Source organism: Carassius gibelio, chromosome B22, assembly GCF_023724105.1.
Source record: "Carassius gibelio isolate Cgi1373 ecotype wild population from Czech Republic chromosome B22, carGib1.2-hapl.c, whole genome shotgun sequence".
Classification (NCBI taxonomy): Eukaryota; Metazoa; Chordata; class Actinopteri; order Cypriniformes; family Cyprinidae; genus Carassius; species Carassius gibelio.
This window is the reverse complement of record NC_068417.1, coordinates 12808245-12880333: the sequence shown is the minus strand read 5'-3', so window position 1 is coordinate 12880333 and position 72089 is coordinate 12808245. Positions and strand designations below refer to the sequence as shown.

The following is a 72089-nucleotide window of genomic DNA, read 5'->3' as shown; positions in this document are numbered from 1 at the left end:
CCAGCTGGAATTCCGAACTTAGCTGGCTTTCCGACGGACATTATGTAAATGAGCTCGCATGTACTGCGGAGTACGTGTATGAAAGCAGTGAGTCCGAACCGCGGATCGCTTGCGTCATCAAGCCAGCAGCTGTTTACCCTGTTGCTTGGTAACGACAGCGCAGGAGAAGGCGGCAAATGCATAACATTACTCTCTGCACTTTTATGTATTACGTTTTTGAACTGTTCGTTTTATTTATAAAGCTTCGGTGCATAACGGCAATTGCGTCTGTCTTACGAATTTACTGAAAATGCTTTAAAGGACGTTGAAGGCGAACATAAATGAGATGTACAGCTCTCTGCTTGCAGCGCGTCAGTCATGCTCAGGGGCGGACTGGCCATCTGTGTGATCTGGAGAATCACAGAACGGCCATTACTCCAGGACAGACGGCGGGCCGGTCCACCACCCACCACGCGTGCAGTCATCACCTGTTTATTTTCCCTCCGCTAATCTGTTTCACACTCCAGTACTGCAGGTGGCAGCAATGCACCTTTAAGTTGGATGCCAGCTGCACTGGCCGTGGCAGCCAAGTAAGAAGAATAAAAAGTGGAAGAGTAGGAAGAAATGAACAGCAACGACGTTAACATTAGATAGAAGAAGCATAGAAACAAACAAACAATATGCATAATGCGGCCGCGGGTAAAAAACGGAAAGAAAATGGTGGGGCTGAGAACGCGAGAGAAAAAAAGCCACAGCCAGATCCAGATTCAAGTATGGAACATGAGAAGAAAAAGAGTGTTACTTGCTAGGGATGATGTTAGGAAGTGATATTCAGGTTGATACATTTTCAGCTAAACTTCAACATTTTGGCTGTAAAATGCCACATGCAGTAGCTAATATTAAGAAATATGTTGTGCTTTTAAAAATGTTGGTAACATTACAGTTAATGCTTACAAACTTTGAAGATTTTAAATACAGAAGCTACATTTGTAATGGTGTATTTTCATTTAGATGTGAAAAAAATCCATTCCATCGTTGTTTATTCAGGTTGAGCTTAGACCAAGAGCAGAGAAAGACACCCACTCCAGCTCAACATCTAGTCAACATCAGTGCCATTAGGGCTGGGCGATATATCTAACGATATGATCATGCGCATCTAATCAGTAAAGCTGCTTCCGTGATCACCGCTAAAATCTCCATCACCTGCTTATAATTGGAGTGGCATTTAATAGACATCAGAGGTGGGACTTTCAAGTAACAAGCAAGTCTTCAAGTCATATCCAAGTCCTCAAAGGGTTAAAGTTAATGAGATAATTAAGTGACTAATTAAATGATGATTTTACATTAGTGATGAACTTCTGCTGTTAACAATCAACATCACTGAAGTAAAGAGAAACACAAGAACTACAACTGAATTTAGCCACAGCCTTCAACTGAAAAAAAAGTAAGAAAAAAAAAAACACTATGTCACCATAATTGTGGTCAAGGTTTGCTTTAGGTAGTCTCTTGACCCTTTTACTAATTCAAACCAATTTGATTCAAAACAATTTCAATATTGTATTCGTAACAAACATGTATGCATTGCTGAGTCAAACCTTTTAGTGACAGATGATCTTATGCTTTTTCTGCTTATAACTCATGTTGACTTGGATATCATGAGATAGTCTTCTTTGGATTGTTGACTGACATTCAGCTTTTACCAGAGTTGGGACTTTCAAGTCACAAGCAAGTCTTCAAGTCATATCCCAAGTCGTCAAAGGGTTAAAGTTAATGAGATAATTAAGTGACTAATTAAATGATGATTGTACATTAATGATGAACACCTGCTGTTATTGAGAATTACAGAGGATCAGATGTTGATGTTTTATTGGTTAAAGTGATGCAACCATAATGGAGATCAGTGTTTGCTTTAGTGGGGCTCTTGACCCTTGACTGTCATGTTAGATCTCTTTATGTAGCATTGCATGTGGTGCTGTAAAGCAGCGAGAAGAAATTAATCTGTATGTGATAGGTGGTCAGATTACAATCAAATTAACATTAGCTCTATTTAAGTTTAGCATAATCAACCCAGTAAAACTACACTATGGAAAAAAATTAAAGTAAGTGAATTTTAAATCTACTAAATCTACAAAATTTGAAAAGCTGTACTCTGTAGACACACACAGACATCAAGAACCAGCATATGACTCTCAACAGTGGTGACAATCAACAAAATGTTGCATGCTGGGTAAAACCTTAGTAAAAACTCCCGTCATGCACTGCAGTATGAAAAATTGTCACCACTGTTGAGGATCATGTGATAAGTGTGTTTGTCTAAAAACCTGAACTGATTGTCTCCTTTTGTGTCTTTCAACATTGAAGCATTGTGATTTTTATTTTTTTTTACTTCAGTTCAGTAATAGCTGAGTGTCAGTCTACTATCCAAAAATAAACACAATTTCATGATGTTCAGTCATCATGAGTTATAAGCAGAAAAAGCATAAGATCATCTGTTACTGCAAGGTTTGACTCAGCAATGCGTACATGTTTGTAGTGAAAACAATATTGCAATTGTTTTGAATCAAATTGGTTTGAATTAGTAAAAGGGTCAAGACACTACTTAAAGCAAACCTTGACCACAATTATGGTGACATAGTGTTTGTTTTTTTCTTTTACTTTTTCAGTTGAAGGCTGTGGCTAAATTCAGTTGTAGTTCTTGTGTTTCTCTTCACTTCAGTGATGTTGATTGTTAACAGCAGATGTTCATCACTAATGCACAATCGTCACTTAATTAGTCACTTAATTAACTCTTTAGCTTTAACCCTTTGAGGACTTGGATATGACTTGAAGACTTGCTTGTGACTTGAAAATCCCACCTCTGATAGACAGAGCCGTAGATCGCTGACAAGCCACGCCATATCGCGTTCATTATCGAAGGCGATTCATCTGCGATAATGAACGCGATATGGCGTGGCTTCTCAGCGATCTACGGCTCTGTCTATTAAATGCCACTCCAATTATAAGCAGGTGATGGCGATTTTAGCGGTGATCACGGAAGCAGCTTTACTGATTAGATGCGCATGATCATATCGTTAGATATATCGCCCAGCCCTAACTACTTTGATGATGTTTTTATTACCTTTCTGGACATGGACAGTATACCGTACACACAGCTTCAATGGAGGGACTGAGAGCTCTCAAGTTCAAGTTCAAGTCTGCTTTATTGTCAATTTCCACATGTACAGTACATACATACAGAGAATCGAAATTGCGTTACTCTCAGACCCCGGTGCATACAGATAACATTAACATTAAAGCCTAAAAAAATAACTAGATCAAATATAAAAATGTAAAAACAACTATACAATAAGGGAATGATATAAAAAAAGACATATAATAAAATTAAAAATAAAGTTAAATAAAGCAGCGCAAGGCAAATGACAGATATAGTGCAAATCAATGAAGTGAACAACAGTGCAGTTAAAAGATTTTTTTAGTGCAAAAAAAATCACTTATTCAAAATATCTTAAGTCTAATTAAAGTGACAAGTGAGAAGTGACCAAGAGCAGTTATTTTATTTAACTGACTGATGAGGTAGTGGAATGACGTCAGTTCCATGCCGAATGAGGTAGTGAGCAGGACAATGCTGCACAAGTGACTTGTGCATGCCATCATATAATAATTAGTGTGGGGGGTGTGGGGGGGTGGGGGGGAGTTCAGCTTCCTGACAGCCTGGTGGATGAAGCTGTCCTTCAGTCTGCTGGTCCTGGCCTGGAGACTCCGCAGTCTCCTCCCTGATGGTAGCAGGCTGAAAAAGATGTGTGATGGGTGAGCTCACCTCACTCCTGTAATTTGTCTCATCTTTGTTGCTATTGAGGCCCACCACAGTCGTGTCATCCGCAAACTTAATGAAGAGGTTGGAGCTCTGTGACGGTGTGCAGTCATGGGTCAGCAGAGTGAAGAGGAGGGGGCTCAGCACACATCCTTGGGGGGCCCCAGTGTTCAGTGTGATGGTGCTGGATGTGTTACTGCCGACCCGTACTGCCTGAGGTCTTCCAGTCAGAAAGTCCAACAGCCAGTTGCACAGCGAAGTGTTGAGCCCCAGCTGAATCAGTTTGTAGATGAGCTGTTGAGGGATGATCGTGTTGAATGCTGAACTGAAGTCTATGAACAACATTCTGACATATGAGTCCTTTTTGTCCAGATGGGTGAGTGCTGAGTGGACGGCAGTGGAGATGGCATCATCGGTCGACCGGTTGGACCGATATGCAAACTGGAAGGGGTCCAGGGGGGGAGGGCAGACTTGATGTGGTGCATGACTAGCCGTTCAAAGCACTTCATGAGAATGGGGGTAAGTGCAACAGGACGGTAGTCATTGAAGCAGGATGGAGATGGCTTCTTTGGGACTGGGATGATGGTAGTGGTTTTAAAGCATGTGGGAACAACAGCCTGACTCAGTGAGATGTTGAAGATGTCTGTGAAGACATCAGTGAGTTCTGCTGCACAGTCTCTCAGTACACACCCAGGGATGTTGTCAGGACCCGGAGCTTTGCGTGCATTGATCCTGCTGAAGGATCTCCTCACGCTGTCTGGGGTCAGCGTCATCACCTGGTCGCCGGGAGGAGGTGGAGTCTTTCTTTGCAGTGGTGCTGTTTTGTTGCTCAAAGCGAGCGAAGAAGGTGTTCAGCTCGTTCAGCAGAGAGATGTTGTTGTCACAGGTCCGTGGTGGGGGCTTGTAGTCCGTAATGGTCTGTATCCCCTGCCACAGGTTCCTAGTGTCTCTGCTGTCGCTGAATTGATGAGCTATCCTCCTGGAGTGTTGTCTCTTAGCCTCTCTGATGCCACGGGACAGGTTGGCCCTAGCTGTTCTCAGGCCCACCTCATCTCCAGCTCTGAAGGCAGCGTTCTGTGTCTTCAGGAGTCTGTAGACCTCCCCCGTCATCCATGGCTTCTGGTTGGCCCGGACAGTGATGGTTTTTGTGACCGTTACATCATCAATACACTTATTGATGTAGGCAGTGACAGTCTCAGAGTACCCCTGGAGATTAGTGGAGTTATTGTATGTGGCAGTCAGTTGTGTTGAAGCAGTCCTGAAGAACATCTGATGATCCTTCTGGCCACACTTTAATCTGTTTGTAAACTGGTTTGGCGACCTTAATGAGCGGTCTGTATGCAGGCATTAGCATAACAGTGATGTGGTCTGAGGCTCCTAGGTGGGGGAGGGGGAGGGCTTTGTAAGCTCCTCTCTGTGTGGTGTAAACAAAGTCCAAAATGTTATTACCTCGTGTTGGAAAGTTGATGTGCTGGTGTATTTTTGGAAACACACTCTTAAGGTCAGCATGGTTGAAATCCCCAGCTATGATGAGAAAAGCATCGGGGTGTGCTGTCTGCTGCTCACTGATGTGCTGGTACAGTTCATTTAGTGCGTCGTTCCTGTTGCAGATGTTGTTTGGGGGAATGTAAACTGAAATGAGCAGTATAGCAGTATATTCCCTCGGCCGGCACTTAATAATCATAAACTCAACCAGGGGTGAGCAGTGTTTGCTGATCACAACAGTATCGCGGCACCACGCGTCATTGATGTAAACACAAAGCCCGCCGCCGCGGGTTTTTCCTCCTGCGACGAGAGCTTTGTCCGCTCGATAGCACGTCAGCTGGTCGAGCTGAATAGCGCCATCTGGAACGCTGTTGCTGAGCCATGTTTCCGTGAACACAAAAACACAACAGTCTCTTACAGTCCTCTGAGTTGAACGTAGTAATCGGATGTAGTCCAGTTTATTATCCAACGAGCGTACGTTAGCCAGTATGATGGTGGGGATAGATGGCTTGTGTGGGTTAGCCGTTAGCCTAGCCCGGATACCTCCGCGCTTCCCCCTCTTCTGCTTCCTCTCACGCCGCTTGTGGCGCCTCCGCTGCGGGCGAGATGCAGTATTGGGGGTCGGTGATGGTGAAGGCCTCCGTAGCAGATCGAGATCCCGCAGCTGTTCCGCGTGCGCAGAGTTTAACTGTAAAAATGCGGTCCTGCCGACATCGAGCAGAAACTCGCGACTGTATTTGCGCTTACAGACAGGTAGACGCGACGACAACGTACAAAAACACTGCGACTCACAAGACAAAAAACACGAAAACACTGTTCTGTCGGGACAGAGAGAAGCCGCTGCGTGTGGACGCGCCGCCATCTTGTTATGGCGGACTAAATCTAAAATATCTTAAACTGTGTTCTGAAGATAAACGGAGGTCTCACGGGTTATTTGTTTTTACATGCATTTATATTTGATCTAGATTTTTGGCTGTACTGTTAGTGTTATCTGTATGCACCAGGAGCCTGAGAGTAATGCAATTCAATTCTCTGTATGTATGTACTGTTCATTTGGAAGAATTGACAATAAAGCAGACTTTACTTGACTTGTCTGGACTTGTATATAAATGGAGTAAGGGGGTAATATATGCATTAAGATGTGGGTTAAATGCTGTAAATGAAGGGGCACAAGATCAACGATAAGACACAAGTTGCATATGTTTGTCTGATGGGTGAATGTGTAAATCATTGTTTGATTGAATATTATGCATTTGACTATTTTGTTCTTCCGGGCATTTCTTAGGTGTGTCTGATGTTGGTTCAGATCGAGTGCAAATACTGGTGAAGGAGGGAGATCCAGTCACTCTACACACTGGTGTTGAAGTTAACCAACAAGACAGAGCGACATGGTATTTTAATGATGTTCGCATTGCTTACAGCAATGGAGTTCCAAAGATCTGTACAGATGATGAGTGTCCTGAGGGATTCAGAGACAGACTGAAGCTGGATCATCAGACTGGATCTCTGACCATCATGAACATCAGAAACACAGACTCTGGAGAATATAAACTACTGATCAGCAGCAGCAACAGTGAAAAGATCTTCAACATTACTGTCACTGGTGAGTCGTTTAATTAATGTTTAAATGCAGGTTATATGTTTATTTTTATTTTTTTTAAGTGGTGGCAAGTCTTTACCTGCTTCACAACAGTATAAATTGAATCTCAGTTTTCTCTACAATGGCTGTCTGATATTTTTAACAGTTTTTAAGTCAGAGTCAGTATTATTATCATGCTATCGTCAGCCTGTGAGACCGCTGATACACAATATTATTGAGCTGATTTATTGAATTATTGAATTACTTGATTTCAGAGTGAATCAACTCCAGCATAAGGCTGAAAGCAGCCTAATGTTCCCTTAACATTTTTAACATGACTGAATTTTATATATTTGTATTTAACATGATAACAGTTTAATAAAAACATTGAAAGTTACAAATTATATAATGCTTACATTTGTTTAAAAAAAACAGCAACACAAAACGAGCAAAAGAACATCATCACTGACCTGACAAGTCTTGTCAGCACAAAAAACACTCACATTATAATAAGTAAAATAGTCTAAACTGTATGATTAATAAATCTCATACATATGCATTTTGTTTGTTTATGATGAGAATTTGCAATAAAGCAGATTTGGGTCTGAATGCCTCTGATTGGCCAATGCATTCATAAACTCAATGGAATCGTGTGTGAGGGTTTATAATCTTTACAACACTGTAAAACACGTAAAAAGAAATATGATGAAACAAATAAACCCTAATATTAATTAGATAATTCAGTCTGACTGTCAGTGGTGAGTCATTTAATATTATTTAGCCTTAAATAATTGCATTTTCTTTTTGAACCGTTTGAACCGTGATCTCTAGTTTATTGCCTTTTCCTGTACAGTGTTAATGATTTGTTACAATGTGGTTATTTTATTTCATTTTTATTTCTAAACCTTCGCTCTGACTGGTGCTGTGTTTCTTTATCTTAAACAGCTGATGATACAGTAATGTGATGCTGCAGGGAGTTTGTTCTCTGTTTTTACAGGATTTCCAGCAGCTGTGAATGAACAGAACTGATATAATAACTTACTCCTTCAAGATCAAGTTTTGTGTCTTTTGTGTTTCATTTTAATTCTCTTGTTTTTGAGACTCAAATGCTGACAAAAACGAGAAAGATTCCCAAAAGGAAAAACAGGAAAATATTGATACAAGTATGTGTCATCCCCCTTCCTTTTTTTTTTTTTGGTCAAATTATTAAAGTAAATTTGTTTGATGGGGCCATTTTTTTTCATATATCTGTCTGTTACATTCAAGTTTGTCAGCTATATATATATATATATATATATATATATATATATATATTTTTTTTTTTAATATAATTGTATTTATTAATTAATTTATTTATATAAAAAAAAAAAAATAGGTTGATGACCAAAAAACTAAAAGGAAAGAAAAAGAGAAAGAAATTGAAGAAACTTTTACATTAAAATAGATATAAGGGGAAATAAAAGGACAAGAGGCCTAAATAAACAGTATATTGCAGAAATCAATATATTGTCTGGAAATAATACACAGATAAAAAGATGTGTTTCAATCTGGATCTATAAAGAGTTACTTAGAGGCTCATCTGACGTCTTCTGGAAGATGGTTTCATCTCTTCATGTTTTAAATGAACTAGATGTGAACTAATCTGAGAGCTCTGTTTGTTTTTAAACCATTAATAATCTGAAATAATCTCTGTATATTATATATTAGGGGTGTCCCCGACTAAGCATTTTCATAGTCAAATCTGAATATTCGAATCTTGCTGATATTCGTCTGATAGTCGAATCAGATGTTTGGGGGCGGGGCAAAATACATTGAGTCAAGTCAGACATTCGACAGCCATAATTACTGATGTTAACACAAACAGGGGAAATGTGTAACAAATACCTCGCAGATACAAACGGGGTAAATAATGTTTTTATGTTTTGATTAAAAGATAGTTAACACTAAACGTCAGCGAAACCCTAACAATTCACAATGTTTACAATAGTGCTCTCATTATAAAGTTAGCCTATATGAGAGTAGTTATTAATGTTCTGCATTTCTGTTTTGAGCTGCACGCGCTGAAGATGACCAGTAGAGGGACGCATTTGATAGCAAGTTTTTAATCAATGGGATTAAACTCATAATTTAATGAAGCTAGAATATGCTTCTTTATTCATACAACATAACATTAATATTAAGACTTATAGGCTATTTGCAAAAAGATCCCGAATGCACATGAACATATCTGCGCGGCTCTGAATGAACTAATTTTGTGGAAGTGTTCTTCACGAAACAGTGTGCAGAAACACAGCAGATAGACTACAAAATTTCACAGCGTTTTATTATAATGGTGTTCTCATTATAATGGTATGGGTGTGACAACTGTCAGATTCACTCACACTAATGATGGTCTGTCTTCAGCTGTTCCAGATCCAGGTCTGTCTTCAGGTGTTGTAACAGGATTTGTTGTTGGTGTTCTGCTGCTGGCTGTTGTTGTTGTTGTTGGTGTGATGATCTTTCGCAAGAGGAGCTCCAGAGATGGCAAGTATCAGCTACAGATACTGTACTGAGAGGAAAACCTTTTCACTTTGCAAAATTAGTATTTAATTGTGTGATGATTTTTTTTTTTCAAACAGACATGAAGAAAATCAAACAAGTGCCAGAACTAGAGTCTAATGATGAGGTAAGATACTGCAGTACTGTAGTGTGTGTTTAGATCTGTGTTTGATTTCACCTGCACTGACGAAATCATCTCCAGAAGAAACACATTTAAAACAGTTTAATTCTCTGATTGATGACAGATGTGCTGTAGATGGCATTGTTCATTTCTGTCTCTTTATTTTCTGTCCATCTTTCTTACAGACACGGAGTGAAAAAAGTCTTGTGACCTGAGAGGATCACAACAGCTTGGGCAAAAAACAAGCTCCTTGTATGCGTAAAAAAGCAAAATAAGTTTGAACTGAAACATAACTAATATTAACTTTGTGATGCTCACAGTCATATAATCTTTCTTGTTCATTTCTAATTTTATCATTTGTGATGTGATCTAGAAAAACCCAACACATAGTGAATTTTTAACAAAAGTTATGGCCGTCTGAAATTGGCTGATTATGATTTTCCGGAATGTAATTTTGGGTTTCTACTTAACGATCGTTTTCAGTTTTCTGTTGTTTATCATGATGAACATAGTCTCTGAACTTCTGATCAGCCCTTGTATGTTTGGATAGTAAGTAAGTAAGCTTTATTTCTATAGCACTTTTCACAGACAAAAAAGTCACAAAGTGCTTCACAAAATTAATTAAAATATACACTTAACAGATATACTCATGCACATAACATACAGATATACACAAATACACAAAAACATACAAAATCATATTGCTAATTAAATGCTTGTCTAAAAAGATGCGTCTTAAAGCTGCTGTAGGGAACTTTTGTAAAAAAATATTTTTTACATATTTATTAAACCTGTCATTATGTCCTGACAGTAGAATATGAGACAGATAATCTGTGAAAAAAATCAAGCTCCTCTGGCTCCTCCCAGTGGTCCTATTGCCATTTGCAGTTACTGACCGCTCCCGGTAAGAAACAACCAATCAGAGCTGCGGTCCGTAACTTTGTTTGTGTTCAAAATGTAGAAAAATGTATATAATAAGTGAGTACACCATGAATCCATTTTCCAAACCGTGTTTTTAGCTTGTCCTGAATCACTAGGGTGCACCTATAATAAGTGTTTATATCCGGACTATTTTAGATTGCTTCAGGGATACCGCGGCAGAGTAACCCAGTGCCTTTGTGATTCTTCATAGACATAAACAGAGAGAAGTAGTTCTGGCTACGATGTTCTTCCGCAAGACGCAAGCAGTTCTGTTTATTAACCGCTAGAGCGTCAAACGTTACCTACCGCAGCTTTAAGGCATTTTTTAAAAGCTTCCACTGAATCCAAAGCTCTCAAGGCTAATGGAAGGGAGTTCCAGAGCCTTGGAGCCACCACACAGAAGGCTCGGTCACCTCTTGTTTTAAAACCTCTGCAGCGTGTTCTTAAAACGTGATAGCACCTCTGCAGCGTTTTTTTTTAACATGAGAGAAACACAAGTCTTGTCAGCTTGCTGCAATAAATAGTTATTTTTCTGAACTAAACGAGTGCATTTTGACAATATATTTTCAGAGATTATAGACAAGATGTTATAGAATAATTATTGAATGAAACCCTAATTTTCACACACACACACACACACACAAAAAAAAAAAAAAAAAAAAAAAAAAATATATATATATATATATATATATATATATATATATATATATATATATATATATATATATTTGCGTGACATCAGATGGGTTTTCCCAGATCACTTCACATTTTAAAAATTTGTCTGCAGTTTGTTATAGTTCATGTAATAAGTACTTTTTAGTTTATATTTGTGTATTACTTTTAAACAATAAATGAATGTGAAATCCCAAATAAATGTCTTGTCTAAATTTATACAGCAGATGCTTTGTGATTATTAAAATGATGAAAATAGCTAAAAAGCTCATTTATCAGAAACAAAGAATCAGTTGAGCTCGCTGATGAAGATGAATCAATGTTTGTAGCATCAAAACAAGGACAAAAAAACACCGTTCATAGCTTTTACTTTGACAGAAGTTGACAAAAAGAAAAGAGCTGTAATAACTTTAAAAGCAGTTGCTGTTGTGGATTCTGGAAGTTCAAATCTTCATTTCTAGATAAGAAAAGGACTTTTGATGATTCTGTATGTAAACTTGTACATGTGAAGATAAGTTTGTGTGTTGTTGTCCTCCTCAGACTAAAGTGTGTACTGCTCTGATTTATATCAGAGAAATTACTATCCTATATATTAAATATTAAATCCTTATAGAAAAAAAAAAATGAATAGGAAAAATACTTCCAGAACTAAGGCTACTGAAACTGTCGCTTTATTGCACTTATATTGTCTCATAATAAATTTTACACTTGGTTTTAAATAAACTGTTTAATGCTGCAAATGTTTCTATTCAACCATAATTTAAGTCTGAATCTGAATTTTGATTCTGGTTATTTTATTATGGCGTTCCTGCAGTTATAATATAGGCATGTGTATGATTCATAGATGTATATCAGTTCAGTAAATATTCAGTTTTAGTTTAATTCTAGGATGATTTATTGGTGTGACAAATATTACATTTGTATTTTCATGGTGGCTGCAAACAGTTATAAAACAAAATGAAAATAGTAACATTACATAAATTAATAATTATATATATATAAACTGTAAATAACAGAAATAGTATTAAAGAAGAAAATGAAATAGGGGTGAGATGAGACACTTATCCCACGAGACAGACAAGATATGAGACTGGATTCAGAGATGAGACAAGAATTTGAAACACAAAATGCTAAAAAAAAAAAAAATTATAATAAAAACTTTATGAAATTACACTTTTTTAAAATTAATTATATGCAATAATAAACAACAAGTAAATCAAAGCTGCACGATTCTCTTATGATTCTGAACAAAAAGATATTAGTAAACTAAACAAATGGCGAGTGAATGGAGTCATTGCCTCAATTCATAAAGACTTGTTTCACAGCTAGAATCTCCAGAAAGAATGATTCAGTCACAAATACTTTTTTAAACGGGCAGATATCTCCACCTACTGGCGGATAAACGTCATAATGTATACAAGTGTGAAGATACTTTCGTTTTGATCGCTTCTGTAAAGACTAAGTGTTTATACCCGAACTATAAACTTTTATCCCAGTTCTTCTGTTATTTAAATGTATATAACACAGAAATAATGATGTGTGGTTGAAAAGGCTGTTTTATGGTTGATCTGACTGAACTAGTCACATCCCTAAAATGAAACATTACAGATTGTTCATCGCTTTGGCCACATGATGGTTCCAAAAACACCAGATTCAGGTTATAAACCCTTTCTGATCCAATTCAGTGGAAAACGTTGGTAAAAGCTTCGTTTCGCCATCACTAAACAAGTTTAGACCACTCTCTTATATCTTTAAAAATAAAACTACAATATATGTCTTAATATTTATGATATATAAACATCATATTATTGATATAAATAATAGAACAGGATGTCAAAAAAGTATCTTTTGTTCTTTTAATCTCTAGCAGATCTGACCAATCGGATCACAGCTTCAACTGTATCTGCAATGATGGATGTAGACTTCTGTAAATAAATAGCATTTTCAATAAGCTGACTTTAGTCTCCAGATGAATACAAAAACTGAACTTTTTACTTGAGTGTAAAAAACATTCTTCAAAATCAAGCCTTTAGAAAGAGGAGTGTAACTGGTGTGTATTGACTTAGTTAAATTTGCTTTCTTTTCTTTCCTATATTGTATTATTATGTTTTTATATGCTGTTTATATCGTTATAAATTGTATGTGTTTCAAACACTGATCTCTATAAATTAATACACACGTGAACAAATACACACCCTCTTTCATTGACACTCTCTCTCTCACACATCCTTTCTCTCTTTCCCATACTCATGGTGCTGACAGTGATATTACGGTTTAGAAATTAAGAATATGTTTCTGCACATATGCAGTGCTACGCATCAAAAAAATATGAGTGGTATGATATAAACATCACCGAAAATATTTCCATCCTTCTGCTAGGACCACTCCTATGCATTGCCCTATTCTCCTACTCGTCTAAAGGCCAGACTCAGTGAAGCTTTGACTAGAGTGAAGTCTAGAGCGGGAGAAGCAAAATGCAAAGACCCGGGAACAGAAAGCAAAGAAAACCGTAAAGATCTGAAGGATGATCTGAAGGAAAAGAACCTTATAAATGAGGAGTTGAAAGAAAGGCTTGGCTTCCACTCTGGTAAAATAAATTGATAATACATCCTTGAATTGTATGTTGTTTACGCTCTTTATTAGACTACAAAGGTATTATTTCAAGGGAACTTTATAACTAGTTTGTATTAAGTGAAACTCAGATCTTCAAGTGGACCTCTTTTCAAAGCGGGGCCATGAATTCACCAAGGACCAGAGAGAGTTTGTCCTCACACTGCACCTCGATGGTCCGAAAGCCTACAGTTACCTGAGGGACCCTCTGCATCTTCCCCTGCCACATCCACATACATTGCAACGGTGTAGTATGTTTTTTTTTTTTTTTTATTACACTTTTTAAACATACTGGTTAAAATACTTAAAACACTTCAGCCATACATAATATACAACAAACAGGGAACTGATGTAGAAGTCTTTAGCTAGTATGTGCTATTTTCACTATTTTTTGAAAGTCTTGGAAAAAAGAACAATCTTAAAAAAAAATGAAAAAGTGCCCAAAATAGGGATCCAAGGGTTGAAGCACTTAAATAGCTATTTATTTTCTTTTTGTAAAGGTTGATGCAATCAGTGGATGCCAGGCCTGGGATCAACACAATGATGTTATACATGTTGCAGAGAAGACCCTGCTAAATATGGCTCTGTGGCCCTCATGTTGGATGCCATGGCCATCAAAAAACATGTCCAGTACAATCCCTATACCCAGAAAATCATCCCCTTGGAATTATAAGGTTCTCTCTGCATTCCGAGTAGTTTTGAGATATTCAGCTTCAAAGTTTTTGCATTTCATTCCACTTTGTAGATAGAACCTTATTGTTTTTAAAAAAAATAATGTTTAAATAATCACATAATGTAAATAAGTTCTCACAGAATAACAATATGGGAATAACTCAATTTTGACAAAAATATCAGATAGAACCTTATAATTCCAAGGGGACAAAAGTCTGGATATGTGGATATAGCGAGTGGCATGGATGAGACTGATTTAGCCACAGAGGTGCTTGTTTGTGTTGATGGACGCTTGTCACATGTTGAAACTGGCACGCAACATGTTGCAGGCTTACAGCCCGATAACCAGCGCCACTGGAGAAATCAGCTGGTCATACATCGTTGAGCTCAACAGTGTGCAAAAGATGGACTGCATGCGGCCCACAAGATAACAAACAAGCATGTTCACTTTGATGGCCAGAAGATGAAGGTGTCCCTGGCTGCTCAAACACTGAGTCAATCTGTAGTGATAGCACTGCACACACTGAGGGACCTTGGTTATTCAGTTTAAAAACTGTGAAGCAACGGCAGAATTCACTGAGGTAATATAACATGCAAACATTGTTATATAACACCGCATATTCTGCATGAAATCCAACTCTGTTTATACATACCTGTAGAGGGAAATCCAAGCAGAGCTGGGTACTAAAAAACTTACTTGTTTTATATATTGAAGTTAGATTATAATTTGATCTCCATGATGCAATACCACTGTTTGGGGTGATATATCATTTAACAGAGCCTTATGCTTTTTTTAGATGATTGACAGGTTGTTTGACTTCCTGAACAGCCTGAAATTGGTACCTTCTGGGTGGGCAAATTGTAGTAGAGATTTTATTTTTATTTTTATACCTATAAACATGGTTCTACACACTGTAAAAAATGTCTTGTTGTTTTTACAAAAACTTTTTGGCAGCTGTGGTTGCCAGAATAATTTTGTAAAAATACAGAAAACTGTAAACACATTTACGTCAAAAACTGTTAATTTTACAATATAAAGCTGTAATTTACAAACAAGAAAATGTGAATATAAACCAGTAAATTCAACAACACACAAAATTAAATCTGTTTTGTACCTTGAAAATACTGACAACCACCATAATAATAAAGATGGTACTGTATAAGAGAAAGCCACATGAAGTATCAAAGCTCATCACAAGTAGCTTCACCACAAGCAGAAGTATATATTAACATATAGAAGGTGCACATTTATGGAAACACAAAACACCATCATGGTAACACACGTGATACTTAAATAATGCAAAAAACTTTCATTAAGCAACAGAAGATGTAACATAAAGCTCAAATGTACATAACTGATAACAAGAACTATTTAAAAACATGATTATTTAAACAAAATACTTTCAAACGTGGAGTGTCACGCAGGGAATTCTGGGAATATCAGTTTACAGTTTTAGACTGTAAATTATACATTGATTTGTTCTTTTTTTACTTCTAAAAGCTGTATAATTAACAGAATTTTACTGTAAATTTACATTAAATGCTTTGTTAGATCTTTTACAGTTTTTCCCTGTATATAGTACGGGAACTTACTGTTAACCTATTATCAGTTTTTTTCCGTAGCGTTTTTACAAGATTTTACAGTTAAAATTACACTTATTTTTTACAGTGCAGTTACTACCTTACTTACCTTTTATAGCTTATATCTGTTTTCTATATAGAAGATATATCTATTATAACTCTGACTGACATTAAACATCTGTGTAATCTAAGAGTATAAATGTTTTTATTATTACTATTTTATTTTAGGAGGCTGGAATAACAAACCAACTGCACCTTCCTCAGTAGAAATAAATGCGAGCCTTCCTCTCACTTGGAGGTCCACATGAAGAAGGGCGTTGTTCTACCGGAAGTGGACTGTGGATCCTGGCGGTTAAATTAGCAATTAAATTGAAACGCTCTGTAGGGTTTTTGCTTCTATCCTCTTTGAAAAACATCTTGTAGTACACTGTAAAACCCGACAAGTTAACTTAACTCAAACCGTTTGAGTAAATAGATTGCCTTGATTGAAACCCTGTAAGTTTTAAAACTTTGCATTCAAGTAATTAAGTGATTAACTAAGTGCTGATTGAGAATTAGTGATGAACAGCTGCTGTTAACAAACAGAATCACTGAAGAAAAGAGAAACACAAGAACTACTACACTGTAAAACCCGACAAGTTAACTCAACTCAAATCGTTTGAGTAAACTGATTGCCTTGACTGTAATACCCGACAAGTAAACTTTACTCAAACGGTTTGAGTAAACAGATATCCTTAAGTTATGTTAACTCAAACCGTTTGAGGAAACCGATTGCCTTAAACCGTTTAAGTTGAAAAAACTAACAGTTATGAGTACTCTGAACTTAATTCAGTTGAGTTCCCTGAAAGAAGATATACATTGCAATTAAGTGATTAAGTGATTAACTGAGCTTTAGTGATGAACACCTGCTGTTAACAAACATAATTACTGAAGAAAAGAGAGAAAGGAACAACAGCTGACTTCAGACACAGCCTCACTCAAACCTGACAAGTTAACTTAACTCAAACCGTTTGAGGAAACTGATTGCCTTAAACCATTTAAGTTGAAAAAACTAACAGTTATGAGTACTCTTTACTTAATTCAGTTGAGTTCACTGAAAGATATATATTGCAATTAAGTGATTAAGTGATTAACTAAGTGCTGATTGAGAATTAGTGATGAACAGCTGCTGCTAACAAACAGAATCACTGAAGAAAAGAGAAACACAAGAACTACTACAACTGACTTCAGACACAGACTTAGATGAAATCAACTGAAATAAAATACATGAAATCTCTCAAGATCTGATTAAACAACCCACAAACAGCATCAGCAGCTCCACTTATTAATAACCAGACTGACTTTATTTCTGTCAGACGTCTACAGAAGATCTTATTGAGAATGAACTAAGGTTTAGATGTTGATTTATTGTTTCATTTTAAGTAACCATGTTAGAGATCAGTGTCTGCTTTAGTTGGGCTCTTGACCCTTGATTTCTGTCTTAGTCTTTTCTCTGGCTGTTATAACTGTGTGTTTCTAAAACACATTTGTTGTAACTCAAAAGCCCAGAAAAAATGCCATCAGGTGTTAACCTGTACCTAGGTGCAGATTGTTATACTTCATATTGGTGATAATCATCAATTATTGATTCATAAGAAGGCTAATCTCTGATGAAATAAGTGTTATGTAATTTGATTGATTGCAGTAAAAGTGATCCTAAGACCCAGTGATTCTGTAATAATCAGTTAATACAAAGACTTTCCAAACAGTTTGGTCTTCTACGGTGTCAATTAGTCACACACAGACATCAATAATCAGAACATGAACCTCAACAATGGTGACCATAAAAAAAATGCTGCAGAGCATGCTGGGAACCATGGATGAGTTTTTTACTACAATAGTACCCAGCATGCATTGCAGCATGTTTTTTCCTCACCATTGTTGAGGTTCATATTCTGATTATTGATGTCTGTGTTTGACCAGTAACTGGCATAGAAGACAAATGTGTGTGTACAAAATGTTTAGAAAGTCTTTTTCATATTAACTGATTGTTACAGAATCACTGGCTCTTAGAGACATTTTTATTAGGACCACTTCTACTAATTACACATTTGTTTCATCAGAGATTAGACTCTGTACAGATCAATATTTGCAAATAATAATGAATAATTATCATTACCTATATAAAGTATAACAATCTGCATCTAAGTACAGGTTAACACCTGATGGCATTTCTTCTGGGCTTTTGAGTTACAACAAATGTGTTTTAGAAACACACAGTTATAACAGCCAGAGAAAAGACTAAGACAGAAATCAAGGGTCAAGAGCCCAACTAAAGCAAACAGTGATCTCTAACATGGTTACTTCAAATGAAACAATAACTCAACATCTAAACCTTAGTTCATTCTCAATAAGATCTTCTGTAGACGTCTGACAGAAATAAAGTCAGTCTGGTTATTAATAAGTGGAGCTGGTGATGCTGTTTGTGGGGTTGTTTAATCAGATCTTGAGAGATTTCATGTATTTTATTTCAGTTGATTTCATCTAAGGCTGTGTCTGAAGTCAGTTGTAGTAGTTCTTGTGTTTCTCTTTTCTTCAGTGATTCTGTTTGTTAACAGCAGCTGTTCATCACTAATTCTCAATCAGCACTTAGTTAATCGCTTAATTACTTAATTGCAATGTATATCTTCTTTCAATGAACTCAACTGAATTGAGTTCAGAGTACTCATAACTGTTAGTTTTTTCAACTTAAACGGTTTAAGGCAATCAGTTTCCTCAAATGGTTTGAGTTAACATAACTTGTCAGGTTTGAGTGAGGCTGTGTCTGAAGTCAGCTGTTGTTCCTTTCTCTCTTTTCTTCAGTAATTCTGTTTGTTAACAGCAGGTGTTCATCACTAAAGCTCAATTAATCACTTAATCACTTAATTGCAATGTATATCTTCTTTCAGGGAACTCAACTGAATTAAGTTCAGAGTACTCATAACTGTTAGTTTTTTCAACTTAAATGGTTTAAGGCAATCAGTTTCCTCAAACGGTTTGAGTTAACATAACTTAAGGATATCTGTTTACTCAAACCGTTTGAGTTAAGTTAACTTGTTGGGTATTACAGTCAAGGCAATCGGTTTACTCAAACGATTTGAGTTAAGTTAACTTGTCGGGTTTTACAGTGTATATTATTATTAGGCTATTTTTTTTTTTTTTAAGAAATCTTGAAACAATTTCGCAATATTGTCAGATAAATGTTCCATTAATTCTGTAAGAAGCACTGAAGATACGCTGTGTTCTAGACAAAGGTGAGCCTTCCCTGTCCGAGTTACCGGAAAATATTATCACTCTTACCCTGAAAATTAATCAAAGGGCAGACTCGCTCGAGAAAATGATAATTACCAACTCAAACTCAATTGAGGATCTCAAAACATATTTAAATCACCTGTACGTTGAGATTCAAGGTCTTAAAAATGTCAAAACTAAGATCGCTGAGAAGATTGCACGGCAACAAAAATCGCTTGTAATTCTGGAAGAGCGAATCGCAGATGCTGAACGTTACAAAAGATGTGCTTATGTCTCAATGGTCTCTCTGAACAACCAAACGAAGACATAAAAGTGAAAGTTCTTGAAATTTGCAACGTCGTTTCTCCAGAATCTTGCCAGAAGGGCTTTGATGTCATTGCTCACAGGCTTGGCAAACCGCAGTCAGGCAGGATTCGTGCCGTTATTATTCTGTTCGCGTTGCGATCTGTGCGAGATGCCGTATGGAGGAATGCCAAGAACAGTGAATTCATGAAACAACGCAAGCTTCGCTTCGTAGAGGATCTGACCAACGAAGAAAAGGACAAACGATCGCTTCTGTGGCCACATGTGAAGAAAGCACGTGAAGACATCAAGAAAGCCTACTATATTGGATCCAAAGCTTTCATTGAAGGTTGAACGTGGAAGGCCAAAAGATAAACTGAACAATGCAAATGAACTGATCTACAAACTGAGGCATGTCTACATACAAATAATTTAATTAAAAAAAATCAAGCTCCTCTGGCTCCTCCCAGTGGACCTATTGCCATTTGCAGAAACTCCATTGCTCCCGGTAAAAAATAACCAATCAGAGCTGCGGGCCGTAACTTTGTTTGTGTTCAAAATGTAGAAAAATGAACATAATAAGCGAGTACACCATGAATCCATTTTCCAAACCGTGTTTTTAGCTTGTCCTGAATCACTAGGGTACACCTATAATAAGTGTTTATATTCGGACTATATTAGATTGCTTCGGGGGTACCGCGGCGGAGTAACCCAGTACCTTTGTGATTCTTCATAGACATAAACAGAGAGAAGTAGTTCTGGCTACGATGTTCTTCCGCAAGATGCAAGCAGTTCTGTTTATTAACCGCTAGAGCGTCAAAAGTTCCCTACCGCAGCTTTAACCCGAGGATAGTTCAAACCCTCTACATACTTCTGTTCTCTTATCTTCTGTAATTACTTCCTAATGGAGCTATCACTTATCTCTCGTAATGTAAAGGGCGTTCGAGATATTGTAAAAAGAAAAGCAATATTTTTGTTTTGTAAAGAAATTAAAGCAGATTTTATTTTTTTTACATGAATCCCACTCAAGTGCAGAAGACGTTTTGTTCTGTAAGAGCCCGTGGGGTGATGAGATCTGGTTAACACATGGAACTAATCATGCAGCTGGTGTGATCACTTTGAAGGACAAATTTAGGGGGACAATTCTTTATAACCAATGTGATGTCAAAGGTCATTGGGTTATTTTAGTTATTGAAACCATCAGTAATATGTTTATATTATGTAACATATATGGATATATAATTCTTGTGTTCTGAATCCAAATCTGTTGGACACTAGATGAAAACGTAACTATTCTCTCAACTAAATTTCCAAGGGCAAAGGTAATTATTGGTGGAGATTTTAATATGGTTCATGAAAATGCTCTAGATAGATCCCCCCCCCCCAGAGTCTTAATAAAAGTAACAACCTCCAGAATTTTTTGCAATAATTTCGCTCTCATAGACATATAACAGAAACCCCATTGTTAGACAATTTACAATGAGCAATAAGCAAATGACTCAGCAATCGAGAATTGACTTTTGGCTAATTTCCTCAGAATTACAACAAAATGTTTTGCAAACTAAAATATGACCTGCTATTCTCACTGATCACAGAGTTTTAACTTTAAACATTAAATTTGAAGTTGTCCGATGTAATTGTAGAAATGCAGGCTATTGGAAATTAAATAATTCTTTTTTGCATCATCGAGATTATGTGGAGCATATCCAAACATTAATAAATAAATACTGGACACAGGCAAAAATGTGAAAGGAATATTGGCACAGTTTGGGAACTATTAAAGCTTGAAATAAGAAAATGTAGCATTCAGTTTGGAAAAAAGAACACGTATTCAAGACATAATCAAAGAGATTTCAAATTCAACTCAGTCACCTACCCACCCATCAAATAGTGATGATTTAGAAAATTTACAGAAAGAATTAGACTGTATTTATCAAGAAAAAGCCAGAGGTGCCTGGAAGAAGGTGAAAGGAACGGCAAATACTTTTTTAGTCTTGAGAAAAGAAATGCAGAAATAAACTTAATTAAAAATGTAAAAAATAACAGTACGGTTACTGAGGACCTAGGCATGATTTCTGAATTTGTCTCTAAATATTACACAGATATTTATTCTTTAGGAGAGGATCAAGACAATGCAATTCTTTTTAAAACAATTATAAGTCCAAAAACATTGTCTTTAGAAAGTAAAACAGAGTGTTCTCAAGACCTTTCTCTGAATGAAATTGAATTTTGTATTATAAGATAATGGCATCAATTTTTGCAAAACGTATGAAAAATGCATTAAATGAGATAATTGATAAAACTCAAAGTGGATTCATGAAAGGTCGTCACATTTCCTCTAATATTCGTTCAGTTATTGATTTAGTGCAGTACAGTAATTTATTGAAAGTAATTTATTCCTTCAAATGTATTGCAGCCAGTGAAAGACTAATTAAAATATGGCAACTTGCTGATGATTTCTTAGTTTTAGTACTGAGGTGGCTTTGAATATAACTAATAATTTTTCAAAATTCTCTGGAGTGAATTTAAATCTATCTACATGTGAGATCCTACAGCTCAAAAATAACCTATCCACTGGATGTAATATTCCTGTTAAAAGCGTGGTAAACTATTTGGGTATCAAAATCGCTAAAAATACTGATGCAATAGTCAACTCAATTCTTATACCTGTTATCGAAAAAATGCAAAAGAGTTGCACTTTATTTTACAGTACGTGTACTAATATGTACTTATAGTGTACTTACAGTGTATTTATCTAAGAAAGTTCTGGTAATACAAGGTAACTACATGGGGTAGGGTTAGGTTTAGGGTAGGTTCAGGGTTAGTACCTAGTTATTACATAGTTATTGTAATTACTATAATAAGTACATAGTATATACATGAGGAACAGGACTGTAAAATAAAGTGCTACCGATCTTTCTATTCAAGGAAGAATTTTATTAAGTAAAGCAGAAGGTCTTTCGAGAGCAGCATACCTCCTGTCTTCACTTAGTGCCCCGAAGGTTACAGTATATGCTCATAAATGGAATAAATTCTCTTTAATTTCATCTGGAGAAACAAGCCTCATAAAATAAAAAAGTGTCCTTATTAATAAACCCATCTGATGGTGGGTTATATATTGTTAATTTTACAATTTTCAACCAAATTAAAAAAAATAATGAATTGGATTAAATATAATATATTTAATTAAATTAAATATAATTGGATTAAAATCTTTTCAACATTGTCCCATATCATTTATTTGAAAAACTTTTTTTTTTTTTGTTGTTGTTGTTGCAGTGTCCTTCTATAACTGGCAGACTTCCCGTTGCTTTGGCCAATCACAAGCTTTACTTTACTGGTCACTTTTGTACAAACACAATTTTTCTCCTAGCAGGTGCTTTATATTGAACAATGTTAATATCCCTCATAATAACAAGTCATTGCATATGAAGCATCGAGTTCAGCTTAACGTATTAATTGTAAAAAAGGTTATTGACAAAAATGGGCAATTATGCACACCCTAATTTTATTACAAAATATGGCTTTTTTGTAAATGAACACACGTAAGTAGCAAGTACACCCGACAAAACAGAACTGAAAGGACAAGGCTTATGTACAAGGGATAGTTGGGGAAACACAGGTGGATGGCATGACTAAATTAACAGGGACATGGAACACATGGGGAATAGAATAGACACACCTGGGAACTAAAACCAAATACGGAAGACAGAAACTGGGTCACAGGGGCAAAAACACACTAAATGAGTCCAGGTATGTAACAGTACTCCCCCCCTCCCGGTAGGTGCGTCCTTGCACCATAGAAAACAACAGAGGGAGGCGTGGGTGGGAACTTGGGAGGAGGTTCCGGTGGAGGACAGACTCCCAGGAGGGGGCCAGCAGACAGGGACCACGAAGGAAGGAGCCAGGGATGACACGATGGAGGGAGGAGCCAGGGAGGAGACAGGAGCAGGAGGAGCCAGATGGTCCACCAGAGACCATCCAGGACGGAGATCCATGGTGGAGTCGACGGCGGGAGCGGCAGAAGGCTCAGGCGACCAAGGCAGAGGCGGGGTCCTGGAAGACCGCTGTGGAGCCGGAGCGACTGAGGATGGAGGAGAACCAGAGGGAAGGAGGAGCCTGACAGAGCCGGAGGGATGGAGTGACGAGGTGGAACCAGAGGAGTGGAGTCCCGAGGTGGCGGATGGTCGATGACTGACCAAGGTGGAGCCGGAGGGACGAGGGAGCCCGGTGGAGCAGGTGGGATGCCAGGCCACGGTGGAGACGAGGGAGCTAAGAGCCAAGGCGGAGCCGCTGGGTCGAAGGACCGAGGAGGAGTCCAGGGCTGGAGTCTGGAGGCGGAGACAGGGCCTTAACGTGCCAAGGCGGAGCTGGAGACTGGCAGTCTAGCGGTGAACCATTGCGCCCAGATGGCGCGGACTGGGGGCGAGCTGCGGGACTGACTGGCACCAACAGGGATGACGAGGAACTGGCTGGTCTAGGAGGAGTAGAGAGAGGAAGGATGGGAGGAAAGACAGGAGGATCAGGGCTGGATGGAACCAGCGACAGTGGAGCAGAGGGACTGGCAGGTTTGGGAGGAGGTGGGAGAGGGAGGCTGGGAGGGAATACAGGAGAAACAGAAACTTCAGAGCTGGGCGGAACCAGTGGAGACACAGAGGATTCAGAGCTGGGCTTAACCAGCGGAGAAACAGAATTCCGGGCTGGGCAGAACCAGCAGAGAAACGGAAAACTCAGGGCTGGGCGGAACCAGTGGAGAAACAGGAAAATTAGGGATTACCTCCATAGACCAGTCCATCAGATCCAGAAGTTGCTCCATATTACCCGAGACCGGATATAGCTCACCCTCAGTCGTGGATGTGTGGGCAGGGCTTTCCTCCACGCCCTCGATCTCCACTAAGACTCCCACGATGCACGGTGTTGCCGGCTCACACACCTGGTCAGTCGCGCTCTCGAGATCCTGCTCCTTGTCACTGGATGGCTCGGGCTCTGCGGCTGAGGTGGGCTCTGGCTCCGTGTGGCGGGATGGTGGCTGGCCTCTGGGTCGGGAGTGGGACTGGCGAGATCCTCCATGGGGCAGACGGTGAGAGGTGACCCATTTCTCGCCAGAGTCCACTCCACGAATGCAGCGAATTCCTCCCGAGGACCATCTTCGGGTGACAACGCTGTTTCTTATACCCAACGCTAGTCTGGGTAGCTGGTGGCATTCGCTAGCAGAAGAAACCATCTGGTGTGGTCCTCGAGAGAACGTCCTTCCTGCTCCAGCAGGAGGAGGAGGAATTCGGGGCTATAGAGGGGATCCATTGACACACTACGGAAAGAAAAGACTGTGAAAAAACGGAAAACAAAACGGAGGGGAAACACGCAATTGTAAACTTTGTGGGTCGGGTCTTCTGTTACGGTTTTGCTGCCGGAAGGAACACGGAGCCGAGGATAAATGAAATAAGGCTTTTATTATATCCAACACAGAGGTAGACACACGTAAGTAGCAAGTAGACCCGACAAAACAGAACTGAAAGGACAAGGCTTATGTACAAGGGATAATTGGGGAAACACAGGTGGATGGCATGACTAAATTAACAGGGACATGGAACACATGGGGAATAGAATAGACACACCTGGGAACTAATCAAACCAAATACGGAAGACAGAAACTGGGTCACAGGGGCAAAAACACACTAAATGAGTCCAGGTATGTAACATAAACGTGATTGGACTAGTTTTGAGAAGCAAGTGGGAAGGAGCATGTGCTGGAGATGTACTTATAATCACAGGAGCGTTTTTACTGACGAGATGCGCATGAAAATCGCATTCATTTTTTTGCACAGCCCTAACATCTAGTTAACAAAGCTAAACAGCGTTGCCCTTTGTGTAGTAAGTTACAGAAACTGTTAAACGCACCAACTTAAACAATAAAATACCCTTACCGTTTGTGGTCCACAACGCCTTCTCCAGACAAAGAGGGAACTGCTCCATCTTTCAAGAATAATCTTTGTGCGAATCCGGCATTTAACTGATTGAGATTGAGGAAGATCGCTGTCCTCAGCAAAATGTGCTGCACATAGTTTTACATGTGGATTATAATTTTCAGGAACCGAGTTAAACATAAAATTAACCATTAATCTCCAAGTACAGCGTCCCTGGGAAGCCCAAACAAAGATGATTGGACTCCAAGATGAAAATAACAGCGTTTCAACGACATGGCGAAAAAACAACTCTTCCTTTTCTCCATTGGAGCGCAAAAAGATCACGCCACCTTTTTTGTGTATTCATGTTAGTAGGTTAGTCAAAAAACTGTTTTAGTGACGTCATTACTGCAGGAACTAGAGGGCTGTAGTCCAAACGGGTCATTTTTTGTAGGCAAATTCTGTTAAATAGAATATCTCGCTTGGCATTGAACTTTGAGCTTTTAATTTTACAGATATTATTTATACTCTAACAACAACATTACACAATAACTAAAGTTTAAAACATGGGATCGCGAAGAAGGGGACCTTTAAACCTCACTTATATCTTGGCGCATACATCTGGATGTTACCATATAAATGTAATTTCTTGAAAAAGTTAAAGAAGTACTTTACAAAATTATTGACAGATGTTATCCTGTATATGCAGTTGTTAGCAGATATATTCAGTGTTTGTGATAAGTGTTGTAAGTGATAAGTGATACCTTTTGTAATGTATCTGTTGAAGATACTGAACATTTATTTTTCTATTGCCCTTTTTCTATTTCATTTTGGGTTTACTTAAAAAAATAAAATAAATATATATATATATATATATATATATATATATATATATATATATATATATATATATATATATATATATATATATATATATAATGCAATTTCTAAAGCTTTTAAAATTTATGTAATGCATTTTTTTATCCTTTTTTTCTTATTATTTATATTGTCTTTTTTATATGTATGTTTGTATTCAATTATAATTTGTGTTGTTGCTGCAGTTATGTTTTGCATGCTTTGAGATGTGCAATGTTTCCCTGTTCACATTAAGTCTTTGTGTTATAGAACTGAATGAAAGAAAATAAAAAAAGTAGAAATAAATGGAAGGGGCTCATTGGGGACCCATCCAAGATGGCGGCCGCGCTGATACGTCTGTTTCTATCGCGTAACGTGGCAGTCACGTGGCTTCGATACGTGCCGTGCCGGGTACAAATTTCATTTCAACAAAAAAGCTCCAATATCTCGTTTCTAATTCATCAGAGATAACGTTACCGCGGCTAAAGGATGAGAAAATACATTTGGCTGATTCTGTTTGCTTTTATCGTTGAGGGTAAGAAATTAATTTGACTTTTTTAACACTTTATCTTTTTCGTGAAGAAAAAAAAATAATTTTAAACAATTTCCATCAACATTTCACTAAAAATCTTGCTTTTTATTCATTGCTGTTTTAGGCATTACCATAAAAACATACGTACAATGATTTTGCTCTCATAAATCCACTTTATGGATTTTTTTTTTTTTTTTGTAATTCTTGTTCTGGACTCCGATGAAAGTGACGGGGTTTCTTTAAAAAGCTTTTGATCACTTATTTCTAATCCAAGCTAATGTTACATATGTATCTGTATTTTCATAATGCTCGTTGTTTAAAATGAAACATGTCTGTAGATAATAATATCGATAATAGTCAGAGATATCAGCTGTGGCTGATGTCTTTGATGATATCAAGACGATTATTATTATTAGATGTCTATGTATGTCTATGTATGTAAATGTCATTTGCCGATCAAATGCAACTAAAACTCCAACTCAAAAAAAAAAAAAAAAAAAGACTATAGGTTAATTCTGTGTCAAATCAACCACATTTAAGAAACTTCCCCTGCTCAATTTTTTTATTTTGTTAATATTTTTTTCTGAAGAAAGATATATAGTGATGATAGCCAAAATATTACACATTAAATATAAAAAAATAAACAAATACATTTAATAAAAGGAAAAAAAATAAATAAACGATGTGATAAAAAACCAAAATAGTTAACTTGTAATAAAATTTAATCCTGAATTATATTTAAAATGACCTTTTCATTTGTCATTGATTTTTATTCTTTTTAACTTTAATTTACTTATACTTTCATTCATTTTTATATTTAAATAATTCATTTTTTAATGTATTTATTAATGTATTTATTTATTATATGAATTTATTTATTCCCACGTGTATTTATTTTCAGATTTTTTATTCATTTATTTATTCATTCATTCATTTATTTTTACTTTCCATGTGCAACTTGGAACTTAGGGAGGCGGTCCTTGTGGATACTTAGACTTGCATAAAGTTAGATTGATTTTAGAAGCTCAGTATTTGCAAATTTAGGGACCATCACTAAAGTTAAATACATTAGGATACACGTTTCTAATTCCAATAGCATTTTAAGAGAAAAGCTTACAGTCACAAAACCAACTGTAAAGTGATATTTCACCAGTCAGGTATATTCAGTAATATTTACATATGATTTGAGTTTATTTTATAGATATAAAAAAATCTTAACACATATACCAATGTCGTAACCTTAGAGATGGTCCCTAAACTTGCAAATATCGAGCGTCTAGCGCAACTTTATGCCAGTGGGTCGCGTTCCAAAAGCATTGTGAGCCAGAGTAGACCACAGAGACATTTAGTGCAACTGTGATTACAAAATGAAGACAAGCCTTGACCTCCACCGAGTGCCTTCTTTCTAGAGTCGTCATCAGCCAGACTCATAGGCTGCATCCGAAAACTGAAAAATGCTGCCTTCGGAGGATGCATTCCATGGTAGGAAGGCATTAAGGCATGTCCGAATTCAAAATTAGCTTCACTTCCTGTCTCCTGAGATGACTTCATCTGGCCGACTTCTGAAGGCAGCATAGATGTATCATTCGCTGCCTTTGATATCCCACAATCCAGTGCATTCCATTCCGTAAGAGTGAAGCCAAAAAGTAAAGATGGCGTATGAAAGTTGTGTTCGGTGGTCAGTTTGTGTGTAAATGTACGTTTCTGATCAACATTTTTCACTTTTTATGCTATTTCTAGCGAGAAATGAATATTGCAGTAATGAAATATACACCTAGTTATCACCAAAGCTCTCTATATTTTGCTGTAGATCATTAAACCATTAGGCTGCCTCCGAAGCCTGTCCGAGATCAGTTTCATGAGTTGCCTTCGTGCAAAAACGCTGCCTGCAAAGTCAATGCCTGATCAGACAGCAAGGCAGCAAGTCACCTGCCTAAGTTTTCGGATGTTGGTGGATCCGGACTTAATGACGTAACTATGAGGATAAGTAACTGAATTCAGTCGCTATTAATTAATTAGAAATAATAATGTGAATCTGTGAAAATATATTGGAGATCTCCAGTTGATCTGGCACATCCAACTCTCAAACTCTGATCTCTATTATTAGTTTAGTCAGAGGCTTGGCTTCTGCTTGAGCTCACCACCATCAGTGATGTTTTTATCACATCATTTATTTATTTATTTATTTTCCTTTTATTACATGTATTTATTTATTTGTAATTTCTGCCGGATTGGTCCTCCCTCCGAATAGTCTTCAAGTTTGTTGTGAAAATTCTACAGTAATTCAGTAACAATTTGTAGAGACTGAGAATGAAAAACCAAACAGAGTTTTGTCTTTGTACTGCTTTAATTCTCTGCAGAGTATGATCTGCAAAGAGATGACACACAGACTCACAGCCCACCTTTTTTAGTATGTAAAAAAAGATACATTGAAGAACAGATAAGCCCCTTTGAATTTGCATGTTTTTTTTTTTGTTTTTTTTTTAATGGAACATAGTCATTGCTAACATAGAAGCAAGCTATAAATAAAACAATATCATTGGGACATACAATTGATGGCTGCATAATTAATATAGATTATTGAAAGTGCTTATTTCATATTAAAGAGAAACTCAATGTGCAGAGTGAGAGAGAGGGGGATTCAGGGAAAGATGATAGAGACAGTGAATGCCTTGATACTTCATTTGATTATTTTGCCCGTTCACAGTCAAACGTTTTTGATTTATTTTTTAAGTATATCCCAATTCAAACAACTGAAAGAGCCAAAGAGTTTAGCAGTGATCTGGTGGACACATGAATTGGGTGGTGGTGACTGCAGCAACAGAGGTGGCCTGGAGTGGAGTCAAATTCCCAGCCTGATTAACTGTCCCAGTCCACCACTGCTGCCACATCTGTGTTTTTCTCACACAACCTCTGTGATTACTCCAAAGCAAATTACCTACTGTTTTTCAGCAAACTTCTTGATCCTCTGAATTAACTAAACCCAGTTAAACTAAAGAAACCACACATTAACATGTTTTTTTTATACTAGCCATTTAGTATTTATTGTGTAATAATATTAATCAATCCGAACGACTGTATGCAATATATGTGAGGTACGAATGCTTCGTGTGAGGTAAAAGTGTATGGCAGACATGGTCTGTCTTCAGTACTCGGCCTGTCTTCAGTTTGCACTTGGCCTTCAGCCATTGTTTCCTCTCCTCTGCTGTGGCAAAAACTTGCATAGCTGTAAGAGAATCAGAAGGGAGTGTAAATGAGTCATTGTTAAATTTTAAATCACAGGCAAACTTTTGGAATGTGTGACGCTGACTTTGGTAGCAAAATTGCTTCTAACAGTGCTGCTATTTTATCATTGTTTAGATCAGGCTTACCATCAGACTTTAGAAATGTCCTGTGTTTCCGATCATGACAAACCCCAAAATAGTAATTGGAATTTGTGTAAATGGTAACTGTTTGTCCTTCAGCAATTTTGCAATCCTCCGCCAATGCTACTAATTCAGTCGCTTGCGCAGAGCAATGCGCGTGGAACGCTCCAGATCTTACTGTTGCATTATGCAGGGGTTACCCCTTAACTGGCTCTGTTTTTGCCAATTATTTGGGTCTCTAGATGCTGAACCATCAATGAATAGAATTAAGTCAGCACTTTCTAAGGGGGTTTCTTTTAAATCTGGTCTTGGTGTACAGACCTGTTCAAATGTGGCAACTAGGGATGTCAAATTTCGATTATTTCCATGATCGATCGTCGTTTAAATTAACGATCAATTAATCGATTAATCGTTAACCATAATACTGCAAAATGCGTCTATTGCAGGCACGCAGTCAGCGGTATGACAGGATGTGCAAAAGCCACACACAAACACAAAACGCTTTCTCACTTGAATTAAAGAGGTTTTAGTCTGAATAAAATGCTAGTAGCAGGATTATAAAATGAATAGATGCGATTATGATCATTTGATAAAATGAAGAGAGCGCGCCATACTTCTGAGGTCATTTTACTTTGTTGACAGTTTCCAATCCCGCACGGAGAACGCTGAACGCGCCTCTTTAAATGGTTTTGTGGTGCTCGTTGTTGTATTTTAAAGCACAATTGCAATGTTTTCAACTGACATTACTGTATAAAATTATCCGAAATGTGGAGCGCGTGTGACTGCGCTGCACATTAAGTGAACTACATCGGCGCTGCTGCACCAAAACACAGTTGCTCACATTAATTTGATCCTGCTGGATTCTGTCCTAGAAAATGTCCGATTTTTAAAAATCCGGCATACAGCGCATTAGATCGTGATGAGCGAGCGCGGCTTTGGCTAGATTTATTTGGAGGTTATTGCTCATGTCTCATTCGGCACAAATCGAAATGTTTCCATATTCTTAATGTATTTGAATGTTAAACTATTATTTATAATGTAAACTAGGCTTGTACTTAACACGCATTCGCATATAGACGGAAAAGATGATCCTCTTCATATGAGCAAAAACGTCCTTGGCATAACAGCAGAGTGGACCGGTAGGTATACTACGGTCTATTTAAACTGACCAGTGTAACCTTTTAATGTTTAGTTGACATTTTATTTTGATAATGAACAGACTGCGATGTAAGTTTGAATCGCTAGAATATACGTGTGCAGCAGGCTCCGGCACGATCGAAACAGCTGAGACATTAAAAAAAAATATATATATATTTTCCGCAAAAGTGTTTACTTTCATTTGTGCACACTCACAATAAAAACAGAAGATTTGTGCTCTTGTAAAATAAAGCAAACAAACAGAATGCGTTGTCATCCTTTTTTTTTTTTGTGAACTTATGTCGCGCCCACACTTCTGTTTTAAATCCGTTAATCTTAATTAGCCTATTTAAATCGGATATATTTCGCATAGCCTATTTAAAAAAAAAAAAAACATGAAAACAAATTGTTATTTTTATGTTGGGCCTATTACTTAGTAGGCTATAAATTTTCCTTAAAGCATCCCATTTTGTCCCAGGGCTTAGAACCTGTGCCCTAGTCAGGTCCATGCAGAAACTTGTGAACGATGCTCGGCGTCACCGTTTAGTGACAGCAGTGAATGCTCCAGGAATGTGTCGGTCACAGCGCCTATTAATCGCTGTTTTGAATCCAGCAATTATTTATTTAGAAATGATAAGATCTGATTATGACAAGTGTGGTATAAAAGCTTTGTTTATTAGAGGAATAATAGGTTAACTGGAAAATGTTAGATCGCGACCATGCTTTTGGACCCCATAGTCTTCATTTACGCGGCTTTGTTCTGGTTTGCCGGTTGGTCACGAATTTCCACAAATTCAGTATATTTAGGCATCGTTTCTTTTCCTAAATCTTCATAGTCTAACCCTCTAATTTCCCACGTTTATTTTATTATCTTTCGCTTTTAATAACTGTTTTCGCATCTCTTACTGTGGTAAACATGGGAAGGGAAATTAAAGATTTCATGAATTAAGAATTCGTTCGATTTATTAATTTGTTCCCTTATTTCACTTAAATCATGGGTTATTTAGGGAACAAAATTAATGAAACATGGACAATTGCCACATTAATAATTCGTAGGAATGAATTAACAAGTTGTAGGAATGAATACCTGTCCTGTCACTGTGTCCCGCAGCCCTGCAAAGCGCACGATATAAAACAGTTATCTGATGAAATGATTAGTAACTACATTTCTATTGCATTTAATGTTGAATAACTTTTATGTTGTTTCTATTTTAATGTACTTTAAAGTTTAAATCACATTAAAAGCTTAATTTGTACATTGTAAATGAATGATGATGCTTTTATATATCATCACCGTCACTCACAGCCGCTCGCACGTGTTGAGTGCGCATGAGCCGCACGCAGCCCAACACTGAATCGGTTAACCGACCATCGATAGCCTTAATCGATTGCATCTCTTATCGACAATTAATCGATCATCGATTAATCGTTGACATCCCTAGTGGCAACACAATCGTGTTCTTCCTCATCCTGCTTCGTAGGGAGCAGTGTAGCTGGATTTAACACTGTGCATCTTTTAACTGTGATGTTTGGCATTTCTAATAGGATTGCATTGTACCTGAGCCACCTGGCCTTTGACAAATGGGATGTTTTCTGTTCCAACAGGATCACAGAGACCGTGCGTGGCACGAGCAAAGTCACGTCAGAGTACCCCTCTATTTCCCTTGTAACTAGAAGCTTTTTCTGAAGATGCAACAGCTCTCAGGCATTTTTAGCATGTCTGCCGCTACCGGATCAAGCTTACCCTAAATATAGACCACATGTCTCCCCCATGATCTTGTAACAGAACAGAAGTCAGAAACCCATTCTCTCATCAACAGTTTGTACAAAATTTGTCCCGGTGTTAGTGATGTTTGTAGCAGTAATATTTTCTTAAATGCTTTCTCTGCTTCTGGAATCCAGGTCAGTTTGTCATGGGGTTGCAAGCCCTTCCCATGAGCCAAAGCGCTCCGGGGCGATTCTTCATTAACATAATTTGGAACATTCGACAATACAAACACATGCCCAAAAATGACATAAGTTGCTTTTTCATGATAGGCTTTGGAATCTTGTGAATTGTCTGTTTTTTTTTTTTTTCTTCAGATAGAGATTGTTGACGACCTAAAAATGTAACTTCCTTTTTTACAAACTGCAGTCTTGACAAACTGTCTTACGTCCCTCAGCAGCCAAAAGTTTTAAAAGGTTGACAGTATCTTTTGCAAGTTTCTTCATCTTTTTAACAGGGAAAATAGGTGTACACAATTACCCCAGGTGCTCTTAATGATTAAACAACTTCAGTAGCCTTTCTCTCTTTAGAGGATATTGAGGTTTACAGGGTCTGTAATCAGACTTTGGAGTGACTTGAACTGGTTCACAATTTTTAACCAGCCCCAAGTCAAATTTAGATAAAGCCCAAAGTGTTTTAAGGACTTCTTTGTGCACTGGGTGAGTCTCTACTTCCTCTGCCGAGAGAAAGGAGTGTGTTGTTGTCATTGCGTCTTCAATCACACAGACTGAGTGTACAGCTTTAACAGCAAAATAGGAGTACGCACATTCAGATGTAGACCGTGTTAGATTGTATTCAACTTTTTCCTCTGATGTCTCCACCAAATTCACATGAAAAACACGTTTTTACAAATAAACCAATGTCTTCCCTATGGTCTTTGTTCTTTTTGGATAATTAAACATGTGGAAGAGATTCAACAACATAAAAAAAACATCTGCTTTTCATTTCTCAAATCAACAGCACATCTGTTTTCTGTCCAGATTAAAAATTTCCGGTCTATTCAAACATTTCATTTCTTTCAAATGATATATGTGCTGAGCAATGTAAGTCAGAGAATGGCATAATTCAGAATTAGGTGAAACTGTCTTTTGCAGCCTTGACAAGCGTTTCACATAATTCATCATCTTTCTGTTTACACTGGTAAATATACAACTGTGATTGTTGGATTGTGGCTAAAGTTTGAATTTTTGCACTGGGCCACTTCCCAGTTTCACATGACATCTCTTTCTAACAGATTTTGAAGGCAGTTTTCTGACAGTAGTGAACAATGCTTAAAGTTCATGCCTTTCTAATCTTTACATCTCAATGGTACGGTGAAGTTTTCTGACCGTATAACCAGATGCAGTAGTAAACCAAACTAAATTTCCACTTAATTTTGGAATTGGATCTATTTCATCCTTTCTAATTACTCTAATAAGATGCCAGTCCTTTCAACTCCATTAACACATAATCTAATCTGTGGCATCTGTTTATAAGCTAATTTATTCGGATGACTACATGTGCCTATGTTCTTGTCAAGAGAAGATTTATCATTCTCTAATCTTCCAATGTGCTCATGTATCAAAGATATAATAGGATATAAATAGGAGTCAGTCTGCCTCAGCTTTCTCTGTTCCAGCCGTCGTTGGGTTGATAAAATGTGAACAGTGAAATTTTCCAGTGTCGCCCCTCTCTGTAGTGAAAGCAAACATCTGGATCAGTCTGAGACAGTCTTTGTCCTCTGTTCTTCTGCGTGACTTTGCTGGTGTTCACTCTGACTGGAAAGTCAGTCTTGATCCATTGACTCAGTGTTTCCACTGCTACACAAAATGCTCCATTGTGCCTCTTTCAAGTCTTTCTCGTTCCATGGATGAAAAACAATCACAGTTCTATTCAGCCCAGCCACTTGACTCATGGGAAAGCTCTTCTCTTTCCTCCAGTTCATACTCATTCAGGCAGTGTCACTCTCTCATGATCTTTAGATCTGGTGCTGACTCCAGTCACGGAGTATTTCACCGCTCTTACGCAGTCGCTGCTGTCGAAGTTGTGTTTGTCTTTCGTCGGGCGGCAGGACTGCGGTGCAGATGCAGTTGTTCTTTAGGATGGAGACAGTGGTGGTGGTTGAATCTGGTGCTGCTGTTTGTCAATAGGAGTAAAGCCAGGAATCCAGATCAAAGTCCACTTTGGCACACTGTAATTGTCAAAGAGGATAAAGAGAAGAATTCTGAACAGTTTGATCCGTTCTTTTGTCATTATTTTCTACAGAATTATAATTTTTCCGTTCTTTTCTAAATGGCATTGAAATTTATTTCTCACCGTTCTGCTGCTTCACGCCTGTGATTTATAAAAAAAAAAAGAAGTCAAATCATCATCATCTCGTAACACGGACAATGTCCTGCTTTTGACCCTCTTTATTCTACAGCACTACTCTTCTTCTGTAGAGCTGCTGAAGGTGTCAGATTTTAACATCACATTGTCTTCATCATCTTCATCAGAAGCATTCGCATTATTCTTTCTTTTATTTTTAAACACTCTTAAGAGGGCACTTACTTGCCCGGGCATTAGGTGTGAGATTGTTATGTTTTACTTTTGATAATTTTGTTTTATATGATGTTTTATTGGAAAGAACTTTGGTCAACTGGCGTTACTTTTTAAATGTGCTTTAAAAATAATTAACAAATAACCTAATATATATATATATATATATATATATATATATATATATATATATATATATATATATCATCACTGTTGACAATGCAAATATGCAAATAATAACAATAACTCAGGGTTTAGGATTGAACCATGTGTAACTTCAGACTATTAACAAGTGTTTATTATTTCAAGTGTAAGAGGCTGACAATGTTTAAGGTACTATCAGTGATTCTATCAAATATGCCTTTAGCCGTACACTACTTCGATCTATAACTATGATTCACATTTTATAACTTAAAAGAGAAAAAAATTAATTCTAATAAATGAATCCATCTGAGGTAAATCTTGGTTTATTAATCTGAATGCAATGTTTGGTGAAAACAAACTTCCCTATGAGGAGTGGGATTTTAGCAAACCAAAACATAAAGCTTCCTTATGTTTAACTTTTCCAAAATAAAAAAGTAAGTAAGTGAAATTTTCACTTATTTTTGTCACAAGATCTTGAAGTGTTCCTGTAGCTCAGTGGTAGAACGTTGCAAAGGTTGGTGGGTTCGATTCCCCGGGAACACATGATAGATGAAAATTGTTAGCCTGAATACACTGTAAGTTGCTTTGGATAAAAGTGTCTGCTAAATGCATTAATTTAATATTATTTAATTAAATTTTACTCAATAAAATTTACTTATTATTATTATTATTTTTTTTACTTAACTTAGTTAAGTAGATTTACTTAATTTCCAAATGTGTTAAATTTAAATTTAATTTAAATTTAAATTTAAATTTAAATTTAAATTTAAATTTAAATTTAAATTTAAATTAAATTTAAATTTAATTGAAACTCTTCAATTCTCGACTTGAAAAGTTTCTCGAGAAACACCATGTAATTAATGATGGTCAGTATGGCTTTAGGTCCAAAAGAACTACCTCAATGGCAATAACTGAAGCTATTGAAGAAGTCACTAATGCACTGGAGCAAAATAAGCATGCAGTTGGTATCTTTATTGATCTAAAAAAAGCCTTTGACACTATAGATCATTCAATTCTATTAAAAAAGATGGAAAAATATGGAATTAGGGGGCTGGCTGGAGATTGGTTAAAAAGTTATTTAACAGGGAGGTCACAGTTTGTTAAAATGGGTCAGTATTTATCAGATACTCTGGGCATTGTTTGTGGTGTCCCCCAGGGGTCAGTATTAGGGCCAAAACTGTTCAATGTGTATATAAATGATATGTTTAATACATCCAATGTACTGAAATTCATACTATTTGCAGACGACACAAATATATTTTACAGTAGTGATGATTATAATGAGCTCGTTAATACGGTAAACAGGGAACTAAAGATATTAAAAAAGTGGATGGACACAAATAAATTATCCTTGAATATAAATAAAACTAAGGTAATGATGTTCGGTAATTGCAACAAAATGTCTGAACAGAGAATAAGTATTGATGGTATTCAGATTGAAATAGTGAGTGAGATTAAATTTTTGGGAGTAATAATTGATAGTAAATTGTCATGGAAACCCCATGTCAGATACATAAAAACAAAAATCTCAAAAAGCCTCTCAATTATAAATAAAGCAAAACTATACCTTGATGAAAATGCACTCCGTATTTTATACTGCACCCTGGTACTACCATACCTTACTTTTTGTGTTGAAGTCTGGGGGAATACTTATCAGAACACAATAAATCCTCTGATTATATTACAGAAAAGAGCTGTGAGGATCATTCACAAGGTTGGTTTTCTAGAACATACTCATAATCTGTTTACGCAGTCAAAGTTGCTAAAATTTGATGATCTTGTAAAATATAATACATCAATATTCTTATATAAAGCATTTAACAAATTATTACCGCCTAACTTACAACGTTTTTTTACAACTCCTGTGCGAGCTCATAACTTGAGAGGTTTTGGACATTTTTCATTACCGAGAGCCCAAACCACTCGTAAATATTATTGTGTGTCTGTATGTGGAGTGAAACTCTGGAACAAACTGGACTTGCAACAAAAGCAATGCCAAACTATTTATCAATTTAAACTGTTATATAAACATTGGGTCTGGTTAAAATACAGAGATGAAGGTCTTTAATTTAAAGTGCTGTTGTATTCTGTCTCATAGTGTGAACATGTGCTCAGTGTTTCCTTACCATGGTTGGTATATTGTCCATTACCATCGTTGGTATATTGTCCATTACAATTGTTGCCATTGTTTATTTATTTTATATTGTAGTTAAATTATGTTGTACTCTGTCTCATAGCGTTAACATGTGCTCAGTGTTTTGGTATATTGTCCATTACCATCATTGGTATATTGTCCATTACCATCGTTGGTATATTGTCCATTACCATTGTTGGCATTGTTTATTCCTATTACATTGTTGGTATAAACTGTTATTATAATAATTACTTGTTACTTGTGGTAACGCCACCATGATATATTTGTAAATAATCTATGAGCAAAATAATAATGAAGCTCAATTATTAATCACTAAATGTGGAACTGGGGTGGGATTAAATAAGTTGTCTTCTTCCCACTCCCTTTCAGGCAGAATTCGATCGTCATATTTGAATACTGTATATTTTGTTTTTTGTTTTCCTTGCACTATATGATTTAACTATATTTGTCTACCTTGAACTTTTTGTGCCATTGCCTGGAATAAATGAATAAAAAAAAAAAAAAAAAAAAAAAAAAAAAAGCCGTAATGTCTGGCTGGACGGATCTTTGTGCTTTTTGTTGGAAAGTCTCCTGAGTTCTTTTCTGAGACCGGCACATTCATCATCAAACCAGACATCCTTTCTCTTTCTCTGTCGATTGGTTCTATGTTTGGTTTGCTGTTTAATATTAGATAGAGTTATCAATGTTATGAATATATTACTTAAGTTTTTTGTTGCTAAATGTATTCCATTAATATCTAAGGTGAAATCAGTGGACATAAAGTCATCTAGCATTTTTAATATAGTCGGATTGTTCATATTTTCTTTGAATTGTTCTGAGTTGGATTGATTCCACTTGAGTTTATGTTTCAGAGGAAACAGTTTTTCAGCTTCAGGTGGAGCAGTTTTGGTTATTTGACATGGGGCTTTCAGATAAAGCACAGTTTGGCAGTGATTGGACATCGAGAGCTGAGGTCTGACTGTGAAGGCATTGATAAAGTTTTGATCAATATCTGTTATTGAATAATCAACCACACTAGCTCCTAATCTGGAGCAGTAAGTGAATCTACCTAATGTATCTCCACGAGTCCTGCCGTTAATGATGTATAATCCTAAACCTCTACAGAGTTTCAACATTTGTTTTCCACTAATGTTCACTGAAGTATCATAGCTGTTTCTCTGTGTGATATTAGATGAGGGATGAAACGTGGTGTCATTGGGGATGTGGTCATTATCTACAATATTTACATAATCAATTTCTCGCCCTGTTCTGGCGTTTAAGTCTCCGCAGATGAGGATGTTTCCTCTGGACTGAAAGTGTAAGATGTCAGTCTGTAATGTTGGGAAGCTTTGCTCTTCGTAATAGGGAGAGTCATGAGGTGGAATATAGATTGCACAGGGATGAAGATTAGACTGATATATGACGGATTTCACTTCAAGCCAAATGGATGATTTTCCACTTTTAGCAACTTTAAGCGAATGTTTTAAATCGTCTTTGTGCCATATAAGTATTCCACCTGAGTCTCGGCCACATTTAATTTTAGAATTTTTTGATTAAGGAACCATAATTTCCTTGTATCCTATTGGACAATGTAAGGTCTCATTACTACGACACCACGTCTCATGAAAGATACAGATGTCCATGTCTGTTACACTGCTGAGTAAGTCTTGGTCTGCAGTCTTATTACCAAAAGTAGAAGAGTGCAGACCTTGTATATTCCAACAACTGATTTTAAATGATTTCATGAATAGGTGTGTGTGTGTGTGTGTGTGTGTGTGTATGTGTGTGCTATGCAGGTTATGTCCTCAGCCTGGAGCAGATGACGTTCAGCAGATGTCGGATCTCTCTCTCTCTCTCTCTCTCTCTCTCACACACACACACACACACACACACACACACACTCTCTCTCTCTCTCTCTCTCTCTCTCTCTCTCTCTCTCTCTCACACACACACACACACTCTCTCTCTCTCTCTCTCTCTCTCTCTCTCTCACACACACTCACACACACTCACACACACACACACACACACACACACACACACACACACACACAGACTTGTAACTAACTGTTAATTTGTGTCTGCAGATGTGTTCGGTGATGCAGCTGTAGTGAAGTCAGTGAAGGAGGGAGATTGTGTCACTCTAACCACTAATGTTACCAAACAACAACATGATAACATGATGCGGTGGTATTTTAATGACACTCTCATCGCTCTGATCAATGGAGATCCCAGCACGAGCTGTTTATATGATGGTGTTGGAGGGATGTTCAGAGACAGACTGAAGGTGGACTATGAGACTGGATCTCTGAACATCACAAACATCACAACTCAACACACTGGACGTTATGAAGCAGCGATCATCAGAAGTGAGAGTTCAGGAAAAAGTGAAAGCTTGAACAGAAGCCCCAAGTGTAACAGAACAAACATCATCAACAAAAGCAGCAACCGTGGTGACATCATACAATCAATTAATCTGACTGTCAATGGTGAGTTATTTAATGTCATTTACCCTGAAAAATTTTAACATTGGTCTCCAGACCTGTTCATCATCTTTTCCTGTATTTTAATGATTTGTTACAGTTTGGTCATTTAAGACCTTTTTTCTGAATGTTTAACAGTCTTCATTCTAAACCTTCACTCTGACTGGTGCTGTGTTTCTTTATCTTGAACAGCTGATAATACAGTAATGTGATTCTGCAGGGAGTTTGTTCCCTGTTTTTACAGGATTTCCAGCAGCTGTAAATGAACAGAACTGATATAATGACTTATTCCTTTAAGATCAAGTTTTGTGTCTTTTCTATTTCATTTGAATTCTCTTATGATTTCCAGCCTCAAAAGCTGAGAGAAACTAGGAAGAACCTAAAAATGTACCACAGGGCCAAAAATACTGACGCAAATGTTTGTATGTTAAAATAAATAATAGGGACATAAAAGGACAAGAGGCTTAAACAAACGGTATACTGGGGAGGAACTAGTTACAAGTAACAGTGTTACGTAATTTAATTACACAATTAAAGTAACTGAAATCAGTTAAACCCACTGAGCAAAAGTACATCCAAACGACGTATTTTTAACATCTTTGTCGGACGTTGAAATGACATCCCCTGAAGAGCCAGAATGAAAGTTTTTATGACGTCTTTTTTCGACGTCTTTTGGACGTCCAATATCGACCTGCACAGGACATCTCCTGAAGGTTTAAATTGAGTTCAGATGTCATTTCTAGACGTAATTTTAACATCTTATAAGATCTCATTTAGATGTCATTTATATTGTTTCTGGACAAAATAAATACTCTTAGGCGGCATTCAATTAAATCTCATGTTTATTTCAATGCAGTTTCTTTTTGTACTTGTAAATAAACTTAAGGAAACAGTGTGTTCACACAAAAAACCATGAAAATGTAAGAAATTTCACTCATTGTACAGTGACATTAACGACAAGCAATATAGTTTAGTTGGGTCCACACATTATGTTCAACTGTTGGAGCTTCACTTTTTAAGCTTTTTCATTTTATTTCAACTGCTATTAGCATAAAATTCTTAATTATGGTATTCTTTATTCATGCAATAGTCAAGTGTTCATGTGCCCGAATATTATCTGCATGCACAATAATAATAATAATAATAATAATAATAATAATAATAAAACAACATGCTACAATGCAAAGATTTTCAATATTTGGTTCAGGACCAAAGCAAAGGGGTCCACAAAATAATACCATATTTTCCAGACTACAAGTCATATTTTTGAATCTTTATTTAACAAAAGAAATAATGCTTGTAACTAATTGCACTAGAATTAGTTTATTTCATACATAGGCCTAAATATTTTTATTTTTTGTTCCGTTTTGAATAGCATTAAATTTTAATGATTTGAAGTGAGCGAAAAGAAAATATTTACAGTGTTTAAAGTTTTTAAGTTTCTGAACATTTGTGTCTTATACACCGATGCAACTTATATTTTTTTTTTTTTTTTTTTTTTTATCTGGTGTAACTTAGCCCTATATATTGCTGTATGATTAAACAAATGTGTTATAAAAAAAGAAAAATGGGGACCATTGGAAAAAAAAGAATAAAATAATAATCATATTATGTTCATTATATTCCCACCCACAATAATTTTAAGCCTTAAAATCTTGTAATTCTGACGGTGTCCTTGAAAGAACTTCTCTGCTAGGGCTCCCTGGCCCCCAAAATATTGTAAATGTCCAGTGCTAGTGGACAGGCATCCATGAGGAAGAACTGTCACAACAGCTCTCTGTCTTCACCAACTGCCCTGAAACACAAATTAAATGTAAATGATTATCATAAATATAAATATAGCTTTATAATGCTCATTTTGACCTCTGTGGTGAACATATGGTCAGAAAATACTTCCATACTCATTTTTTGTCTTTAGTGAATTATTTCAAAGTAAAATTAAAAAAATATATAATTATATTTTAAAGTGCCTTATTTCACAGGCTCGTGTGAGCATCCAGGAAGGATGTTTTAATACAAGAACAAACTCTTCACACAAGATAAAGTTTTGAAAATCTTACATTATTAATAGCAACAGAATGTATTTTTATGCAGTAGTAAAACTAACCAGTAGGTGCCAGTAGTGTTACACTTACAGAAAATGTGTAGATTACGAACCAGAAGTTAAACTTCTGTAGTCCCCTCCTGAAAAGTGGGATATTTATTTATTTATTTATTCAAAATTTGTGCACATGTTACTCAAGAAGTATTAATGTTATCTCAATATGATTTTAGATTCTGGTTCCTGAAAAACTTTTCTTCATTTTTAAGATCTAAGTGCAGCTCCATGTCCAAATGTAGTATTCTACCCATTTTCAGTTGTCAAACACCAAATGTGGTTTTGTGTTTATCTTGTCATCACTGTTGACAATGCAAATATGCAAATAGCAAATAATAACAATAACTCAGGGTTTAGGATTGAACCGTGTGTAACGTCAGACTATTACCAAGAGTTCATTATTTCAAGTGTAAGAGGCTGACAATGTTTAAGGTACTATCAGTGATTCTATCAAATATAAAATAATAAAAGGACAAGAGGCTTAAATAAACAGTATATTATAGAAACTGTGCTAAAAATCAGGGAATGCACAGATAAAAAGTTGGTTTTCAATCTGGATCTATGAGTAACTACTTAGAGGCTCATCTGACGTCTTCTGGAAGCTGATTTCATCTCATCATGTTTTAAATGAACTAGACGTTATGAACTGGTTTGATCTTTCTGATCTGAGAGCTCAGTTTGTTTTTAAACCATGAATAATATGACATAATCTCTGTATGTTAATAGATATATATGTTTTTGACATCTATACACTGGACCTGTAAAGGTCTCTGGAGAATATATATCCAATGAATATGACGTAAACTCACTGTCAGATTCACCCACACTAATGATGATATCTGTTCCAGGTTCAGGTCTGTCTCCAGATGTTCCAGATTCATGTCTGTCTCCAGCTGTTCCAGGTTCAGGTCTGTCTCCAGCTGTTGTAGCAGGAATATGTGTTGTTCTGCTGCTGACTGTTGGTGTTGGTGTGATGATCTTTCGCCGCAGGAGCTCCAGCGAAGGTAAGTATCAGCTACAGATACTTGAGTGAGAGGAAAACCTTTTAATTTTGCAAAATTAGTGTTTAATTGTATGTAATGATTTTTCTCAAACAGACAAGAAGAAAATCAAACACGTTCTAGAAAAAGTGTCTAAGGATAAGGTAAGATACTTCACTCCTGTAGTGTGTCTTTAGATCTGTGTTTGATTTCACCTGCGCTGACAAAATCATCTCCATAAGAAACACATTTTAAACCATTTCTCTGACTGATGACAGATGTGCTGTAGATGGCATTGTTCATTTCTCTCTCTTTACTTCTTGTCAGTCTTTATTTTCTTACAGACACCGAATGGAAGAAGTCTAATGATCTAAAAGGATCGCAACAGCTTGGGCAAAGAACAAACTCCTCTAAATATGCGTAACAGCAAAATGAGACTGAGTTTTGAGCTGAAATATTGAAATCCTTTGCAGGTCTCTCATTAATGATTAAGTGCTCAGTGATATCTGTTATTGAAATATTGAAACGGCTGGAAACATGCTAATGTTAACTGTGTGATGTTAACAGTCATTTTGTCTTTGTTAATTTCAAATTTTATAATTTAAATGTTCTGTAGTTATTTGTCAAAGACTCTGTAAGTTCATGTTATCTTTGAACAGATGTTTTCATCCAAAACAACAACAGAAAAACATCTGCAGTTTGTTATAGTTCATACACTCATCTAAAGGATTATTAGGAACACTATACTAACACTGTGTTTGACCCCCTTTCGTCTTAAGAACTGCCTTATTTCTACGTGACATTGATTCAACAAGGTTCTTTAAAAATGTTGGCCCATATTGATAGGATCGCATCTTGCAGTTGATGGAGATTTGTGGGATGCACATCCAGGGCACGAAGCTCCCGTTCCACCACATCCCAAAGATGCTCCATTGGGTTGAGATCTGGTGACTGTGGGGGCCATTTTAGTACAGTGAACTCATTGTCATGTTCAAGAAACCAATTAGAAATTATTCGAGCTTTGTGACATGGTGCATTATCCTGCTGGAAGTAGCAGAGGATGGGTTCATGGTGGTCATAAAGGGATGGACATGGTCAGAAACAATGCTCAGGTAGACCGTGGCATTTAAACGATGCCCAATTGGCACTAAGGGACCTAAAGTGTGCCAAGAAAACATCCCCCACTCCATTACACCACCACCACCAGCCTGCACAGTGGTTACAAGGCACGATGGATCCATGTTCTCATTCTGTTTACGACAAATTCTGACTCTACCATCTGAATGTCTCAGCAGAAATCGAGACTCATCAGACCAGGCAACACTTTTCCAGTCTTCAACTGTCCAGTTTTGGTGAGCTCGTGCAAATTGTAGCCTCTTTTTCCTATTTTTAGTGGAGATGAGTGGTACCCGGTGGAGTCTTCTGCTGTTGTAGCCCATCCACCTCAAGGTTGTGTGTGTTGTGGCTTCACAAATGCTTTGCTGCATACCTCGGTTGTAACGAGTGGTTATTTCAGTCAAAGTTGCTCTTCTATCAGCTTGAATCAGTCGGCCCATTCTCCTCTGACCTCTAGCATCAACAAGGCATTTTCACCCACAGGACTGCCGCATACTGGACGTTTTTCCCTTTTCACACCATTCTTTGTAAACCCTAGGAATGGATGCCCGTGAAAATCCCAGTAACTGAGCAGATTGTGAAATCCTCAGACCGGCCCGTCTGGCACCAACAACCATGCCAGGCTCTACATTGCTTAAATCGCCTTTCTTTCCCATTCTGACATTCAGTTTGGAGTTCAGGAGATTGTTTTGACCAGGACCACAGCCATAAATGCATTGAAGCAACTGCCATGTGAGTGGTTGATTAGATAATTGCATTAAAGGGTTAGTTCATCGAAAAATCAAAAGTCAGAGAGCTCTCAGTCCGTCCATTGAAGCTGTGTGTACGGTCTACTGTCCATGTCCAGAAAGGTAAGAAAAACATCATCAAAGTAGTCCATGTGACATCAGAGGCTCAGTTAGAATTTTTTGAAGCATCGGAAATACATTTTGGTCCAAAAATAGCAAAAACTATGACTTTATTCAGCATTGTCTTCTCTTCCGTGTCTGTGAGAGAGAGTTCAAAACAAAGCAGTTTGTGATATCTGTTTCACGAACGAATCATTCGATGTAACTGTAACTGGATCTTTTTTAAACAGTTCACCAAATCGAACTGAATCGTTTTAAACGGTTCGCATCTCTAATACGCATTAATCCACAAATGATTTAAGCTGTTAACTTTTTTTTATGTGGCTGACACTCCCTCTGAGATAAAACAAACTAATATCCCGGAGTAATTCATTTACTCAAACAGTACACTGACTGAACTGCTGTGAAGAGAGAACTGAAGATGAACACAGAGCCGAGCCAGATAACAAACAAAAGATTGACTCGTTCTTGAGTTTCGGTGAACTAACCCTTTAAACACACTGGAAACTCTGGTAGTTGATTTGCTATTTTTGGACCAAAATGTATTTTCTGGACAGTATACCGTACATACGTTTTCAATGGAGGGACAGAAAGCTCTCGGACTAAATCTACAATCTTAAACTTTGTTCTGAAGTTAAACGGAGGTATCATGAGTTAGGAACGACATGAGGGTGAGTTATTAATGACATAATTTTGATTTTTCAATTAACTAACTCTTTAATAAGAAATTGAACAGGTGTTCCTAATAATCCTTTAGTTGAGTGTATAATTTATATAAACTAATCTAAACTAAAAAAGTTATTTTTAGTTTATGGTTGTGCATTACTTTTACACAGCAAGTGAATGTTGTTTATGTGCTTCATGAATTATTTTTGTCTTTTTAAATGGTTTGTATTTAAATCACTAATACATTTCTTATCTACATTTATACAACAGATGATTTGTGATTATTAGAAGGAAGAAAAGAGAAACAAAGAATCAGTTGAGCTCGCTGATGCAGATGAATGAATGTTTGTAGCACCAAAACAAGGACAAAAAGACACTGTTCATAGCTTTTACTTTGACAGAAGTTGACAAGAGTTACTAGTTTTTGTCCAGAAAATAAGAGCTATAATAACTTTAAAAGCAGTTACTGTTAAATCTTCATCTTCAAAATCTTAATTTCCTGTATAAGGAAAATAACTTTTGATGATTCTGTATGTAAACTTGTGAAGTTAAGTTTATTTTGTTGTTTTTTTTCACTTCAGAAAAAAAATCTGATTCATACCTGAGATATTAATATTTTAGTAGAATCCTTAAAAAAAAAAAAAATTGAAAAATACTTCCAGAACTAAGGCTACTGTAGCTGTTGTCTCTATTGCACTTATATTGTCTCGTAATAAACTTTACACTTGGTTTTAAATAAACTGTTTAAAGGGGGGGTGAAATGCTCGTTTTCACTCAATATCCTGTTAATCTTGAGTACCTACAGAGTAGTACTGCATCCTTCATAACTCCAAAAAGTCTTTAGTTTTATTATATTCATAAGAGAAAGATAGTCTGTACCGATTTTTCTCGGAAAAACACGAGCCGCTGGAGGCGTGACGTGTGGGCGGAGCTAAAGAATCACGAGCGCCAGTAGGCTTTGAGGAAAAAACCATCATCCAAAACAAACCATGGCTTACAGTCAGATTCAGCCGTATATTTATGATCCAGAATCAGATCCCGAGGCTGAAACTGAACGAGATCAGCAGCAGCAATGACTCACTCCGAGCGGTGGTCGAACCCGGGTCTCCGGCATGGGAGGGGACGCACTAACAAGAAGGCAGAGATATTTTAAGCAGTTTTACTCACCGCCTGCTGTTCCAACACACGATCGTGACCCTTTTTCGTTGGGATTGCATCATCCTTAAGAAATAAACAATACGTCCGTCGTCAAACTGGGCCTTGTTTGTAAAACAAGCATCTTTGAAATGCAGGGAACAAACAAAAACACTTGCACAACTCCGTTGATGCTCTGTAAAAATAAACTCCATCCACTGGTCCCTTAATGCTGTTTTTTCTTTGGTAATCTGTGCAGGGTTGTCTTGCCCTGGCAACCAAAAACACACTTCTTTTGTGACTTTACTCCTTCAAACGTACAACTTAATTTTTTAAACTGTGTCCATGTTTAGCATGGGAATCCAACTCTTTAACAGTGTAAAAAACTCAGTATGAATGAAATAGCATTTCACCCCCCCTTTAATGCTGCACATTTTTTTATTAAACCATAATTAAAATCTGATTCTGAATTTTGATTAATTCAGATTATTTTATTATGACATTCCTGCAGTTATAATATACGCATGTTTTTTTTTTTTTTTTTTTTTCCATTCTGTCACCGATGGAGTTTTGGTTTCTTGCCGCTGTCACCTCTGGCTTGCTTAGGGGTCTCTTTATCTACAGCGATATCGTTGACTTGATTGCAAATAAATGCACAGACACTATTTAAACTAAACAGAGATGACATCACTGAATTCAGTGATGAACTGCCTTTAAGTGTCATTTTGCATTATTGACACACTGTTTTCCTAATGAATGTTGTTCAGTTGCTCTGACACAATGTATTTTTTTTAATGCCCTATATAAATAAAGGTGACTTGACTTGACTATGATTCACACATGTATATCAGTTCGGTCGGTAAATATTCACTTTCAGTTTAATTCTAGGATGATTTATTGGTGTGACAAATATTACATTTGTATTTTCATGGTTGCTGCAAACAATTATACAAAAAAAATGAAAATCGCAACATTACATAAATTGATAAAAAATAAGGGAAACTGTAAAAAATAAAGAAATGTACAGTGCATACTTGCGTAGTATTAAAGAAGAAAATTTAAGATTAAAGAATGTTCATCGCTTTGGATACCAGATGTCTCCTAAAACACCAGATTCAGGTAATGAAAAGTGCAAAACGGTAAGAAAAGCTTTGTTTCACTATCACTAAACACTTTTAGACCAAACATATTTTCATCTTTACAATTAAAACTACAATATATGTCAGAATATTTCTGATATTTGTTCTGTTTTCTTTTATCTTCTAGCAGATCTGACGTCATTGAGCAGAAGAACAGCAGCAGCTGCAGAAGCCACGCCCATCAGAGCAATGATGACCAATCGCATCACAGCTTCCACTGTATCACAACACTGGATGTGGACATCTGTAAGTAAATAAATAAATACATTGTGATATTTTCAATAAGCTGACTTTATTCTCTAGAAGAAAAAAAATAAAAAAATAAAGCCTTTTGAAAGACACAAGTAAGCTTTATAATGACAGGAGCTCATTGATCATTTAATTCATAATTTATTCTTAAGCTGTCAGTATCAGTAAAATCATAAAATGAATTGTGTCACATGTGTCACAGAGATGAGTGATGTCCAGATGTTGAGTCTGGTTGCTGCAGTGTTGAGTGATGTCCAGATGTGTGGTCTGGTTTGTGATGGGATTGTTGATCACACAGCTGTAGCTGTTTTTCTCCTGATATTCCACCTCCAGAGGTAGAGAGAGACTGATGCTGAGATCAGACACACTGATGCTGGACAATAAACTGTTTCCTTTGTACCAGGAGAGAGTCACATGACCCACATTCACCAGTGAACACAACAATGAACAATTCTGCTGTGATGAATATGATGATGATGAAGAACACTGTGAAGAGTTACTACTGGTGACAGGAACAGGAAGACGAGCTGAAAATATGAGACAAACAAAACTACTGTTGATCAGAATGTTTATTGCCGTGTCAGTCAGTCAGTCAGTGAGTGTCTAATGAACTCACACTGCACGATTGCCTTGAACCGAGCCTTAGCATGATTGCCAGTAGTTCACCTGTTTCAGTCAATGGCTCAGACTGCATAGTTACGCTTATGGGTCTGTCACGTTATGAATGAACGACTCAAAAAAAACGAAGACTCCTGAGATAAACTAATAAATTTTCTTTCTGGTTTAAAATGTATAGGTTAAAGCATATGGGGCTGTCACGTGATGAAGGATGACTCAAACCTGAAGACTTGTCAGACGTGAGGTGAAAGTGAAAGTCTAATATTTGCCAAGTATGGTAACCCACAATCCTACTCTGAATTGGTGCTCTGCATTTAACCCATCCAAGTGCACACACACAGCAGTGAGAAGTGAACACACACATACACCTACACCCACCTACAACTCCTGCCAGCACCGAGACTCAAAGATGAATTCATTTTGCTGAACGAGACTCAAAGGTCTAAGTTGGTAAAATGATCCGAACTTCCCATCACTAGCCCGGATTGGCTTATCGGGAGCACCGGAAAGATTGACCGGAAAGTCATGCTACTGGGTTGAAATGCTGTCTGCACTCACAGCAGCCCTTTTCCTGTGTTCCTCTGTATTATTGCTCTGACCAGCACCCAGGGGGGTTTACTCAATCATTACCTGATCAGAACCTAATAGTCCCAAAGTCTCTCCAACAAATTGGTCTTTTGAGCCGGATGAGTATTCCCTTCTGACATGATGGATCTTGATTAGGAGATTGTTGGTTGTGCTTGTCCTAAACGCCATACTCGTCCACCAGCTCATCTTCAGAATTATGAAGTACAGTATACCTGAGTCAGACCTGTCACTAAGTATGATGTCCCACATACCTGGGAGGCACCTGTCCACCGGGCTACCCCCCTATCCTTCCAGCCTTACGCCACTTCCCCTGGTGGTGACCTGGTCTGTTCTGATGGCCCAGCTAGAATTTTTTGTTCTAAAAATGTTCTAAGAACATTCCCATGGATTGTTCTAACAATGTTTTCAGCGGGTAGTTTTATTTTTGTTCCCAGAATGTTCTCTCAAAAGATAGGATTACATTCTCTAAAAACATTTTAAATATGTTTATTATTAACATTATTAGAACATTATCCCCTTACATTCTAATTAAGATTTAAGCAGATGTCTGTTTAAAAGTAATAGTTTGGTCTGATGTCACCATAATGGTGATAAGTGTTGGCTTTAGTTGTTCAATTTGACACTTGACTTGTCAGTGTTGTTCTTTAATTGCTGTAATCTTTATTATGGCAAACAACAAGAGAACATGTGGTTAGATGAGACTGGTTGATTGCTGATGATTAACACATCATCACACATGTGGTCTGGATAACTGTTTTCACCCAATCTAATGTATGGTGTTAGTTACATATTAAAGCAACTTCATGGCTCAACACTCCGAGACTCCGAGACTGAATTTAAAGCTGATTATTTAAAGCATTTAAAAAAAAAAACTTTCTTTGTCACACAAACATCAAGATTGTGTGTATGAATCTCAACAATGATGACATGCTGCAATGTATTCTGGGTACATCACGCAAAACTCATCCATGGCACCCAGAATGCATTGCGGCATGAAGCATGTCGCCATTGTTGAGATTCATACACTAATTATTGAGGTCTCTGTGTGTCTAAGCATTCTTTGGTTCAATAACAATGTAACTGAAGAAGAACAGACAAAATATGATAGAAATTTGTAGGATCTTATGCATTGCATCTGCTATAGTCACTAATGTTAAATTAATAGCATAGATTCAACTCCAGATAAAACCAGTTGATCAGATCACTACAACAGAAAAGTTTTAAAATCAGCAAGTACCAACGTCACCTGATGACATCTTTCTCATACTGTTTTTGCTGTAACAAATATAATTACAGCAGCCAAATGAACAGTAACACTGAAAAGAGTCATACTGCCTAAGTACTGATCACCATAATGGTGACATCAAACTAAACTATTATTTTCAATAAACCACCAACACCCCTGCTTATCTCAGTAAGAACTTTTTTTACATTTATGACAGAAATAAATCTTGTTTTTAATAAGTGAAGTTGGTAATACTGTTTCTGGAGTTATTTACACTAGAGTTTGACACCAAACAGAGGTTGGGTTTTTTTACTTGCAACCAACATTTCACTTCTGAGCAATGTCAGTCCAGATCTAGTGTGATGGGAAGCTTTATTAGAATGTTAGAGAATAATGTTGTAACAATTTTATCAATATACATTTTTAGAATGTTTTTAGAGAATGTTATCCTAACTTTTAGCAGAACATTCTGGGAACTAAAATAAAACTAGCCGCTGAAAACATTCCTAGAACATTAAAAATTTCTAGGTGGGGGCTCAGGTCATGTCCTCAAATTATCAGCCTCCACAGCATGCTGAATTCCATCAGCCATTCTTCTCCTTGCCTCAAGTGGCTGGTTTCATTTCCTGTGCACACGACAGTGAATTACAGCACCTGTGTCATGAGCATGCACAACTAATGCAGACTCATCAGGCTTTTCAAGCAGACCTGAGGGAGCTGAGAGAAGTCTGTGGAGAAGTCAGAGAATTAGTTCAAGTTTCTCAGTTATTTCGAGCTGGCCTTAGTCTAACCAGAGGCCATAATCTCTCATCAGCAAAGCAGCCGGCATTGCAGCTATCCAGACCTCTTGTGAGGTGGTATGAATCCACACACTGTAAAAAATTGTCCTGTAAATTAACGGTAGTATACTGGCAGCAGGGTTTCCAGCAGTGTACCGTAATTTTACAGTTTTATTACCGTTTTCTGAATTACGGCTTTTTTGTAAATTAACGGTAGTATACTGGCAGCAGGGTTTCCAGCAGTGTACTGTAATTTTACAGTTTCCAGAATTACAGCTTTTCTGTAAATTAACGGTAATATACTGGCAGCAGGGTTTCCAGCTGTGTACCGTCATTTTACAGTTTTCTGAATTACAGCTTTTTTTGTAAATTAACAGTAATATACTGGCAGCAGGGTTTCTAGCGGTGTAACGTAATTTTTCAGGAATCATTACTGTATTCTAGTTTTTTTTTTTTTTTTTTTCTAAACCGTAGAACTGGCAATTTTGCCAATCATTAACTTTATTAAAAATATCTGTATTTTAACAAATTCACAAACTGTCATTTCATTTATACTAAAAAGTGGCAGCAAATAGACAGAAAAGAGAAGACCAAGGGGGTATTTCTTATAGAACACTATTTATTTAAGTGCCCAACCAATAATTCAAATGCTTTCTCAAAAAAATAAAAAATAAAAATAAGCAATCAAAATGGAAGAATCAGTCTTTGTATGTGTTAGAGAAAGATGAGATGAAGAGAGAAGAAAATTAACCAATTTACAAAACAGACAATGTGCAAAATGAACCCTGCAGAAGTCTGTGGACATATTTAAACTAATTTAAGTTGACCATATAAAACACAAAACAAGCAGCCATTTTAGGTCTAGCTTTGTGCTATGAGTATGACAATATATGGGCATGGGCTTGGAGTGTACGTTCCCCTAAAAACAGCCTTTAAGAAATGGCAAACAACTTCTGAACAAGAATCTTATTTTGGTGTAATAAAAGTCAAAACCTGGCAAGGATTTGTAGAACAGTCCAAGAACGTTTCAGAAGCATAAAACTGTCACCAACTCTGATGCAAGTGTAGCCAGGGAGGGGTGTAGTCTGAAACATAAACATAGAGAAAAATCCTTTTTAAGTTAAAATATCATCAGCAGAATTTTAATAGAACATAACAAAAAACATGTATACTGTATAACAATATAAAAAATTTCAGAAACTTAGGACCCTACGATTTCCACAATGTGAAAAACATGGAGGCAATCACGGAATCCAATCATGAAAACGGAATTAGGCAAATAATGTGGATTGTCACAGAATTTGTCACATTTGTGATGAATATAATAAAATAGTGTTGTACACTAACTGAAATCGCGATGTGGATTAGTGTATTAATGAATAAAAGTTACAATATTATGTTAGAAGTTGTACTAATAATTTTTGTAAAGTTATCCAAAGGATTAATTAGCTAATCAAAAAAAGGAACACTAGATTAAAGGGGGGGTGAAATGCTATTTCATGCATACTGAGTTTTTTACACTGTTAAAGAGTTGGATTCCCATGCTAAACATGGACAAAGTTTCAAAAATTAAGTTGAACGTTTGAAGGAGTATTTCTGTTCCAAAAATACCTCTTCCTGTTTGTCACAAGTTTCGGAAAGTTTTTTTCGAGTATGGCTCTGTGTGACGTTAGATGGAGCGGAATTTCCTTATATGGGTCCTGAGGCACTTCTGCCGGAAGAGCGCGCTCCCGTATAGCAGAGCACTGAGAGCACAACAGACTTCACTGATCAGAGCGAGAGCGTCGCCAAATGTCACAAAAGAAGTGTGTTTTTGGTTGCCAGGGCAAGACAACCCTGCACAGATTACCAAAAGAGAAACAGCATTAAGGGACCAGTGGATGGAGTTTATTTTTACAGAGCATCAACGGAGTTGTGCAAGTGTTTTTGTTTGTTCCCTGCATTTCGAAGATGCTTGTTTTACAAACAAGGCCCAGTTTGACGACGGATTTGCACATCGTTTATTTCTTAAAGGAGGGGTGAAATGCTCGTTTTCACTCAATATCCTGTTAATCTTGAGTACCTATAGAGTAGTACTGCATCCTTCATAACTCCAAAAAGTCTTTAGTTTTATTATATTCATAAGAGAAAGATAGTCTGTACCGATTTTTCCCGGAAAAACACGAGTGGCTGGAAGCGTGACGTGTGGGCGGAGCTAAAGAATCACGAGCGCCAGTAGGCTTTTGTTGAGAGCATTTGGAAGCTGTGACATTACCGTGAGGAAAAAAACATCCAAAACAAACCATGGCTAACAGTCAGATTCAGCGTATATTTATGATCCAGAATCAGATCCCGAGGCTGAAACTGAACGAGAGCAGCAGCAGCAACGACTCGCTCCGAGCAGGGCTCGAACCCGCAGTTTTTGTGTAACCTGGGACTGAACAGTTGCAACAACATAGGGGTTGTAATGAGTGCGGACTGTATCATCTTCAGGGTAGTTCTCAGTGCCACTGACGACTTTTTTTTGGGTCAAATATAGGTTTGTGGATATTTTATTTATAAAACCGTTTCTTTGCTGTAAATTATTTTATGCAATGCAATGCAAACTACAGGGACGCAACGTTAGTAACCAAAATGAGTCACATCAGTCTTTTTCAACTGACTACTTTTAAATGTTGATTTTTTTTTTGTTAAACAAGTTTAAATGTGAGAAATATTCTATGTGTGTAAACTGTGAAATAAGTTGTATTAAGAACTGTATTTAATGAAAATGTATGTGTAACTTCACTTGCCTAGATGAAGTCCCATTTGAAGTCCATTCGATTTTTTTGTAGAGTGGCAACCTTTGGATTGACTGTAGTGGACTTCTTATTCACCACCTTCCCCGTCTTCTTGGAGACTACCTTGCCTCGGCAGGTCTTTGAGCCTCTTTCTGGGTTTATTCCATAGAATCATCTAAGGAAAGTTGCATTAAAAATTACCAAAGTGTATAATAACCATTTTTCAAAATTCTGATTAATTAATTTGGTTTAGAATTTAGATTAATTTTGTAAAACTTTATAATAAGTATAAAGTAATAAAGCACTTATAAATCATTTGCAAACGATCTATATATATATTCTGACTCGTTTGGATTTAATGTGGATCTACATGCCTTTCTCCTATTTTCTCCGTGTCTGGCATGCGAATAAAACCACATTTGACAGTGTTTCAGATGATGAACTGAAAAAACTGAAATGGAAGAACACAAGTAGAACACAGGAGAAAGGTTGAGGTAACTAGTTTGCAAATAATTTATTACTTTACTACTGTATACTTATTATAAAGTGTTACCACAGATTCTAAGAGAGTGATAAAAACATACGCAAAAAGGAAAACACTTACCTTTGAAAAAATTCTAACCTCTAGCCTCTTGATACTGCAGGTTGAAGATGTAGTACACAGCAAACACTGTTGCAACTGCAGTCAAAAATGTTGACTGGACACTCACAAAAAAAAAGAAAAAAAAGAAGCAATTTTAACAATTGTGCACAACAGCAATGTTAACAATTTTATATCTCAGCCATCAGTAAATGTTTCTTCTTCATCATGTGCAATGACACACTAACCCAGCAAAATCAGATGAGGATTGGCAGGTAGATTGAGTGTCTTCTCAACATCAGATGCAGATGCTGCAACCTGTAGAGAACACACAATACACAAATAATAATATTACATAATATAATGTGGTGAAGTGGAAAGAAGAAAATTAAATACTTACATCTGCATGTGAAACCAGTCCATTTTCATGTTCCTGGAAGTGGGACATTAACGTTAGAATCTTGACAAGCAGGTGTACCATATCTTTGTTCTCATCCTGGGACATCCTCCAACTTTTCATTAAAAACACTTAAAAATATTCTGTCTACTGCTCTCTCCTCTTCCTCTCTCTCTAACTCTCTCTCTCTCACACACACACACACACACACACACACACTCCCTCTCTCGCTCTCTCTCACACACACACACACACACTCTCTCTCTCTCTCTCTCTCACACACACACACACACCACACACACACTCTCTCTCACACACACACACACTCTCTCTCTCACATACACAAAACTGTATTTGAGGCTGAGGAACAAGTTAGAATGTAAGTGAATGAAGTAACGTTTCCTCTGTGATATAGAGATTTGTGCCAATAAATCCAGTGCAAAATTAAAATTAAAATGTGCTCACATACAAAGCCCACTTTATTAACAATAAGTTAGAATATATTTAGATTACACTCTAACTAGTTTTAGATACGACTTATATTGAAAGACTAATGTGTCACTCCGAAAACAAACGTTTCTCACCATAACGTTAACGCTAACGTTACTCTTTCCATCTATCAAGTCAAGTGCTCATGCAAAAGGCGATGAGTTTATGCTTCCTAAGTAAAATCAAGTTTACAGGCCTATTTTCGATTTCCCAATATATAAGGATAATATATAAGTTACCAACTTTATACGCACCTAACTTAGCAACATTAATGCAAAAAAACAAATCCTCCATTGTAAACTACACTGGGTTGGCGCCAATGCAAAATGTAAATATAATTGTGCAAATAAGTGTTTCAGAAAATCAGGAAAACACACTTACTTCATATTCTCGTTATCTGCAATCTGTAATCGAGATTATATTTGAGATAATATCCGTTTTATTCACTGAGACTGATGATGCTTTTCTCTGGTATCAGACGCTAACCGTTGCTCCCCTCCCCCACCGATCACGTGATCATCTGCTACCGTTGCCGAATATGTTCAATTCATATCCAATGAAATAATCAGCGAATGCAAGTATTTTATATTTAACTATTTACAAGTTTAACATTTACAGGATTTTACACCAGGAAAGAAAAAAAAACGATGCAAATCCTTCACAAACACACACATACACACTTAACTTTCAGGAGAAATTTGTAAAAATTGCATACATGCTAGTTCACCGTCTTGGCAAGATTTGTCAAAGGTAAATTAAAATATTGTGCCCACATTAAAAAAACGCTGCAGTTTAAGATAAAAATGTATTCAGACTTTGATCTGCTTACCTGTAAATGAGCCTCAACTTGAGATGAAATCCATAAAACTTTGACTGAATCCATTCTCCTCCATGCGTCAGCTAGCCTTTGGTTCCCCCTCTCCCACCGATCACGTGTGCATTTACGGTAAGACACCGTAATTTTAGAAAACAGTTCAGTACTGTATATTTACGCTGTTAATATGCTGTAAATTTACAGAAATTTTTTACAGTGCACCTTTCGCGGAAGAAGGAAATTTTTGCTGATCTTCCCCCACTGCCCTGGCCTGAGCCTCACGTTGACTGGATGAAGCAGGTGGGTGATCTTACACTCTTAGCCACGGGCGGCACTGTTTACCACCCGGTGATGTCAGAGAATAGAAAGTATTCCTTTGTGTTCTCAGCTACTGAAACACACCCTCCTAAACCTTATGCACCTGACACTTGTGGGCTCCCCCCACCTCCTACCACTAAAGGGCTTCGAAAGTTACTCACATCTGCGGCCATGCCCTTACCTGCTAACCGCTCGACCATACCTGTTTCTCCACGAGTTTCATTTGAATCCGTCATCCTTTGCACCAAAGGCAGAGCCCGGCCTATATTCTGTAGCCCCTCATTCTAGGCCTGAATATTTATACCGTGGACCTTCTCCTATGATTTCTAAGATAAGCTGGTCTGATCCTGGTGAGTTTGCTTGGCTCTGGATAGCTCTGGAGAACCTGTTTCCCCCAGACGGGACTGGGGACTGAACTTTTCGAATATCAGATCTTAGTCGATCACCTTAAGCTGGAGGAGGCTAGAATGATAGCAGATGCTTATCTTAACTCACCTACTCCATTCACTGTTACGATGGCAGTGCTTCATGATAAATTTGGTCAACCACATCAGCTAGCTTTAAGGAAGATTGCTAGTGTCCTTGAAAGTCCTAACATAAAGAGAGGTGATATCTCAGCCGTTCTGAGGTTTGCTCTCCAAGTGCAGTCACTAGTGGGCCTACTGAGAACCCTGGGACATGACGGTGAGCTGGAGTTGAGTTGTGGGTCCCATGTCGCACGCCTCCTGAGTAAGCTGCCCCCTGAGCAATGAGCTGAGTTAGATCTGCATATGTTCCACCAACCTGACACAAACCCTAATCTCATTGATCTTTCAAACTGGCTTTGTTACGAAACTTGGTGCCACAGTTATGACACTAAGCTGATATCCAAGGGTTCACATGCAAAATCAGATTCAGGGAAGAGAACCGTGACCATCCTACATGGAGTTGGAGAATTCCCAGTTGAGACTCCTGTCCATCGGAAAGATCCTGTTTCAAAGACCAAGCCTGCCAAAGTGAAAGGTTATTGTCCTTTCTGTGATAAGACTGAGCATTAACTGAGCCAGTGTGGCTCCTTCACTAAGCTTACCTCAGACCAGGTAAGGACTTGGATTTGCAGTAACAACAGTTGTTGGTGCTGTGGGAGGGCATACCATGCTGCTCAGTGTGACCTTAAAAGGACCTGCAACATCTGCCAGGGCACCCATCTCTGCCCTCTCCATGAGGTGAATGTCAGCCCATCCCCAACGGAGTCACCCATGAAGTACATATCTTCTCGATTGCCTCTGAGCAGGCATATAGAGTGATGGCCTACCTCCGGACTACTGACCAGGATGGTCAGACCTACCTGTCCTTCATTATTGCACACTCTCGTGTCACTCCTAAATGACCTCACTCCATTCCAAGACTGGAACTCTGCGGTAGTCTATTTGCGGCACAGCTGGCTAAGTTAATTGTGACAGAGTTAACCCTACAAATCAAATCTATTTCCCTGAGGACAGACCCTACTATAGTCCTCCAGTGGTTGAATTCTGACTCCTGACATTACCAAGTCTTTGTGGGGAACAGAATGACTGAGATCCAGGAGCTGATGGAGAAGTGTTCTTGGCATCATGTAATTTCTGCAGACAACCCTGCTGATGACCTCACGAAGGGAAGACCTCTCCAATACCTTGCTGTGCCGAACCGATGGTCCCAAGGACCCCCTTTCCTCATCCAAGATCCCAAGGACTGGCCAGTAATCCCTAAGATTGAAACCAGGGAAGACCAGGTTGAACTATGGAAATCTACCTTCTGTGGGATCAGTACCTTTCCTCTCTCGTCTGGTAAGATTAATGGATGGAATAACAACACCTACAATCCTTAAGATGTCAGATCTACCTGTGGCACGCCCTCAGCTCTAGAAACCTGCCTCTGATTCTTGCGGAATCTTATTATCAGATTGAGGTGCAAACTTCTGTGGGTGTGAAATGGAGTTACAGGAAGCTTATATTGCTTTGGTTCTTGACATACAAGGTCATCTTGCCCACCATAGGATCCACTTCTGCTTTAATCCTCCAGCGGCCCCCTTATTTTGTGGAGTTTGGAAGAGGTAAGTGAGATCGGTCAAATCTGCCTTATACACAGTTTTGGGTGCACAGTCAGTACTAGAGGAGGTCTTAATGATGGTCTTGCTGGAAGTGGAGGCCATCCTTAACTCAAGATCCTTAGGGTATGTGTTGTCAGACGTGGCAGATGCTGACCCAGTAATTCCAAATAGTCTCCTCATGGGGTGGCCCAATGGATCTTTGCCGCAAGTCATTTATCCATATTCAGAGATATTAAATCGCTGGCACTGAAGACATTCTCAGGTCCAAGGAGACCGATTCTGGTACAGGTTCATACGGGACTACTTCCCTAGCCTCCAAACCCTGCAGAAATGGCAATCCTCTCCTCCCAGCCTAAAGGAACAGGCATTTTTTGTGATTGCAGACTCCCAATACCGCAAAGCTCATGGCCTGTAGGACAAGTGATCAAGATTCACCAAAGCCCAGATGGTTATATCAGGTCAGCTGATGTGTCGATATTGGGGTCAAGTTCATAACAGACCTCTTAATGCCCCAACACTTACCAGTTAAGTCCCCTTCCTGCTTCTTTTATTATGAAACTGGAATCGTTATAGTACCATGTAAAGGGGCAGTGTAGTTTGATGAGCTGCCACTGTTAGCTGTATTCGTGGGATCTTTCCAAGCTATCAGCTGCAAGGATGATGCTTCCAGTTTGTTTGTGGGGATTGTTGCAGATTTAATATCAAGGTGTTAGTCACTGACCACAAAGTAAGCCTATTTTATTTATATTTGTGTTAGCAGTGATCGATACAGTGTTATATGCGTTTGTTCCATATAAACAAGCCTAGACATGTCCGGTAAAAAATCATTCTTTAGTGTTCAGATAACAGTGAATGTTACTATTGTTTATATTTATCTTTAGTTTGTTCATTTATTTATTGTATTTATTTTTGCAGACTATCTACACATTTGATTGTACATCTGTGGGCCTTCCTTTTCCATTATTGGTGCTCTGACTGACAACTCATCCATTACCTGATCAAAACCTAACAGTCCCAAAGTCTCTCCAACTGTGTGTGTGTGTGTGTGCGTGCGTGCGCGCTCGCAGTCTCTGTTCAGGATCAATTGATTCACAGACATTGGTGGTCTTCTTTTTAATATATGGCTCTAGTATCGCTAGCAAAACATCAAACTGAACCACTGACATTCTAAAGTAAATTTTGAATTGGTATGGATAATCCCGCAGCTCCTTGATAAGGAGGTGGAACTCTCCTTCCTCTCTATGCGATTGTGATATGCTATATATATATATATATATATATACAGTGTATATAATAACTTTTTTTCAAACAAAATAATGGCATTTTTTAAGAATGAAAAATAATCTGATTTTAGAGTTTGACAATGAACACATTGCAATCAATGCTTGGGACGGCCCACATAAATGAGAAATAATGCTTTACATGTCTTGCAATAATAATTTCTAAACATTAGACTGACTATGTGACGATCGTGTACCCAGAGAGACACATGGAGAGAGAGAGATCCAGTAGCAGATGTCTTTATTGATGGGTAATCCAAATCGTAGTCAAAAACAATCCAAGGTCAAAACCAAAAAGACAGTCCAAAAATAAACAAACAAAGGGAAGGACAGGAAAGGGAATTCGGAAAGCGAGGGGACTCGGAGGACGAGCAGATCAGGAAGAATCTCAGGGAAAACGAGAATGCTGGATACATGAAGGGTAAGGACTCCATCCAAACAACAGGAAAATACTGGTATTTATAGGGAGGCTAATGACAACAAAGTGACTGCACCTGGTGCAATTAACAGGAGTGCAATTACTGTGATGACAGGACAAGACTAGAGGAATTCTAGTGCCTACGGTGAAGTGCCTAAGGGGAAGTGAGCCCACTAGTGGACACCCAGGGAAACAGAGACTAGACAGCGTGACATTACCCCCTCCTCCACGGAGCAGCTGGTAAAATGGGAAAACAGAGACAAGAGAAGTGCAACACAAAACAAGGAGTCCAGAAGTGAGGTGGACCGGCGGAGGATCAGGGGCAGGGATGGAGGGCCAGGTCCTTAGAGGGAAATAGAAAGAAAGACACAGACAAGAAACCCAGGAGGGAGGTGGACCGGCAGAGGATCAGGGGGAGGGATGGAGGGCCAGGTCCATAGGAGGAAAACAGACAGAAGAACAAACAAAAAAAACCAAACACAAAAACACAAGTCAAAGAAGGACATCACGTGGCGCCCACCAGGGCGGAGCAGAACACCACCAGATCCGTGCGGCAGAAACAGATGCCCTCCAGGGCGGAGCATAAGACCACCACATCCATGTGGCCAAATAAACAGGAGAACAAGTCTGATTGGGCAAGTCTGAAACAAAAAACATGAACAAGTTAAGAGTAGCCTCCGTGGCCACAACCGGATCAGTCGGGTGCTCAGAGAGTTCAACTGAGATGTGACGAGGCTCTGGTAGATCATCAGTTACGTGGAGAGGCTCTGGTCATTCCACAGAGAAATGACGAGACTTTGGTACTCCCATGGTGTTTCCTTGTTCATGAAGATCAATGGTGACTTAACTCGGTCCTTGAAGATCACCGGTGACTGGACTCTGTCCCTGAAGATCACCGGTGACTTGACTCTGTCCTTGAAGATCACCAGTGACTTGGCTCTGTCCTTGAAGATCACCAGTGACTTGACTTAACTCTGGAAGGTCAACGGTGACTAGCCTTGACTCTGGAAAGTCCACGGTAACTAGCCCTGACTCTGGAAGGTCAATGGTGACTAGTCCTCACTCTGGAAGGTCAACGGTGACTAGCCCTGATTCTGGAAGGTCAAAGGTGACTAACCCTGACTCTGGAAGGTCAACGGTGACTAACCCTGACTCTGGAGGTTCCACGAGCACCTGACTCGACTCTGGAAGGTCAACAGGAGCTAACCCTGACTCTGGAAGGTCAACAGTGACTGACCCTGACTCTGGAAAGTCGATGGTGACTAGCTCTGACTCTGGAAGGTCAACGGTGACTAACCCTGACTCTGGAGGGTCCATGAGCACCGGACTCGACTCTGGAGGGTCAACCGGAAACTGACTCAACTCTGGAAATTCAATGGGCACCTGACTCGACTCTGGAAGGTCAACAGGAACTAGCCCTGACTCTGGAAGATGGAATCTGGAACCTGACTCAACTCTGGAGGGTCAACTGGAACCTGACTCAACTCTGGAGGGTCAACGGGAATATGACTCGACTCAGGAGGGTCAACCAGAACCTGACTCAACTCTGGAGGGTCAATGGGAACCTGACTCAACTCTGGAGGGTTAACGGGAGCCTGACTCAACTCAGGAAAGCCCACTGTAGCTGCCATCCTCTGCAGTGGCTCCGGACTGGTGGCCATCTTGTGCAGTGGCGCTGGGTTGGTGGCCATCTTGTACTGTGGTGCTGGCTCAGCAGACGTGACATGAACAGTCTCTGGATCAGCAGACATGACGTGAACACTCCTGGGAATCTCTAGGATCTTTGACAGCATGGAGAAATAATCCAAAAACGTATCAGCGGCCATCTTGGGTGTTGGCGCTGAGCTGGCGTCCATCTTGCCTCGTGGCGCTGGGCTGACGGCCATCTTGTGCAGTGTCGCTGGACCTGCGGGCAGCATGGGCAGTGGTGCTGGGCCGGCGGCCATTCTGCGCAATGGCTCTGGGCTGGCGGCCATCTTGTGCTGTGGCGCTGGGCTGGTGGCCATCTTGTGCTGTGGCGCTGGGCTGGCGTCCATCTTGTCCTGTGATGTTGGGCTGGCTTCCATCTTGCCTTGTGGCGCTGAGCTGGTGGCCATCTTGTCCTGTGATGTTGGGCTGGCTTCCATCTTGCCTTGTGGTGCTGGGTTGGCGGCCATCCTATGCAATGGCACTGGGTCGGCGGCCATTCTGCGCAGCGGCGCTGGGTTGGAGGCCATCTTGTGCAGCGGCACTTGGCTGGCGGCCATCTTGTGCAGCAGCGCTGGCTCTGCAGACTTGCGTCTCCTCTCCCCTCTCCATCCACAATGGTGAGACGGCAGCTCCCATCCGTTCCTCCCGAACTCAGGGTCGACGGGGGGCCATAGTGGAGAGTGATGCCGGACCTCCTCTCGACCACTCACTCCTGAGCGACCTCCCCTGGTCCCACGAAACACGACCAGGCGAGTACCCTCGAAAGCATTCCTCTCCCACTCGGTGACTGGGGAGGAAATATGAACAGACATACCGCTGGATCTTTTGGATGGAGTCCTTCTGTGATGATCGTGTACCCAGAGAGACACAGGGAGAGAGAGAGATAGTTCCAATAGCAGATGTCTTTATTGATGGGTAATCCAAATCGTGATGATCGTGTACCCAGAGAGACACAGGGAGAGAGAGAGATAGTTCCAATAGCAGATGTCTTTATTGATGGGTAATCCAAATCGTAGTCAAAAACAATCCAAGGTCAAAACCAAAAAGACAGTCCAAAAATAAACAAACAAAGGGAAGGACAGGAAAGGGAACAGCAGATCAGGAAGAATCTCGGGGAACGAGAATGCTGAATACATGAAGGGTAAGGACTCCATCCAAACAACAGGAAAAGACTAGTATTTATAGGGAGGATAATGACAATAAAGGGACTGCACCTGGTGCAATTAACAGGAGTGCAATTACTGTGATGACAGGACAAGACTAAAGGAATTCTAGTGCCTACGGTGAAGTGCCTAAGGGGAAGTGAGCCCACTAGTGGACACCCAGGGAAACAGAGACTAGACAGCGTGACAGACTAAACATTGACTGTCAGTCTTTATTCACCTGTTTCTCGTTGTTTCTCATAAAAATTAATTAAAGAAAATACAATAAACTACTGTACATCGCTAATGTCATAGAATAGCATTTTGTGATGCAGCGTTACAACGAGATCTGTGCAAGTGGAATTTAAAACTGTTATGTCTTCTGCTAATTATCAAAGCATTAAAAACGATCTGAACTGATAAATAACAAATTGGAGATCAAAATAATAGCAGATTTGTCTCATATATATATATATATATATATATATATATATATATATATATATATATATATATATATATATATATATATATATATATATATATGTAAAAACTGAAATTAAAAATTTACTTAAGCCAAAAGTTTATTTTTACTATGGTAAAATAAATGTCCATCAATATCTTTAAAAAATTATTGAATTTTGGTGCACATTTTTTCTATATAATGTTGATATGGTAACTAATAAATACTGTGCATTTTGTTATGCAAGCATGTGTGGAAATATTCAAACCACGTGTGTTGTAACTAACCCCACATTACTTTTTGCCGCATGCTCCCCTACTACTTTCCAAAATAATGAAGGTTAAAATGCCTGTAAACTAAAGCAAAATGTCATTAGTTTCTCTCCAAAACAAATCCTCTAAAGTTTAGGCTATAAATATGTGTAACTTTTTATTTGTTTTATTTTGATATTGAACTGACTTCAATATAGCAAAATTATGTGTGTGCGCTGCGCATAAGGCATCGGCACGATGGCCATACCATCCAAAGGCGTAGGCGACGGGGGGAACATGTCCCCTCCAATATTCGAGATAGGGCTGTGCAAAAAAACGAATGCGATTTTCATGCACATCTCATCAGTAAAGACGCTCCTGTAATTAGAAGTATATCTCCAGCACGTGCGTTCGGATCAGGGTTGCCAGGTTTTCACAACAAATCCTGCCCAGTTGCTTGGTTTGAAGCAACCCCAATACCAATAACGTGATATTTAGCCTCTAAAATGCAAATTTTACCAAGGCAACCCTTCCAAAAAATGTATATTTTAACCCCGGGAAGCAATTTTTATCGGGGAACCTCCTGGAAACGCGATTGGGCTAGTTTTGGACTAGTTTTAAGAAGCAACTGGGCAGGATTTGTTGTGAATAACTGGCAACCCTGATCTGAACGCACGTGCTGGAGATATACTTCTAATTACAGGAGCATCTTTACTGATGAGATGCGCATGAAAATCGCATTCGATTTTTTGCACAGCCCTAATTCGAGACAGTCGCATTTGGATCATCCCTTATTCTGTCCCCTATTTTCAACAAGAATAAACACTTATTTTCAACAAGAATAAACACTATTTTCTTAAAGAATAAAAGATAAACAATCACAAGTAGCCCCTATTATCTATTTCTGAAGTTAATTGGCAACTTTAATGATGATGTAATTATCTTTTGGCTCCACAGACAGGGGCACCTTGCTCAAAAAAAAACTAAAACCTCAGTTATGCGAGCGAATAATGGACAAAAGTAAAAAAAAGAAAAAAAAGAAAAGAAAAGTGGGCTGGTCCGATGGGTGAAACTCCAGTGCTGAAGACGAATCCCACTCCTGCCCTGTTTGGGGGTCAAACACAATTGGGCACGTTTCAAAATGCCTATAGTGTGAGTATACCCTTATATGACAGTGATCTTCTCTCCACAATTGTAAAAGATTATTACACATATGGAAAAATATCGAAGAATTAATTGCTTATTTGAAATGACTTGGTCATGTTATTAATCAATCATCCAAATAATTGAAATGTTAAGATATTCTTAATTTATATATAAATAAAATAGCTGAAGCAAACATTTAACTCACCATTGACAGTAAGACTGAAACTCTTGCTCACACTGTTGCTCTGTAGTTGATAGAGTCCAGTGTGTTCAGTTCTGGTGTTTGTGATGATCAGAGATCCAGTTTGATGATCCAGCTTCAGTCTGTCTCTGAATCTCTCATCAAGAACATCATCATATATAGTGATGCTGCCGGCCATTACATTGATTTTAGCTATTAAAGTGTTTTCAGCTCCAAATCTCCATAGAATCACATCATCATCCATCATTTCAGTAAAACCAGAGTTTAGAGTGACTGAATCTCCCTCCAGCACTGACACTGACTTCACTGCATCAGTATCACCAAACCCACCTGAAGAACAGAGACACATATTTGATGTTTTACTTAGACCAGATTCTGCACAGAACGAAACTCGTGAAAAGCTTTAGAGTAGGGTGTCGCGATATACCATAATTGACGATAAATGTGATATTCAAAGCAACAATTATCGATATTGTGTTAATTTAGTGTCTGACGATATATAGCAATATTTAAAATCAACTCTTACAATGTCAAGGAGATCTAACCAATCAGAGTTCACTTTATTGATGACGTTGGAAAAGGATGTTAGTGATAGTGATTATGAGCCTCCTTGTTAGTGCGTCCGCCTCCCATGCCAGAGACCTGGGTTCGAGTCCCACTCGGATCGAGTGTGAAGAGTGGCGGAGAGGACCCGGGAGAGAGGGGTTACATTGGTGACGTGACCCGGAGGGGGTAAGGTTTAGGGTGAGTGTAACGGAGGCCAGTAAATAGTGTTGTGCAGGTAAACCTCACTCCCCGATCTCAATAAACACACTTGTGGCTGCAGCTATTTAGCCTCCTTGTTAGTCCGTCAGCCTCCCATGCTGGAGACCGGGATTCGAGCCCCACTCAGAGCGAGTGTGAGGAGCAGCAGAGGAGACCCGGGAGAGGGGGGTTACATATGCAAAAAAAGCTCATTTTATTTGTTGTTTGTTGATTTTCAAATATAAAACTTGGTTAAGTGATTTATGTGTATGTACATTTTTAACATCTCCAGCACATTATAACAATACCTTGATAATACTGATAAGCGTGCTAATTTCGGTCACTATATTTGTGATAAGAAATTTTTATACGTTACCTCACTACCATAAACATAATAGATCATGCATACAAAATTATTTATTTACTTTATTCCTTATGTATCATTGCTTTGGTGCAACTTAACTCAATTAATTAGTGTTTAGATGTTGATTTTATCGAATTCTACATAATCCCGTTCATATACGATGATTACTCGCCACTTTATAATAGACACTGAGAATTTGCAAATCACTGTTATACATACTGAATGTATATCTAAAGGGCAATTGTATTAGATGTAAAATATAATGCAGAGCTGGGTAGATTACTCAGATTGATTACAGATTACATGACAAAATTTGTAGTCAGCAATATAATCTCCTAGATTACAAATTTTTAGTATCGTAATATTATTACTTTTGGATTACATTTAGTTTACATTTGTGCCAACCCTTATTTGATATTAAATATATTGAATCAGCCTAATCTTGTACTATTTTGACAGATACAAAATATATTTAATTCACCAACAAAAGCCACGATAGTTTATTTTCAAGTGCAATGTAGCCTATGGAAAGTTAATACTTAAAAAATACTAACACTAATGTACCTTGCTGTAAGTGTTTGATAGTAACACTGAATAAAACAAAATCCCATCTTATAATTTTAAAGGATATTTACTTAACCTTGTAAATTTAGAAAACAGCTACATTACTAAAAACAATATTGAAAAACATGAAATTCACAGCAATATCACTCCTAAGTCAAATATTAAATCTAAAAAGCTCTAGAAGTGTATATGACTGTATCAATGAAAAACATCAAACAATAGCTACGTTGCAAACATGAATTTGGAAAAGACTAAATTCACACAGCAATGACATTTCTATCCATCTCAAAACATTTTAATTGCATAGTAACAAAGAAAGACAAACAAGATTACAAAAATAAATATTATAGAACATGAAACTCACAGCAATAACATATTTTATAGACCATTTCTAGCTCAAAACTTTCATCTCAAAACTACGGTGCCCGTGAGATGACTTGTTCGGTTTACTTAGTTTTGTCGTGGCAAGACTTAATAACTCGTGGGAACATGATAATATGTTGTGGCCATGAGAAATTAATTTGTGGGAACATCATATTAACTCGTGGGAACGTGATATTACGTTGTGGCCATGAGATCATTCTTTTTTTTCCCCTCGTCTCAAGAAATATCTGTGCCCACACTAAACCACAAAACGATGTATTACATATGCCAGACCAGCATGTGGTGCTGTAATTCTGCCACAGAGAAAATGGAGAAGACATGGACTATGCCACAGACAATTTATAAGAGACATGCTACTTCCTAAATCCTCCATACAACTATATAAGCCCTCATATATACCCCACTATATAAACACTCAGCTCCACACGATCAGTTGGAGCTCAATGCTCATGTATCCACCGAGAGCAGTCTCTACTCGGCTAGTCCTTCTGATATTTGCCGCTGGCTCTGATGTCTCTTTAGTGGTTCAACATAAAATATAATTAGTTTTGGGTTAATCTAACAGGTAATCTTTTGTCTTTATTTAATTAATCTATTTCTTCCGATTGTGGTGAATACCAGTTCGCCGATAATTAAGTGGTACCTCAGTTGGTATAAAAGCGGCATTTCCAAGCATAGAGGCACGTCATTTGATTGCGTCACGGCGTTGCTGCCGCTTCCGGGATTCCACCGCTCTGAGTTGGAGGTATGTGTGTTTGGCGTTTTGCCGATGGCTGGCAGGTGTATGGTGAAATTACTAGGTTTTCTGTGCAGCTAGAGTTGGCCCGTGGGAGTTTATATGACTGTTAAAAAGAAGGTTGATCTTCCTCGCGATGTTATTTTGACAACTGGAAATAAAGCGACCATATATGTGTGTTGGACAACAGACTGTAGGTGATTTGCTTCTCCCCGGATTCGGTAAGTGGTATTCCCATACCATACCCGTACTGATCAAATGAGTTGGTGACGATTGAATAACGTGTTCTCTCCTTCCCCAGTGATCAGCATAAGGGCGATCTGGGTGCACGCTTAATTAGTGATATCTGAAGTAGCCATTCAAGAGGCATGCTTGACGGCATGGCCTAGCCGCGACATTGCTGTTTTGCTTTAGTTTCATTTTTTGATTTCTTTCTCGTTTCTTTCGTTTTTTTTTGTGTGAATTGTTATATTTTTGGTTAAATTCGTTTGCCTGTAACATTTATTGATTTATTTTCATTTATTTTGTTTCTTTTCATTCTTGTCATTGTGTATTATTCCTATTGTTGCTTATCATTTTTCCTTATCTTTAAAAAATAATAATTATTTATTATTACCACTATTATTCCTGCGGTTATTGCTGGTATTTATTTGGTATTTTGCTTTGTATCGTTTTTTTTCTGTTATTAGTTTGTTAATTGAGCAGTAATCAGCCCAATGCTGTGTGTTTTATGTTTAAAGAAAAAATGTTTATTCTTTCTCTTCCCTCTTTCTTTTAACTTAGGAGTGGGGTGTATCAGAGTGGCGGCTATCTAGGGTGTGGAGGTGGTCTTTTGTCAAAAGTGTGGGGTGTAACTTATGTTTGTAGTGTAATTCCACTAGAGTGTCTTTTGAGATTGAAATCCACAAGGGAAGGCTGCTTTAATTTGGGCTGTTGTGATGCTCCATGTGTGGCCGACCCACTTTCTGAGACACCCCAGTTCTATGATGTAACCTTTTGAGTTAACCCTTTTGATTTAGTCCTGTTGTTTTATCGCTTGTGGCTCTGGCCATTTATTCTGAACTACTTGTGTTCATTTTGGTCATTTTTACCTTTATGATAATAAAGCTGTATTCTTATATTGATTCACGCCTCATTGGTGGATGCTCTGTGGGAGCGAACGAACCGGTGTGCTTTTCTTTAAGTGTTATTTTCCCCAGGCGTTTAGCCAGGGGTGGCGTAGTCGCTACTACTGATAATTAGAGCTCCGTTACCACTTCCCCCCAATGCCACATTTGGCGTAGTCGGCAGGGTTTTCTCCCACAGAGCATCCACCAATGAGGCGTGAATCAATATAAGAATACAGCTTTATTATCATAAAGGTAAAAATGACCAAAATGAACACAAGTAGTTCAGAATAAATGGCCAGAGCCACAAGCGATAAAACAACAGGACTAAATCAAAAGGGTTAACTCAAAAGGTTACATCATAGAACTGGGGTGTCTCAGAAAGTGGGTCGGCCACACATGGAGCATCACAACAGCCCAAATTAAAGCAGCCTTCCCTTGTGGATTTCAATCTCAAAAGACACTCTAGTGGAATTACACTACAAACATAAGTTACACCCCACACTTTTGACAAAAGACCACCTCCACACCCTAGATAGCCGCCACTCTGATACACCCCACTCCTAAGTCAAAAGAAAGAGGGAAGAGAAAGAATAAACATTTTTTCTTTAAACATAAAACACACAGCATTGGGCTGATTACTGCTCAATTAACAAACTAATAACAGAAAAAAAACGATACAAAGCAAAATACCAAATAAATACCAGCAATAACCGCAGGAATAATAGTGGTAATAATAAATAATTATTATTTTTTAAAGATAAGGAAAATGATAAGCAACAATAGGAATAATACACAATGACAAGAATGAAAAGAAACAAAATAAATGAAAATAAATCAATAAATGTTACAGGCAAACGAATTTAACCAAAAATATAACAATTCACACAAAAAAAACCGAAAGAAACGAGAAAGAAATCAAAAAATCAAACTAAAGCAAAACAGCAATGTCGCGGCTAGGCCATGCCGTCAAGCATGCCTCTTGAATGGCTACTTCAGATATCACTAATTAAGCGTGCACCCAGGGCACACATTAACCAGTTGTTGGAGACCCAGGTCATCCGAGAAAGTTGTAGCCCTTTTGTCTCTCCAATTGTGCTTGTAAAGAAAAAAGATGGGAATTTACGCATGTGTGTAGATTACCGCCAGTTGAACGCCAAGACGAGGAAGGATGCTTTTCCCTTACCTCGCATCGAGGAGTCTCTGGATGCCCTAACCGGTGCACGCTGGTTTTCGACTCTGGATTTAACCAGTGGGTATAACCAGGTTCCTGTTAGGGAGGGGGATAAGTATAAGACCGCTTTCTGCACCCCCTTTGGCCTATTCGAGTGGAATAGGATGCCATTTGGGCTCTGCAATGCGCCTAGTACCTTCCAGAGACTCATGCAACGTCTGTTTGGTGATCAACAGTGCCAGTCATTATTGTTGTACCTGGATGACATTGTGGTCTTTTCTTCTTCTGTCGAGCAGCACTTGGAGAGGCTGGAGGTGGTTTTGAGTCGACTGGATCGGGAGGGCTTAAAGGCTAAGCTGGAGAAGTGTGTGTTTCTTCGGTCTGAGGTGAAGTACTTAGGCCATGTGATTTCCTCTAAGGGGGTGGCTACAGACCCTAGTAAGATCCAGGCGGTGGCTCAGTGGCGTTGTCCGACTAATGTTACGGAGCTGCGCTCTTTTCTCGGCTTTGCTAGCTATTACCGTCGGTTTGTGGAGGGGTTTGCTAGGAGTGCAGCCCCCCTGCATAAGTTAGCGGCAGAGTTTTCGAGTGCTAGGGCTAGGCCTAGGAAGCAAGTTGGATTGGGTTTTATGGCGGCTTGGAGCGAACTGTGCCAACAGAGCTTTAAGGACTTGAAGGATAAACTCACTACTGCCCCCGTACTTGCTTACGCAGATTTTTCCCAACCCTTTATCCTGGAGGTCGATGCTAGCCATGGTGGCCTGGGAGCAGTCCTTTCTCAGGAACAGGAAGGGAAAATACGTCCTATTGCGTATGCTAGTCGCGGTCTAAGGCCCACTGAGCGCAACATGTCTAACTACAGCTCTATGAAGCTGGAGTTTCTGGCGCTCAAGTGGGCCATGACTGAAAAATTCTGGGAGTACCTGTTGGGTAGTCGGTGTGTTGTCTTCACGGATAACAATCCCTTGAGTCATTTGTCTACAGCAAAATTGGGGGCCACCGAGCAGCGGTGGGCTGCCCAGTTGGCTGCTTTTAATTTTCAGATACGGTACAGGTCGGGAAAAAGTAATGTGAATGCCGATGCTCTTTCCCGCCAGAATTTTCCAGAAGAGGGGCCATTGCATGCATTAGCCCCGGGAGCAGCAATACCAGCATTGCTGCAGCAAGTAGAGGAGGTCAGATCAGTTGTCGAGGTACAGCAAGCA

At 38.2% G+C, this 72089-nt stretch overlaps 2 protein-coding genes and 1 long non-coding RNA gene across 4 annotated transcripts in view; 2 read left to right on the top strand and 1 right to left on the bottom strand.

Moving 5' to 3' along the window:
• The window catches only part of LOC127987098 (uncharacterized), a 16859-nt gene extending 5022 nt beyond the window's left edge, over positions 1–11837 (top strand). The window contains exons 3-6 of one of the 2 annotated variants that reach the window (XM_052589392.1): positions 6561–6878; positions 9258–9377; positions 9473–9519; positions 9699–11837. In XM_052589392.1, coding sequence (XP_052445352.1) covers positions 6561–6878; positions 9258–9377; positions 9473–9519; positions 9699–9728 — 515 coding nt within the window. In that variant the 3' untranslated portion in view covers positions 9729–11837. Of the gene's footprint in view, positions 1–6560; positions 6879–7954; positions 8080–9257; positions 9378–9472; positions 9520–9698 lie in introns of those variants that run through there. The other variant, XM_052589393.1, reaches the window with a different exon arrangement.
• A 14856-nt stretch (positions 11838–26693) lies between these two features.
• Positions 26694–48025, top strand: LOC127987121 (uncharacterized). The gene is made up of 5 exons (XM_052589419.1): positions 26694–26814; positions 39961–40362; positions 43303–43458; positions 43552–43598; positions 46335–48025. The coding sequence occupies exons 1-5, from the start codon at positions 26769–26771 to the stop codon at positions 46350–46352; spliced, it is 669 nt and encodes a 222-aa protein (XP_052445379.1). The 5' UTR covers positions 26694–26768; the 3' UTR covers positions 46353–48025.
• A 6545-nt stretch (positions 48026–54570) lies between these two features.
• On the bottom strand, positions 54571–55756 carry LOC127987153 (uncharacterized). Its single transcript, XR_008161067.1, has 3 exons — positions 55536–55756; positions 55160–55453; positions 54571–54730 (listed from the first exon to the last, which is right to left on the bottom strand). It is a non-coding gene; the product is annotated as an uncharacterized LOC127987153 (long non-coding RNA).
• Positions 55757–72089: the final 16333 nt, after the last annotated feature.

Excerpts from the sequence above, each read along its gene's own strand:
- LOC127987121 (XM_052589419.1), top strand. The coding sequence starts at position 26,769 with ATGAGAAAATACATTTGGCTGATTCTGTTTGCTTTTATCGTTGAGG. Across the intron at positions 26,815-39,960 it reads GTTTGCTTTTATCGTTGAGG|ATGTGTTCGGTGATGCAGCT; the intron begins GTAAGAAATTAA and ends TTGTGTCTGCAG. Across the intron at positions 43,459-43,551 it reads CCGCAGGAGCTCCAGCGAAG|ACAAGAAGAAAATCAAACAC; the intron begins GTAAGTATCAGC and ends TTTCTCAAACAG.